The following is a 72,089-nucleotide window of genomic DNA, read 5'->3' on the forward strand; positions in this document are numbered from 1 at the left end:
GGTCGATTTTTCACATTCCTGATTCTTAACACAGCGAGCGTGTTCATTTAATCTTGCTTTTATGGGTCTCCTTGTCTGTCCTATATAACCAAGAGAGCAATCACCACATGGAATGTAATAAATGCCCCATTGTTTATTCTGCGGTATAGCATCTTTAGGGGGCATGAAACCAAAGTTTTTAGTGGGCACATCTATGGTTGTTAGATTAAACTTTTTAAGAATCGGTTCAAAGTGGATCAACTCTTCTAAATTTTATTTGTCTTGAAAACGTGGCAATTTTTGTATAAAAATAAATTATGTTGCTTCTCTCTGGGGCTACGCCCATTTCCGCCATGGGACCGAAAATTTTCTCCGCTAACGAGGAGTGTCCGTTAATGGATAGTAAAATAATCAGTCGCATATCCGGAGTCCCGTTGGCGTAATTCAAAATGTGTCAGGTAACGTGAGGAATCGTCCGTTATCGGAGGTTCCACAGGAGATCCCATAAAATTCAGGTATAGTATTTGCTTTTGCAATCAGAACAATTTGTAGTCATCTTTTAAATCCTTTAAAATTTGAACTCCAGCCCCTTTTTTGATGATATTTCTGACAATTTTTCTTTTAAATGTGATTATTGTTAAAGATTGAAAAAAATATATTGAAAATTGTTATTTTTTCATTCTTTTAATCACCCTCCCTTCTTATTGACAACTGCACCTCGTATATTCCTGAAACAATTTAAACGACATTTAACATGTGTTATTCACTTCTTATGAAATCGCATACCCGTACAATATTGGTACATACACCTCTTTTGTTAAATCGATGTTCTATGCTGGTCTAGTGATCAGCCCCCGGGGAGTATCTGAGACAGATTCCTCGTTATTTCAGATATAATTCTTTAAATCCAAAAAAGGGCGACAAACAACGTTTTTCCGCTGTGGTGGTCGAGTGGTTATAGTGATGGACTCGCGATGCGAGGATCCGGGTTCGAACCCCACAGTGGTGGTCGGCTGAAGTTGGTTTTCTGTGGTTCCCAACTTCAAGGCGCAAATACGAGCCGATCTCCCCGTTAAAAAGTCTCGCCACAGAGAGCAACAGTCCTACAACGATAAATTATTCAATCATAACACTTCACTCATAGTTAGAAAAACTGGTGGCAGATGGCAGCACTACACATAACAAGCATTACAGAGAAACAAAAAAAAACTTCACGTCAGGTTTCACTACACGTACACGCACATTCCCGCATGTACCGATTCATTGGGGGTTCTGCGGGCGGGCGGGCGGGCGGGGGGGGGGTGCATGTGTGGTGTAGCAGTAGTAGGTAGGGCGTCCAAAAAATGGCTCGGGTATCCATGATGTTCTGAAGTCAGCCACCTCGTTGGGCAATTTGCCGGTTGTGGCGTTGTATTTGTATTTTAATTTGTTATCTCTTCAATTTGAAACAGATACACAAATTAATTTATCTGATTTACACGGCTTCCCAATACCGTCAATATTATTGTGACACACACACCTCTCGAATTCCAAAGACCTTTCGCAACACCTTTTAACCTAATCAATATTTTAATTACCTCATTGGTTCATAATTAATCTGTCTCGTTTTTATTTGATTTACATGCATCGACATGTAAATGTTGTCATTTCGCTTGGTTATCGTTTTATTCAATCAGATATATAACAATAACCTTCGTATTCTGATTTCACCAACAATACTTTTTGATGATTTCTACCCTTCACACTATATGGTGTCATTCCGTTATAATAATAATAAAAAAATTGGATGGTGAAACTGAACGTTTTTCAATTTTGGCAGCACTACCGATATTTAATTTCCGTGGAAATTATTCACTACGTCGAGAGGATTTATCAAATTTTTAGATGTCGTCCCGATTTCCTCTTTGGACATGAAGTTGTGTTAGACATGAATTTAAAAGAGAAAAAAATTAAGTCGCCAAATTACGGCGAAAATGCCAATTATGGCACAAAACTAACCAAGATTTTCTAATTAGCTGTTTTCTGCATAAGCTATTTTCTCGATATTGTTATCAACAAGTAATTTATTTGGTCAAGATTATCTAAAACACATTGGGTTGAATTAAAAAACTTCAGAGGTGCATGATTTTGCAAGGGCAATTTTTTTTTTGTGTAGGCTCACACCTGTAGACGACGAGTGTGTTTCGGTCATTCGCTACCAAATTCAATGAGAACACCTGTTCGGTTTTTGCTGTAATGCAGCGGAAGTTTTCTGCGATTTCGTAAGACTGCAAGGTTATAGATTTTTATCATAGCTCAGGGTGTAAAAAAGTTATTGAAAAAGAAATGGCTGTTTTGAAGTTTCTTCAGCTACTAAACCAGAATAACAGTCCAATTTTTCATGTCATTCACTATTAGCTGACTTAATTAGGAACGTGTTTTACATGGCAGCAGTTGTTCGTCAAAATTGCTATTTTCAAAATAGATGCACGTTAAATACGAAACTACGATTTTCGAAAAAAAAAGATGATCTAACTCTAAGACGAGTATAGACATATGGTTGCTCAGCTAAGTATTTATAGTAATCTAGATTAGCTAATCAGGTATTGCTACATTTCAAAGTAGCTTTGCATTCAAAATGACCGCTTCCGTCGTTCTGGTTTAAAAGATCATTGTTTCTTGTTGGGAACACACCAATGATATTTATTTCTTGACAATTTTTCTGTAATAAATTTATTAATTTTATATTTCAACATACCGATTTGTATGTTCAGCTATTTTTTACCATATGGAATATTTCAGGAGCCCGGTTTCTAGAATTTTCCCAGTTAGTAGAATAACATAAAAATCCGATCATCAAAAACGAAATTATCTAACTGTTGATGTCAAATTTCAAATTTCAAAAATTTTATTTAAGATTTTTAAACACAGTTACAAAACATTTAGGGGCTAGGCAAGCTTGTGAGCCCACAAAACAATATGCGATACATGTCTGTCGGCATAAATAGTAACGAGAGAAAAAAAGAAAGAAAAAAACACACATATATATAACACCAAGAAATAAGTGGCAACAGGAATGGAATTGATAAACAAAAAAATTTGGCATTTAGCAGCGTATGCAAGATAAAAGAAGATTACATTACAATATCAAACAGATAATTTAAATCTTCTTGAGTTCACAACCAACATTTTAAATTGACAAAAAAAGATGTACATGAAGGTTGTTCTTTTATTAACTGAGGAAGTAAATTAAATATTTTGGGAGCTAAATAAAGGGAAAATTTTTGGAAACGAGTTTTATTTGGCCTTGGTACCTGTATAGCATGACGTCTAAATTGCATTCCAGTAATTTCAGATTGAGATGGCCAATTCTTTTATAAAACATTTTTAAACTTTTATAAACGTACAAATGTTGCAGAGGGAGTAGCTTTAATTGATTGCGTGAGTATGCGGGAGTCTATTTTTACTCAGAATGATACGGATGAAGGACTTCTGTGTGACAAAAAGTGAAGAAAGATTGCTGAAGTATGTCCCACCCCAACATGTAATGCCGTAACTCAATCTAGATTCTACTAACGCAAAATAAAGAAGTTTTAAAATAGATTGGGAACATTTATTCCTGATAAAATAAAATTTCCTAATGTTCCGATTTAATTCTACACTCAAATAATTAATATGTGTTTTCCTGGATAGTTTTGAATCTAAAAAAATCCCTAAATACTTAAAGGTGTCTACTCTATTTACAACTCTGCACATACAGCATCCGAGATACAGCCATCTGTCATACTATGATATTTTAGGACACCAAAATCATCGAAAGTACCAGAACCAAATAACATATATTTAGTTTTATCTATATTTAATTTTAAATTATTATTTCTAAACCACATATTTATTGAGTTAAGATCATTTTGCATGTTATTCCTCAAGTTGAGTGAAAAGCTTTCAGAGTAACAAAGAGCTAAATCATCAGCAAAAGCAGTGATTTTTCCTTTCAAATTAAAGTTACACAGGTCATTTATATATATTAGGAATAAAATTGGTCCGAGTACTGATCCTTGAGGTACACCAGATGCAATTTGTCTTTTAGAACTCAAAACGGAATTTACCTTCACACTTTGAACTCTGTTAGTAAGATATGTTTTGAAAAATTTAAGTGGCCAACCCCGAATTCCTGCATATTGTAGTTTGGTTAGAAGAATACAATGATTCACGGTATCAAAAGCTTTGCTAATATCTAAAAATAATGACGCAACTTTACAATTATTGTTATCTGCTATAAACACATTTGAAAGAAAATTAACAAGAGCGTCCTTTGTACTTTTTGCCTTTCTGAATCCAAATTGGTTCTCACTAAAAAAATTAATGCTGTCAAGAAATTTAATTATTCTGGATTTAATTATTTTTTTTATGACCTTTGAGAAGACAGATAGTAAAGAAATCGGTCTGTAAATATTAACATTTTTTTTGTCCCCTTTCTTGTGTATTGCCTTTTTCTTGTGAGTGCCCCTTTGTGCCCCTTTCTTGTGAGAAACGATTGCAAGTTTCCGGCACTCTGGAAATTCGCCAGTCATAAAACTCAAAAATAAACGATAAGACATCACTTACATATGGTGCAATGCACTTCAATGTTATGGAATTAATTTTGTCAAATCCTGACGATTTTTTGGAGTGTAAAGTATTTATTATACTCAATACTTCATAGACTATCCGTAGGGTATATGAAAAAGGATTTCTCAAAAAAATTTAAATTTGAAAAATTTAATGAATTACAATTATTAGGAACATCATTGTTACAAAAATTAGAAAAAAAGTCATTAAAACATTCAGCAATATCAACTGGATTCATTATTTCACCAGTTGTTTCAGTAAACCGCGTCAATGCTGCTATATTTATCCTCACAAATTAATTTGTTAATTAAATTCCATTGAGATTTTGAATCACCGTTTGCTTGAATAAATGCAGCAGTATAATAGTCATTCTTATTTTGTTTTATCTCATTGTTTAACATATTTCTAAATGTCTTGAAATTATATCGCAGCTCAATATCAAACGGTTTCTTTTTAATTTCTTTCAATAATTTATCAATCAATTCATTTTTGGATAGAGGGGCAAGATAGGTAAAGCACCTTGTTTCACTATTTGAGTCATTGCTGTTATGATCCGTTTCTAAACAAAATAAAGCCATTATATGATCAGTTATGCACAAATCGAGAAGTACAGCTTTTTTTGAATTTAAATTTCTGGATCTACAAAAAATATGATCTATGCAAGTTGACGTTTCATCGGTTTCTCTAGTTGGAGAGATTAATTAACGATTCAAATCCAGATCTTGACATCAAATTCACATAAGAAAAAATATTTAAGTCTTCAGGTCTTAAAATATCAATGTTTAAGTCACCGATCAAATACATCTCTTTATCTCGTTTATAATCAAGCAAATAATTTCGTTTATGAATGTGTCAACAGAATACATCTGATACCTGTAAACACTTAATAAAATAAATTTGTATTTCCCGTAAGTGCAATCAACCAACAGCGAATCAACACATGTCATCTCATTTAAATGAAACTTATTAAAAATTATACTTTCAGACAAAAATAGTGCTATACCACCAGAGCGATTTATGTTTCCACATTTAAATAAACTTCTGTACCCATGTATCTTGTAAAACGAAGTTTCGCATTCAGAGATCCAGATTTCACTGAGTATTATTACTGAGGGTTTTATATCAAGCTGGTCTAAATATGCTACAAAGATGTCAAAATTTGCACGTAAACTACGTATATTCAAATGGGCCATGGTAAGATTATTTATATTGTCATAACAAAATACGGGGTGATTATAAAAAAACTATCCCGACATATGGGCCCCTAACTATCATACCATTCACAGAAACTGAATGAAATTTTGGCATAAGGTATTTTGAGGTATGCGCTCAAGAATAATATGGAAAACAACAGTGTCACTCTAACAGTTACGGTTACAGTGAGAAAATTTTGAAAATATCAAATGGCAACACCAAGTTTTTTGTATTGGAATGCGATCTCCATACTGAAAAACACTAAATAGCGTTGGAATGGCACCTATAGCACGAAAATCCCCGGAGCTAGGCAAGGAAAAAGTAAAAAGGACTTTGCCGTGCACCAGAGCATTAATGTTCGTTTCATTCGTCACACCGTTTCTTCGGCTGAGTTCCCAGCCTGATTAGTCCTCCACAAGGTGATGTGGAAAATTTGTGAAACACAATAAAATGCTTTATTTTATGCTGCTCCTCTGCCCTTATGGGTTGTCCTCACTTTTAGCCTATCTACCGCCGCTGATTTCCATGCTACAGTTGACGTTCGAACGCTATTTAGGGTTTTTCACAATGGAGATCACATTCCAATACAAAAAACTTGGTGTTGCCATTTGATATTTTCGAAATTTTCTCACTGTAACCGTACCTGTTAGAGTGACACTGTTGTTTTCCATATCATTCTTGAGCGCATGCATCAAAATACCTTATGCCAAAATTTCATTCAGTTTCTGTGAATGGTATGATAGTTAGGGGCCCATATGTCGGGATAGTTTTTTTATAATCACCCTGTATGTTGAAATCATCAACTGTACAAAATGTCAAATTCTGATCCATTTAAAGAAAACAAGCAAAATCAATCACATACCTGAGTTACAAATTTTTCAATATATCTGGATTCACTACGCGAAATGATCGATCACCTGATTGCTTTCTCATTAGAATCTTACCATCTCTGACCCACACGAAAGTATAACCCATCTGTTTCGCAACTTCCTTGGCCTCCTTGAGAAGTAGTTTATTCTGCCGCGTGAGGTGTTCGTTGATGAACACCCGCTGTTGCTCCGAGAAGGCGCCATGAATGTCTTTCGCCGTCAAACGCATTTTTCGTGATGCGGTAATGTAGGCATCCAGAATGTCCCGTGAACGGAATTGTGCAACGATTTTGTCAGGTTGTTGGTCACTGTGGTTTCTGATCCGGTGCGCGACATCAATGTCCATCTCCGATACCTCAAGTCCAGCTTTCTCTCCGATCGTGGATACGATAGTCTTCACATTTTCATCTTTCGTGCGTGGAATTCCAGAAATCTCTACATTCCGATTCCAGCAATACTGTGACAGGTCATTTAGTTGGCACATCAAGTCACTTACTTGAACTTCCAGCGATGCCTGATTCCGAGAAAGGGATTCTTGTTTTGAACGTATTTCTTCGGTTGACACTTGGAATTCGTGTATTTGAGCCCGGTAGATCTCAATTGACTCCTTCATTTCTTCCAGCTTTTGCGAGTTGTTTAGTTCTGTTCATCGCATTGCTGATGCAACACTTTTTGAAGGATCGGATGATAATTTCGGCGGAAACATAATTCCACGCCTCATGTACCCATTGGCACACTAGGTCAATGTCAGGTTTCTTTAAGGCACCACTTTTTTGTAGTTTCTTTATCATCTGAAGTCATCCATTCGATCTACAAAGTGCTCAAATAGTCTTTGAGAGGCTTGTTGATGTTCACATCTAAAGGCTGTACAATCGACGTTATCCCATCTGGTATCAAAGCCAATGATGTTTTCGATTTCTTTGACATTATCGGTTCTGTGGGGTTTGAACATATCCCAGACCAATAATGCCGGTTTCTCGAACACTGATACAAAAATGACTACTGATTGCGGGGGGTCGATATTTTCTCATCAAAAACTGACCCGAGTATAAGCCGACCCCCCTCCCCCCCCCTTGAGGAACGAATTTTTCCATAAAAATAACTCGGCTTATACACGAGTATATACGGTATATATCTTATATATGTGTGTCTATAGTTATTTGTGGGCCCCCTTCGTGGCCTGCTGGCGACGTGCGTATGCACCAGCCCATGTAACCTCAACTTTTTGTCTTCTTATCCGCTGGTGGTCTTTTGGTGCTTAGTGCTCCGGATATTGCATCGCTCTTCCACCATGGCCCAAACCCTCTGGGTGACCAACTTATATCCCCTATAGGGACAGAGCGGGGGGGCCGTGATCGGTTTCGGCTTTCGGGGGAGGGGTGCTTAGCTCGTCCTGTATTGAAGTATGCCATCAGGTCTTGGAGACCATACTTACAGAGAGACATTGACTTGGTCGAGGGGGTGCAGAGAAAAGCCACGCTTGTTCTTGATGGCAAACGAGGCTTAAGCTATGAAGCGAGACTTGAGTTTTTAAAAATGATCAGCATTTTCAACAGGATGGAGAGGATGGACCATAAATCAATACGCGTATGTATTCCAGGTTGTGGTGTCGCAGGGAGTTTTTTTCTAATAGGGTTGTCACCAAATGGAATAGCTTAATTATGGGGGTTCAGGAATTATAACACAATTTATACGTTTGAAAAGAAGTAGGAAAGACATAGTGGGTTATTTCGAGAAGCTATCAGTACTTGACACTTGCAATTCGTGTATTTGAGCCCGGTAGATCTCAATTGACTTCTTCATTTCTTCCAGCTTTTGCGAGTTGTCTTTGATCTCCTTCAAAATCTCCATCTTGAAAGCCGCAAACATTGATTCCAATCTCGAAAATATCGCACTTTCAAAAGACCTGCAGAAATCACACATCCATGTATTTTTCCGCGAAGTCGCTTGCTTTAGAGTGCCGGTAATGCCAGTGCATACGAAATGGAAACCTCGGCCACAGTTTCCCGGGCATTTTACCAAATCCTTCGTCTTTGCGATGTTAGACTTGCACACGCCACAGTTTTCCATTCCTTACAATTTACTCGTTAAATTACAAAATAAAACAACCTAAATTATTAAAATAAAACAACCTAAATTATTAAAATAAATCAATTTAAATCAATAAAATAAATCAATTTAAATCAATAAAATAAATCAATTTAAATCAATAAAATAAATCAATTTAAATCAATAAAATATATCAATTTATAAATCAATGAAATAAGAAGAAAACGAGAGACGAAAAAAAACGTTGTCCTACTTCCTGCGCCACCTAGCGGATATCTTTCGATTTTCTTCGGTCTTCAAGAATCAGATTCAAAAAACGTTGAGAAGAAATTTGGACGAGCAATGCTTTTTAGTCCAGAAAATGAAAAGCTTTTTGCTCAAAAATGGCTTCTTTAATATTAATAGCTATTGTATTATCTATAACAAGGTAGTTTTCTCATTTATTCGTTTTATAGAGGATTGATCACGCGAAATATTTTTTCTCGATATATATTCTTAGAAAATTTATTTTTCTCTGGAACGGCACCACACGAATATTGTCTTCAGTCGGCAATGCCTTTAAGTTCAGCTGTTAAGTTTTTTTTTGTTCTCTCCCACTTAATTTTGAAAACGCGAGACTAAAAAAATATAGAATTTTTCCCGTTTTGCTCAAAGTTCCAATAGTTCCCAAAGTCAGTGTTAATCTTTTTTTTTGGGAGTCCGAGATATCTTAATTGAATAATAAAGACTGTCAAATTTTTACCCAGTTTTTAGATAACTAACATTTTTACATCATATTAAACTCATAATGGTTGGTTACTCTAAATGATATGAATTTAATAATTGATCGGTAATAATTTTTAAGCAGAGAGATGAAGCTGTGTAAGCATTCACTGATTACTCTGACGTGTATACTCTCCAATATATACAGGGTGCATAGCTACCAGCAGGCACCGTATTTTACTGGCGAATCGTTCTCCCTATGTCCTAGAGCAATGATTCTCAATGCGTGTGTCGTGGCTCCTAGTTGTTTCGCCAACCATTGTCAGGGGCGTTGCGGTGAGCTGTCGATATTGATTTGTGTGCCTATTTATGCTTTGATGTGATTCTTTTATATGGAAAAATATCTACCAAACTATTCTGGAGAGCAGCAGATGAACCATGAATTGGGCGAGTAAGCCGTGGGTGACAGAAATTTGAAAACCACTGTCCTAGAGACATACTTCCTATTAGAAAAAAATTATCCAAATAAAAGTCCAAATAAAACTAGAGTAGAACTCATACGCCATTTATGTTGCAAGGAGTCACATTTCCAAGTGCAATATTCGCAGAGGTATTTGAATTCTAAAATCGGAGTAAAGTTGGGAAAAAAAAGGAACACTAAAAAGGAACGGACAACGCTTCTTACCCTGATTTTTATGTTGTTCTTTCCCAGCTTGCTTCTGATTTTCAAAATCAAAAATACCGTTGCAAATACTGCACTTAGAAACGCGGATATTTCCCCTCAGAAGCGACAGGGCAGCAGCGTTTTAAATGGGGTTTTGAGTATAGGGTGTCCTTATAAAAACTTAATTTTTTTCATTTGCCCTTGCAACATGAATGATGCATCTCAGTTCAACACGTTATTTGAATACGCTTTCTAATCGGAAGTATGCCCTGGGCTAAACGGTTTGCCAGTAAAATTCGGTGCGTACTGGTAGCTATGCACCCTGTGAATGACTATATGATCGCTATTTTTTCTTAATTTTTAGTTTGAGTATTTTAAGATGGGAATTTCAGTCACGACAGTTTATTTGTTTGCACACACACACATACCGGTTATGCATGCATTTCATTACTGTTCGAGGAATGACGTCAACCAAGATTTAATACTCATTTTAACAACGAATAAAATCCAGGGCCCCACCCAATCAAGGAACTGAGACCCAATTTGCAGATTTTTATGGGGCCCCCCAGACTGAACATATCTTGGGCTTCCGTTATTGCAAATTTTTCAATGTTAAAGCAGCAAGAAAACAATAAGATGCGTCAAAGACCCCAGGAAATAAAACCTTTTAACTCCTCCATGAAGGTATATGTGCAGTGCCATGCCTTGGGTACCCTGACTCGTGTGTTGCAAGCACTGGTGATATATGTATACTGATATATCATGATATATCATACATACCTCTCGACATGGCTCCTACAAGGGCACGGCCGACAGGGGCCGGAAAGATTCTTACCACACTTTTTGATTTTTCACACTATAAATTAACCACAGAGGGGCCCCGTGAAAAAGCTTGTTTTGGGACCCACCAGCTACCTCATCCAAGGGGCCCTTGTTAAAGAGAGAGGTGCGAACGAGGCGATGTCAGGAAGAAGACTATTTATTATACATGAGAGGACACAATATACAAGCACATACACACCTACGCAGATAACTAGAAACGACCGGTTGATGGACATGCAGCGTCATCTATACACATACATATATAACATAAACTAGTGCGATTACATTTCTAACACCCGCCCTTAATCGCACATTTTCAGACAACACAAATGCATAAGTTCAGACAATACAAATTTGGGCAATGCTTTCGTGAGCATATCAGCAATTTGCAATTTGGTACAAACATATTCAATATGAATATTATTTTCTTTGATAACATCACGTAAAAACTTGAGCTTAATGTCCAAGTGCTTCAGCATACCATGACTATTCTCATTTGTTACACATTTAATGCAAGATTGATTATCTTCATATACAACAAAATTTTCAACGTTAATTATTTCAGAAGATACGTTCTTAAACCACAAAAGATCTTGAACTGCTTTTACCATAGCAATAACTTCTGCTTCGGTAGAAGACAAAGCAATACAATTTTGTTTCTTGCACGACCATGATATAGGACAGTCATTTATCATAATAATATTACCTGAGACTGATTTTCTATCATTGGGATTTGCTCCCCAATCTGCATCGACATACACTGACAATTTCGAAACAGGGGAATCATTTCTTTTATATTTCATTTTCATGTCAACCGTTCCCTTTAAATATCTGAGGACCCTTTTCAAGGCACTAAAAGCAACATCAGTTGGATGCTCTTGGAGCTGACTCAAACAATTGACAGCAAACAGAATATCGGGTCGAGTAACGTGAGCCAGGTACAACAGAGAACCTATGAGCTCCCTGTACGGTCCTTCGAACAAATTCCCACTCATGAAATTAGCAGATGTTGATTTCGGTTCCATTGGAACAACACTAGGTTTGCATTCGTTCATATTAAATTTCTGCAACAATCTTAAAATATAGGATTTCTGATCAAGATATAAACAATCAGAAGAGAACTCCATGTGAATACCTAAGAATTCTGTTGTTAATTCACATTTTGACATTTCGAACTCTTTAGATAACATAGCAATAATTATTTTAAGCTCCTTATCATCTGAGCCGGCAATTAACAAATCATCTACATACAAAGCAATGATAATTTTCTTAGCATCATTAAAATTTCGGATAAAAATACACGGTTCAGAAATACATTGAATAAAACCTACTTTTATCACGAAGTTGACAAATTTCTGATACCATTGGCGTGGGCTCTGTCTCAATCCGTAGAGACTTTTCTTCAGCTTGCACTTCCGGCCACTCTCGTCGTCATATCCCTGAGGTTGATCCATGTAGATCACTTCATTTAAGTCGCCGTTCAAGAACGCGGTTTTCACATCTAATACAAACACTTGTAGATTCTCTTGAAGTATCATCACGAGTACAAGTCGCAAAGCCGAGATATCGATGACTGGTGAATATGTTTCGTTGTAATCCAGTCCTTCTTTCTGCATGAAGCCGCGAGCTACAAGCCGAGCTTTGTGCTTACCATCGCGTTTCTTTCTGCAAACCCATTTGCATGAGATAGCCTGCTTTCCTCTAGGAATTTCCTCAAGAGTCCACACGTCGTTCTTGATCATACATTTCATCTCTTCATCCATGGCCTGCTTCCAGGGTCGCTGTTCCTCTTTCGAAAGCGATTGAATATCGTTGTAGTCAAGAGTTTCTTGACAGGCAACCATTGCCATATAGGTTTCAGGATCAGGATACCGGATCGGCTGTTTCGTTTCTCTTTCGGATCTTCTTGGTTCTGGTGTGACATGGCCGTTTTCGTCACTTTCCTTCTTCGTTGGATCACCATCACTGTCCTGAGAAGAGAAATTATCTTCCACGGTTGCATCATCGATCGGGTCGTCTATGTTGTCATTGATGACGGCTTTCTTTTCTTCATTGAATTTTGCATTTCTTGAGACTATGATACGTTTCGTCTCTGGATCCATGAGTCGGTATCCCATTGAAGAGTACCCGACGAAGATCATTTTCTTCAATCTTTTATCCAGTTTCTTTCTCAAAGCTGCAGGAGTTAACACGTACGCACTGCATCCAAAAACTCGAATATTGCTTAGATCAGGATCAGATCCAAACTTCAGTTTATACGGTGTACAGTTCTTTACGGTATTGCTTGGAATTCGATTATTCAAGTACGCAGCAGCTCGAACTGCTTCGCCCCACATTTGTTTTGGCAAGTCGGCTTCGAATATGACGGCCCGCCCTTTGTCCAGCAAAGTTCGATTCGCTCGTTCAGCAACTCCGTTCAACATTGGAGTATAAAGAGGAGCAGGATCAATCGTGATGCCATTTTCTGTTGCGTAACGAACAAGTTCGCCTTTAACATATTCGCTAGCATTATCACATCTTATTTTCTTCACAGAAGTATTCAGCTTCAGAAATTTTATCAGTTCTGTAGGAACCTCACTTTTCTTTTTCAGCAATCGAACCTCCATGAATCGTGAGTGATCATCAATAAAAATGATGAAATACTTCTCACCCGCGTGAGTCGCTGGAGTGATCGGGCCACAAACATCAGTGTGCACCATCACCATAGGCTCGGTTTCTCTTTTCCTCGGTCCTTTCCCAATCGGTTCAGTGCTCTGTTTGGAAAATGTACAGACTTCGCAAAATGAATCTTCAACTGGAAACCCAAGTTCCTTTGCAGCTGAATTCGATGGATGACCCAACCTTCGATGCCACAGTTTCGCATTACATTCAGCAACATACGATGAAGCTATGCGAGGAGAGAAACCACTTACATACTGTCCTTTGCTGTTGAGTTGAGCTATGATGAAATTTTGATTTCCCTTCCGGACACGAACACCACTTTCTGAGAAGATAACCGCAAATCCAGCTGCTTGAATTTGTTTCACAGACATCAGCTCACCGTTGAGCTCCGGAACATACAGCACGTTGGTCAGGGTCAGCTTTCTCCCGTCAAGTTCACCAACGATGGTTCCGATTCCCTGAATATTTAACCGTTCAGTTTTTGAAGCTCAGTCAACAGTTCCATTATATGATGTCATCGTTTCAAACCATTCCCGCTTGCTACACATGTGTGACGTAGCACCGGAATCCACGATGAAGAATCCCTTGTTGACACCACCGACAGCGAAAGTCACAGCAGCCGATTCAAACTGCTTCGCAACGGAATCTTTCCGAAATAAGCAATCCCGCTTGAAGTGGCCGACGCGACCGCACCCATAGCACTTCGGTTTATATTTCTGGAACTTCGATGAGTTTCCTTTCTTCTTGGAAACACCAAAAGCAGCATCACAATTCGACGTAGCATTTTTCTCGATCGATTGTCCTTTCGATGTGCTTTTCTCCAGCATCAGTGCTTCAGTATCAACGAGTCTTTTCGTCACAAATTCCAGACTTAGATTGTCACTAGGCTGATTCTCTATCTAATCTTCTTGATTACGTCATATTCCGTTGGTAATGACATGAGAAGATAAACAACAACGTCCGCTTCATCCACTTTCGCCCCCGCGAATTTCATCTCGTTCACGATACCGAGAAGTTCATCGATGTGTTGACGCATCGAACATTCGCGTTTCTTTTTCATGGTAGCGAGCCTTTTGCGACATAAAATCTGACTCACCGTCCCATCCTTTGTATACGTGGATTTCAGCTTGTTCCATATCTGCAGGGCAGATCGTTGTTCACTCATGGACATCAACACCTTGTCGTTGATAAGAGTCATCAGCAATGTGTATGCTTGCTTGACCTCCCTTGGTTTCGCCTCATCCGCTTCACGTAGTAAGTAAGCATCAAGCTCTTTCGCAGCAAAAAGAGCCTCCGCCCGTCTACTCCACAACGGATAATTCCCACCGTTGAAAGGTTCCACTACATATTGAAGTTTCCCTTCTACCATGATGAAACCTACGAGACGATCGCTTACGAAACCAACGTAAACCGCGAAAACATAAACCTAAACCACGCTCTGCTGTTAAAGAGAGAGGTGCGAACGAGGCGATGTCAGGAAGAAGACTATTTATTATACAAGAGAGGACACAGTATACAAGCACATACACACCTACGCAGATAACTAGAAACGACCGGTTGATGGACATGCAGCGTCATCTATACACATACATATATAACATAAACTAGTGCGATTACATTTCTAACAGCCCTGCCTGTGTACATACACATAATTTTGTCCCGATGGGTCAAACGGTTTCCGATACATTCAAGAGTTAAATGAAAACTTCACCCAAAATCATTACCTATTTCCGTAACAGAAAAACGTAACCAATTTCTGTTGCATAGAAACAGGCCCTTTTCGAGTTTGTGATTTTATATTATAGAATAGATATATGTTGAGTTTATAGTTTTTGTAATTGCATTTTTAATTGGGTTGCTGTATTTTAGAAATATATGAAATCCATATTTGTTATGGGAATCTTTTTCTTGGCCACTCCATTGGGCATTTTGCCTGTTGTGGCCTTGCATTTGTTTTGTATTGTTCTTTTGTGTACTCGAAGATCTTTCCAAGCTCAACGTTGGTAATTTTGAATAAAGAACACACAGAAAATGTACGCATATCCATAACCAAACCAAAACTATAATATGATGATATTTTATTTATTTTCCTTATTTACCAATATCTATATTGCTGAATGAGAGAAAATGCATCCAGATTCGGAGCTTTAACACCGAATTTCCTCTGCTTTCGTTCACAAATATACAAGTGACGAATGCTACTATGTTACTACTATATACTATGATATTACTACACTGTTTTTTTTCCACTGCTGAAATTTTTTTTAATCGTCATTTTTCTGGGTGCGACTTTTGGATTAATCTCAGCAACTTATAATAATAACTAAATTAATCCCATTAATACAATCAAATGGACATTATATCGAACTTTGAGGAACCGGAAATTTTGTTCACCATATCCATTAGTTGACTTTAATTGATCTTATAAACAGATCAGCCCATGGTACGGGACCAAACATTTTGTTTGTTATGTGGTATTAGGAGATTTATTATAAGCCTAGTTTACTATAGCAGAGTATGATCATATTATCGCGAAACTGTTGAGAAAATTCCCGAAATTAAATAAAAGGGATATGCATGCAACTCAAACCCCATACTTCTACTAAATTTCAAACGAGCTATGCATATTTTAGAGTGAAACATATATGTTTATATCATTGCGCCACAATATCAAGCATCGACAGAAACTTCACTTAAAATATAATAACTTCCACGGTCGAAAATACTGAATGCACAAAAGCCTAAGTTGGAATCTTTCATATGATAACATTCTTTTTCATGCGTGGCATGTTTTGTTATTTGTCTTTGAATTCTTAATTCACTTTTCAAGCAAAACTTTCTAAACTTCGTCCATATTCTGAAAATAGCTAGTTGAAACAGAAAATGTCGGTAATTTACTTTTACTAGAGAGAATTAGAGGTCAAAACAATCATTTACTTAAAAAGCGAAGTATTCGAGGAAAGTACTCGTTGCGCGTTTCATGAGAATTCTTGTCGGGCAGAGTATTTTAAAACTCTAGACCATCTGACAAATTCTCACGCATGGAGAGCTTCGTTATGTGGTCTCCTTTGATTTGATTTCTGTTTCAAAAATTTCGAGGTTCTTTTAAAACAAGATTAATTCGATGAATTTCATCTTTCTTCTGTCAATGATAGAACTCATGTTTACCTGAAAATATAATAAATGTCATTTATATACATTTTGCACTTCCATCATCACACAAAATACGGGTTTGTATGCATTCTAGCAAATTACTTGGCTGAATCGAGTTCGCTGTTTGTTAACATCAACCATACCTGGCCAATGCTCTTTTCAGGCCAAACAAATTTAAATTGATAGAAATTTGGAATATAAATAGGTCACTCTCGGGAAGTTTTGCGACTCGAAAAAACTGCTATACTAAAGTTAATATTTTTATTTTGAGGCAAGAACGTCAGATTTTCATAATCATTAGCAGCAGGTAGTTTGCAGCCGGGGGAAGTTGTTCTTTATTAGTAAAATTCACTACACGTGAAAATCCCGAGATGGACGAAATTTGAGCATCGTGTTATTTTGCGCTAGAATTTCTCGTAATGATTGGGCACAGATGATTATTTGGCGAAAACATTTACTGTGGTAGAAAATAATTTTCCTCATTATGTCAACATTTTGATGTGGTACAGGTATTTCCGAGAATGTAGTTTTTCAACTGAGAATGATTTGTTTTTCTTCCGTGGGTTTATACCTTTTATTAGTTACTAAAAGTAACATCGTTATTTTATCATATAACAGACATTTGACAAACAGATAGATGAAGTAGACTCTTGGCACACTTGCATCAAACGTGCATAATATTCTACAAAATCTCTACGTGTGAAATATTGTTTACTACGGGTGCCTCATTGTCTCTCAGCGAAGAATAAAGCAAGAAAAAAATAGATAGAGGAGTTTGAAAATAATTTCCGCAAAATATGACTGATATTTTGATAAGAGGAGAAATGTAGCCTTATTATTTTGACATTGTCACAAAAAGTCGGAAGCTACTTGGATACGTGCAACCCGTTTCTAAAAACTGCCAACAAAGGTGTCATAAACTAGTGTTTTGAATTCATGAGCTCTTAACCAATAAAATAAGTTTTAGACTCTTTTCGATGATTGATTTTTTTTTCTTTTGTAGACCATTTAGGTAAAACTGCGCCAACAAAGGACTAACCAAAATAATAATAATAATAATAATAATTCTTGTCGTGTGAGACAATAAAAGTGTTTGTTGCAAAGAAAATGATCCGTTATAATCAAAAACAATGACGCAGAATGTAAAAAAACACTATGACTTGTCATAAAAATGATGATATAAACTATTTCCTTTAAATCTTTGACATATTCAATACAATCTGATGCTGGTTTGAGAAATTTCTATTTTTCTCCTCGCTTAATAACACAGGTATAAAAAAATTAAATCCAAAAATATAATATCCTCGTACATGTGTTCAAAGTTAAAATTGACGTGTTCACGTTTGTAAAGTTTTTAGTACTCGTCTAAAAGGTGTGGGACTTTCGGAAAGTTTTAATGAAAGTGTAGAAAAGAAAACGAGAGCAAAAACACAGTTCTGACACTCACCACTAGAGGGCTTTTCTAACCAAATTATAGCGCACATACATCATTCTGCAAAATGTCAATAGTATAACAGTGGGTGTTGTTGAAAATTGTTTGCTCGGGTTCGAATACCGTCGCCCGTTTGAGTTAGTTCTCAACGTTTCCCCATCATTAGTGGTTGCAATCATCATGGAGAATTGACCAGAACCAGAATCAGAAGTTTACCGGTGATGCCTGGCCCTTAAAGCGGGCCATAAGTCACCATACGGGCTGGGACTCCCTGGGAACCCCCGATTAAGAGAAAGACAAGGGAGTAATGTATATGTAAGTGTGACTGCGTGTGTGAATTGGGAAAGGTTGTCAAAGTCGGTAATTTAGATCATTAAATGGTTCCTGGTGATTAATTTAATTTTAAATTTAACGATGGTAAAATGCCGCCACTGCCTTAGATGATTATTATTATTACCAGAACCAGAATGAAAATTTTCCGTTGGTACCTTGCCCTAATGGGCAAACAGCCAACTTAAGGACTGCCCTTACGGGCTTATGAAGAAAGCAAAGACAAGATTGTGCATGTATGTAATTTGTGTAGTGCCTGTCTGTGTGGAGAAACAGAAATTTTGACAAAATTGGGATTAGGAAGATCTCAACAATATCGGAAGGAGAATTCGTTCACAGGAGAATATTCTTCACATTTATGAGCTACTCTTAGCTCTAGAGCATGCCAGCACATGCCCATCATCACTAGGCAGTCCCGTGTGCACCCATCATCGGCACCGGAGCATATCAATGAGCTATAAAAATTCAAAAATATACTAAAAGGCTAAGATCAATTCAGAATTTAAAATTACACAGTTAAAAATCAAAAAATAACTTCCCCCTGAAAAAGGCCCCCATCAGAACCAACACTATAACTCGATTAAAAATACTAAAATATAATTAATTAAAATTCAAAGAAATACAACTATCCAGCCCAAGAGAATTTAGAAAAAATTTCTGAGCTGTCGTTAAAAATTTATCAATAAAAATCTTAAACTTCTCAGCATGTGTATCAACTCTCTGCATTTCGCTAAGATTGTCTACAATAAGTATAAATATTTCCCTGACTGATATAGATATTTCATCGTCCCTTAATACATCAATCTTTTCTTCCATTTCTTTCTTAATTTGTCTCACCCTATCCTTACGGGGACGGGGGTTTCCCCCTCGGCGTACCACCCTCCGTTCACCTCCTGACCATTTGTGCTTCTTTTAGCCACAATATCAGAAAAAGTTTTAGTTGTGGCATTCACGTTTGAGGCATTTTGACTAATATTAGTTTGACCTCTCTTGACCTACTAACTTTTTTTTTTTGAATTTACTATTTTCAAACATCTCATGAATTTTATCATTGACAGCTGGGACCGAAGACCCCTGGGGAAGCATTTTCGTTACTCTCTTATTCCCCATCAGACGCCCTCTGGAATTTATTATCCTCGGGGCCTTCGGACATCCTCAAAAATTGGCCGTCTGGGGACACCCACAATTAGCGCATTTGGGCTGACCTACGCCCTTTCGAGTCTCACAATAATTAGAGTTATGTGGTCCCGCACACTTAACGCACTTGGGGTTCCTAAAACAAAATCGGGAAACATGGAACCAGGACTGGCACGGACTGACATGAAATTCGCCCCTCTTTTTCTGTGCATCTCCACACACCTCAACTTTCAAAAAAATTAACCATTTCACTCCCAAAATCGTCCTACACTTCGGGGTCCTGGGCAACTCAACGAGGCAAAGGGGTATGCACACCTTTGTACTCCCTTCCTCACCTGTCTTTCTGCTATGCATTTGTGACAATCTTATTGTAATTCCCCTTAGTTCTTAAGTAAACCCTAACTCCTCTAGGGCACTTTTAATATCTTCATATCTGGTATTTTTTTCCAATTTTTTGATCACTACTTACATCGTCGGCTGATTGTTTAGCTGTCCCGTCGTGCGCTGACGCTGTTCTTCTGTTGTTACCCTTTTTTTCCCGGACGATTGGTGTCGGATTTTAGCTTCTTGAGTTGAGCTATATAAACACTGCATTTTTTGTAGTTGGCGAAAAAAATTAAATTTTTATAAGGACACCCTATACTCAAAACCCCATTTAAAACGCTGCTGCCCTGTCGCTTCTGAGGGGAAATATCCGCGTTTCTAAGTGCAGTATTTGCAACGGTATTTTTGATTTTGAAAATCAGAAGCAAGCTGGGAAAGAACAACATAAAAATCAGGGTAAGAAGCGTTGTCCGTTCCTTTTTAGTGTTCCTTTTTTTTCCCAACTTTACTCCGATTTTAGAATTCAAATACCTCTGCGAATATTGCACTTGGAAATGTGACTCCTTGCAACATAAATGGCGTATGAGTTCTACTCTAGTTTTATTTGGACTTTTATTTGGATAATTTTTTTCTAATAGGAAGTATGTCTCTAGGACAGTGGTTTTCAAATTTCTGTCACCCACGGCTTACTCGCCCAATTCATGGTTCATCTGCTGCTCTCCAGAATAGTTTGGTAGATATTTTTCCATATAAAAGAATCACATCAAAGCATAAATAGGCACACAAATCAATATCGACAGCTCACCGCAACGCCCCTGACAATGGTTGGCGAAACAACTAGGAGCCACGACACACGCATTGAGAATCATTGCTCTAGGACATAGGGAGAACGATTCGCCAGTAAAATACGGTGCCTGCTGGTAGCTATGCACCCTGTATATATTGGAGAGTATACACGTCAGAGTAATCAGTGAATGCTTACACAGCTTCATCTCTCTGCTTAAAAATTATTACCGATCAATTATTAAATTCATATCATTTAGAGTAACCAACCATTATGAGTTTAATATGATGTAAAAATGTTAGTTATCTAAAAACTGGGTAAAAATTTGACAGTCTTTATTATTCAATTAAGATATCTCGGACTCCCAAAAAAAAAGATTAACACTGACTTTGGGAACTATTGGAACTTTGAGCAAAACGGGAAAAATTCTATATTTTTTTAGTCTCGCGTTTTCAAAATTAAGTGGGAGAGAACAAAAAAAAACTTAACAGCTGAACTTAAAGGCATTGCCGACTGAAGACAATATTCGTGTGGTGCCGTTCCAGAGAAAAATAAATTTTCTAAGAATATATATCGAGAAAAAATATTTCGCGTGATCAATCCTCTATAAAACGAATAAATGAGAAAACTACCTTGTTATAGATAATACAATAGCTATTAATATTAAAGAAGCCATTTTTGAGCAAAAAGCTTTTCATTTTCTGGACTAAAAAGCATTGCTCGTCCAAATTTCTTCTCAACGTTTTTTGAATCTGATTCTTGAAGACCGAAGAAAATCGAAAGATATCCGCTAGGTGGCGCAGGAAGTAGGACAACGTTTTTTTTCGTCTCTCGTTTTCTTCTTATTTCATTGATTTATAAATTGATATATTTTATTGATTTAAATTGATTTATTTTATTGATTTAAATTGATTTATTTTATTGATTTAAATTGATTTATTTTATTGATTTAAATTGATTTATTTTATTGATTTAAATTGATTTATTTTATTGATTTAAATTGATTTATTTTATTGATTTAAATTGATTTATTTTATTGATTTAAATTGATTTATTTTATTGATTTAAATTGATTTATTTTAATAATTTAGGTTGTTTTATTTTGTAATTTAACGAGTAAATTGTAAGGAATGGAAAACTGTGGCGTGTGCAAGTCTAACATCGCAAAGACGAAGGATTTGGTAAAATGCCCGGGAAACTGTGGCCGAGGTTTCCATTTCGTATGCACTGGCATTACCGGCACTCTAAAGCAAGCGACTTCGCGGAAAAATACATGGATGTGTGATTTCTGCAGGTCTTTTGAAAGTGCGATATTTTCGAGATTGGAATCAATGTTTGCGGCTTTCAAGATGGAGATTTTGAAGGAGATCAAAGACAACTCGCAAAAGCTGGAAGAAATGAAGAAGTCAATTGAGATCTACCGGGCTCAAATACACGAATTGCAAGTGTCAAGTACTGATAGCTTCTCGAAATAACCCACTATGTCTTTCCTACTTCTTTTCAAACGTATAAATTGTGTTATAATTCCTGAACCCCCATAATTAAGCTATTCCATTTGGTGACAACCCTATTAGAAAAAAACTCCCTGCGACACCACAACCTGGAATACATACGCGTATTGATTTATGGTCCATCCTCTCCATCCTGTTGAAAATTTTGATCATTTTTAAAAACTCAAGTCTCGCTTCATAGCTTAAGCCTCGTTTGCCATCAAGAACAGGCGTGGCTTTTCTCTGCACCCCCTCGACCAAGTCAATGTCTCTCTGTAAGTATGGTCTCCAAGACCTGATGGCATACTTCAATACAGGACGAGCTAAGCACCCCTCCCCCGAAAGCCGAAACCGATCACGGCCCCCCCGCTCTGTCCCTATAGGGGATATAAGTTGGTCACCCAGAGGGTTTGGGCCATGGTGGAAGAGCGATGCAATATCCGGAGCACTAAGCACCAAAAGACCACCAGCGGATAAGAAGACAAAAAGTTGAGGTTACATGGGCTGGTGCATACGCACGTCGCCAGCAGGCCACGAAGGGGGCCCACAAATAACTATAGACACACATATATAAGATATATACCGTATATACTCGTGTATAAGCCGAGTTTTTTTTATGGAAAAATTCGTTCCTCAAGGGGGGGGGGGGAGGGGGGTCGGCTTATACTCGGGTCAGTTTTTGATGAGAAAATATCGACCCCCCGCAATCAGTAGTCATTTTTGTATCAGTGTTCGAGAAACCGGCATTATTGGTCTGGGATATGTTCAAACCCCACAGAACCGATAATGTCAAAGAAATCGAAAACATCATTGGCTTTGATACCAGATGGGATAACGTCGATTGTACAGCCTTTAGATGTGAACATCAACAAGCCTCTCAAAGACTATTTGAGCACTTTGTAGATCGAATGGATGACTTCAGATGATAAAGAAACTACAAAAAAGTGGTGCCTTAAAGAAACCTGACATTGACCTAGTGTGCCAATGGGTACATGAGGCGTGGAATTATGTTTCCGCCGAAATTATCATCCGATCCTTCAAAAAGTGTTGCATCAGCAATGCGATGAACAGAACTAAACAACTCGCAAAAGCTGGAAGAAATGAAGGAGTCAATTGAGATCTACCGGGCTCATATACACGAATTCCAAGTGTCAACCGAAGAAATACGTTCAAAACAAGAATCCCTTTCTCGGAATCAGGCATCGCTGGAAGTTCAAGTAAGTGACTTGATGTGCCAACTAAATGACCTGTCACAGTATTGCTGGAATCGGAATGTAGAGATTTCTGGAATTCCACGCACGAAAGATGAAAATGTGAAGACTATCGTATCCACGATCGGAGAGAAAGCTGGACTTGAGGTATCGGAGATGGACATTGATGTCGCGCACCGGATCAGAAACCACAGTGACCAACAACCTGACAAAATCGTTGCACAATTCCGTTCACGGGACATTCTGGATGCCTACATTACCGCATCACGAAAAATGCGTTTGACGGCGAAAGACATTCATGGCGCCTTCTCGGAGCAACAGCGGGTGTTCATCAACGAACACCTCACGCGGCAGAATAAACTACTTCTCAAGGAGGCCAAGGAAGTTGCGAAACAGATGGGTTATACTTTCGTGTGGGTCAGAGATGGTAAGATTCTAATGAGAAAGCAATCAGGTGATCGATCATTTCGCGTAGTGAATTCAGATATATTGAAAAATTTGTAACTCAGGTATGTGATTGATTTTGCTTGTTTTCTTTAAATGGATCAGAATTTGACATTTTGTACAGTTGATGATTTCAACATACAGGGTGATTATAAAAAAACTATCCCGACATATGGGCCCCTAACTATCATACCATTCACAGAAACAGAATGAAATTTTGGCATAAGGTATTTTGATGTATGCGCTCAAGAATGATATGGAAAACAACAGTGTCACTCTAACAGTTACGGTTACAGTGAGAAAATTTCGAAAATATCAAATGGCAACACCAAGTTTTTTGTATTGGAATGTGATCTCCATTGTGAAAAAACCTAAATAGCGTTCGAACGTCAACTGTAGCATGGAAATCAGCGGCGGTAGATAGGCTAAAAGTGAGGACAACCCATAAGGGCAGAGGAGCAGCATAAAATAAAGCATTTTATTGTGTTTCACAAATTTTCCACATCACCTTGTGGAGGACTAATCAGGCTGGGAACTCAGCCGAAGAAACGGTGTGACGAATGAAACGAACATTAATGCTCTGGTGCACGGCAAAGTCCTTTTTACTTTTTCCTTGCCTAGCTCCGGGGATTTTCGTGCTACAGGTGCCATTCCAACGCTATTTAGTGTTTATTATAATTAACTCAATCTACTACCCACAAGACATTTCTCTCATAGAATTTCTAACAAATTGGAGCATGCCGGAATGTTCTTTGTTATATTATGCATGGCCATAACGTATCTATGATGCCATAGTTATGCGTGGTTTGGGTTCGAGAAGTTTTACCATCTTTTCCCGTATTAGAAGTAAACTTGGCAGATGCCTGAAGTTTCGTGCTATGCAAATACCACGGTGAAAGCCTGCCTGATCTGCGGCAAAACTTGTCAAACCAAAGATCGGTTAGCATTCGTATCTCGGAATTGGAAAAATGAAAAAAACTCACTCTAATCAACAACCACTGTGCCGCTAGTAGGTTTCAAACTGGGATCATCGCGATATGAGTCCACCATGATGGCCGCACGATTGCAGAGTATCCATGCAGCAGAGGGTGCCATGAATCCAAAACGTTTTGGCAACCGCTGCTTCAAACGAATTTGTGTGTGTGCCAGAAATCGTCGTATGTGTCAATAATGCATTTAAGTATGTCTGAGGTGTGTTTGAAATGACACTGCCCATCTTCCGAATCGAAGTGGATTTGGCGCAGCTTGACCTAGATGGTCCTTGCGCCAAAAAAATCAAAATCCAATCCATGAATCAATTGAAATATTTTCTATGTTTGATGGTCTACCGCAGAGGTCTTCAACCTTTTTCTAGACGCGAGCCCTTCCTGCATTCATCATCGAAGGAAAAACACCCTTACCGCAAGTTTGACATACGACTGCATAAAATTGTGATGATTTTAATCATTGAATGTAAATTTGTTCAAGGTGTTTAATTGGAACGGTGATCAAGTGCTCGCGAGCATGAAATTGGACACAAGCATCGAGCACTCTAAGTACTTCAAGGAGCAACGTGGTGCTTGCAAGCAACGGGTTGAAGATGCCTGGTCTACCGGCTTCCTTTGGAGAAACTGTTTGAAGGGGAGTTCTCTTTCTCTCTCTGCTTGAAGTTGAAAAACTTAAGCAGACATTGCACGCAGTATATGTATATTTATTTCTAGTGAAATAAATTCATGGGGGTGTGTTTTATAACAAATCAGAGAAGAATGAAAATATATCAAGTGAGATTAAGAGATTAATAGTATACAGACTTGCGATTGTAGTTTAAACTGTGTTGGTGAATACGGCCGTTATACACAGGAATTTCTTAACAGGTAGGGGAAACTCAGAAAAGTCCCTTTGATGCTCGTAAGACGGCACTGCGTTGACCACCAATGTGTTGTTGTGAGAAATAAAAAAACAAATAACTGTAATTCTGCTTTAAAAAGCGATGAGTATATATAGCGCATTTATATTATTTTATTTCGGAAATATTCAACGGATTCTCAAAGTGTGCGTCGCGTTCGTGGCTCATCGCCAAACTTTTTTGAGAGGCGTCGCAACTTGTTGGTGTATTGATGCATGCTTATTCAGTTCTTTGAAGTGGTTCTTTTTTACATTAGGCAGGGGGTTCATAAACTGTGAGCCTCGAACCTTTATCAGGGGCGCCACGGAGCGGTGACCCTGACAGAGGTTTTTCGAAAATACTTTTTTTTGAAAAAGCTCTAGGCGGGAACCGGCGGAGCTCACCGATAACCATAGAATAGGGAAAGGGGCGTCTCGGATGGAAAAAGTTTGAGAATCCTGCGTTAGTTTATTCTGAGCGGCCGTGGATAAACAATGACGAAGTCAGGAGGCCACGGACGCCAAAAGTTTAAGAAACACTGAATTAATTGAGCGTGTCATGAGTTAACAAACACACCGGCCATAACTTTTTCCAGGGAATAATTTCCAGATTCAGCACACAACTGTATATGCATAATGAAAAGAGAAACAGGGATTCAAAGAAAAGAAACACTACATCATTAAAAAATAGAATGATTCTTAGTATAAGTCACATTTCAACACAAAATTATGCATTATCAAGAGGTATAGTACAATATATTATCGTACAAATATAGAAGACTAATTTCCTCTCTCATTTTTTGCATTTCAGAGTGCTATTGACTCAAGATTATAGGTTTTCTTATTTCATACAACTTTAAGAAAAACTCTTCCGGAACCCCTTTTGTGTTTTATCTTGGGTTTTTTGGGGCTCAAAAACTCAGAGCAGTTTCCACCTTCTCCTAGTCTTTGACACTGCCCTATACACAAGATAGTAGCTCCTGCGAAAGCACCTGCAGATAACGTGGCATTTCCAGGCACTCTAAATCTAGCCAAGTCTCCTAAGAGCTCAAGCTATACCTTAGGCACCCAAAGAAAAGGCGATACTTCTTGGAGCTTGAATCCTAGTCGTTACTTCATAGGTTCAGTGGTCTCTCCACAATAGGTTCCCGTGCCTAATTTCTTCAGAAGGCGCCTTAGTCAAAGCTGTTGGTGGGCCTTCAGAACAGAATGAGCATTTCATGAACGCTATATCCTCAGAACTGAGGCACCTGTGAAAGGTATTTCTAGGAGCTCTACCGAGAACGACCAATAGCGGGGGGAAAGAAGTTACAGAAAGATTCTGTCCTTTTTAATAAAAATGGGAACCATTTTCAGATAAAGAGCTTGAGGGCAAATCTTCTCTTAAAGGACTAGTACAAACCTAATCACTGTGAGACTGTAAGATAAATGTAAATGGAGATTTTTATTTTTCTCTTCCAGCATTTTAGTCAATGAAGGTAGAAAATGAAAAATTCATTTTTTTCCCATCAACTTTTTTTAAAGATCAAGAGTCATATGGGGGAATAGGCGCCAGTGCAGGCAAAATTTTGATTGGGGGAGCAATCGCTCCTCCGCTCCTCCTCTGGCTACGCCACTGCTGCCAGGCCTTCTGTAAGCCGCCCTGAGGGCGGGACTATGCACAAAATTCTCGCATTCCGCAGAACTTGACTTTTGATCCAGTTTTATCAATTCTCCTGATGATGCCTACACTAGTGTTGAGGAAACGTTGAGAACTAACTCAAACGGACGACTGTCTTCGAACCCGAACAAACAACTTTCATCAAATGATGGCCGCGAAAACCTAATCAACTATTTAGTGGATGTTGTATTTAGAAATAGGTACATGGGGGGAGGGGGGATTTTTTTTGAGAAAGTGTTATAAAAAATCTATTAGATGAGAATTATTGGTAATCTGCCCTATATAAGTAGAAATTTAAACGATTTCTATACAAGTTGCTGACTACATATTTTAACGTGCGAAGTGCTAGACATGCCGAACATTCTTTTGGATTATGCATCAAATACATTAACCCAAACCTCATACGTTTGTTACCAGTATACGTACAACAACGCATATCAAAATCTAATAATATTTATTCCTGGCACAGTATGGTATTTATTGGAAACAATCTCGTATCATTAGTTTTGGATAAAAAATACATTTCAAAACTTACACGGAAACTATTACTCACTAAACGAAAATATTTGCTTTAGTGTCTGGTATGCTCCGAAAAATCGTTTCGCTAAGCTCCTATCGACCGAATGACTTTCTGGGATGTCAATAAAGTTTGTGATGATCCTTATATTACGCTTCCTTCATCATCTGTAACTTTAGGACAAAACTTTTTCATCACATAATAACCACAAGTTTGTCTTCCGCAGTAAAATACTCCTCACTAATCCTCGACTTTTTGCCAGTTTTTTCCTTCGAAGTGAGACTTACAGACTTAAGAGATTACAGAAATGTATTTATCCGCTGAAATATTTTCGTCGCAGCTTCGGACTTCGTTTTGTTTTTCTTTTTTATCATCACGTTTTCTAATTGAAAAAAATGAGCACTTTCCTCCAAAAATAACGAATGTTTCGCTCATGCCTCTTGCAACCAATTTCTGTAAAATTCTGTCACCGTGTTATATTATTAATTTTCAAGAACTCGGTCTGTTACTCCTCAATTTTTGAAAATATGTATATCTCGTCTCCTCTTCATATCTTAGGAACACAAAAAAAGCTAATAAAATTCTGAGGCAAGAATTTCCTTCAATTTTCCAACTTTTCAGAACTATTTTGAGTAGTGTGAAGAACAATATTTTTATTAACATTGCTTATAGTTTGAGGATTTTATCTATGCGTTAAAAACATCTGCATTTTTACGGACATTTTTACGGACTGCACAGTACGGACCACTTGCTTGTTATTTTCGATTTTTTTTTTTCGAAAGAGGTTGGAATAAAAAATATTTTTTAAAAAATCAGTCAATTTTTTTTAAATGATACAAGATGGTTTAGGGGAAGATATATATATTTTTTTTAAATGTGACTAACAATCTCGTGCAGTCCTTAAGATACCATTAATACAGGAATGATATTTTGGCTGTCATCATTATTGCAGATATTCCGGTAGTAGCGCTAGCCAATGCAAACCCGAAGATTTAATGAAGATTTCACACAGCTCCTTCATATTGGAATCACAAATCATTAAAAATAATGTGGAATAGAGAGAGATAAATGACTTTTTGTCAGTCGAAGATATCAAGGAAACAGATAACTTCTGGATATTATGAGGTGAAGACATACATTTACAAAGTGGACAAAGTCGAATTCTATTGCACATACGGGTGGGTGGGTCGTACTTCCCTGGTAGGATGTGGTAAAAAAAAAACGGCTTATTGGAATTCAAAAATTATAGACGAGCAACAATTTTTAGCGATTTCCTAATTCCTCTACTGTGCATAAAAGAAGACTTTTTTTCGTAGTAGTGAAATCCTCATTGGCCAATTATGTGCCTAACGTCGATTACAGTCAATAAATTACGGTTCTAAAAGATACATAATAGTTATCGGTATATTACACGTCGTTTAAGTTTCATTTTACATAATAGGGAATGATATTTGATTCATGTTGAATAAAGTACTGCAAATACAAGATTTATTTTTCCCTGGTCTTAATGTCCAATTAATCTAGAGAGCAACGTACTTATGATCAGTACAATTTTCGAGCTTATACACTTGGTATATATATATGCCAATATGTATTTATTTAATTAAATGTCGTGGGAAAACGACAAAATGTCGTCATTTGATGATGCCACTGCAATTTCTTCGTTAATTAAACTAATACACATAATTAAATGTATACACACGAACACGCACAGACATATGTATAGTTGTATATATATATATGCTAATGAATTGAAGCTCTATTCACACCACATATATTTGATTTACGAAGCGATCTGAAATCAAACTGACTTTTCTAAAATAAATTATTCAAATGAAAAGAAAAAAACCAAATTTCGATGCCATAAATCTACAGAGTATGCAATAGCTCTAATTACTGGGTTTAAGATGGCGGCTTCCCTTTTTCTGTAATTTCTATTCAAATTGAGCAGGAGAGGAGAATATTAATTTTTGTGTCAATGATCCAAAATAAACATGGTCGACAGAGAATATCCATTCAAATTAATTACTCGAAATTAATCGTTTCGAGGGACATTTATTCGAAAAACGTTATTTAAATCTTTATTGGTAAGTTGGGATTGGGGTTTGATTGGAATTTTCTTTATGTTCATTTATCATTCGATAAATTCACTTTATTAAATTTTATTATCTAAGAATCATTAAACTCTCTCCAATTTCTTACAGCTTTAATGAAGAAACCAAATCATTTTAATCATGTTACCATTTCGCATATTCCAACGATCAGCAATAAGTGGCAAACGATGGGGGTGAATCATTCTTATACATCTCAGGATACGATACTTTTTTTCAAAAATAGATCTTATAGGAAAAAGGGTGGAGTCTTGAATCATGTGAAATCATGTTTGAGAGTATAAGTGATATTGATACTGTATGGGTTGAGCTCGAAACAAAATGCGTCATAAGCTTGTTATAGGAGTTTGCTATAACCCACCGAATCGGGATCCAAACTATATCTCCAAGGTCCATTAAGAAATTTCATACATGTGTAAACATAAGAGGGTAGTAATAGTAGGAGATTTTACTTATCCGCATATTGGCAGAACCTATCGGCTATGGATAAATATGAGCGAGATTTGTTTAGGTGTTTAGGTTGGTGCTCGATTATTTATTGTGCCAGCAGGTATCAGAAGCTGCTATAGGCACTTATATTTTGGATTTGATTCTCACTAGTTCAGAGGATCTTGTTGGTTACGTCTTGGTTGGAGACAATTTTTCTTCTAGTGATCATCGGGTTATTAACTTTTTTTGTATCTTCTTGGATAAACCGAACAATAAAAGCATTGGCACTTGTTTTTGAAGAATCAGCTTCGAACTTTTGAGGGAAAAGTTAGGGCTAATTTTCAAAGACTGGTTGGTATCAGTGGGTGTGGTAAGCCAGTGGGAAAAATTCAGAAGTAAACTCTCCTCTGTTTTGCATGATGTCATACCCTATAACTCCGTTCACATGGGAAATATAAAAATTCTTAAAGTGGGTTTTAAACCCAATTCAAGAAGTTCCACCAATGACTGCTTTCCATTTCTTTCACGTCGTCAAGCGGGTGGTAGAACTCCCAATCCTACCGCAATATTTGCATATGTGAACGGGACTTATGTGCGCAAGAAGCAGATTTTTTCATTGCACCCTCTCTGGTTCACGGATAACGTGCGTGATCTTTATCAAAAGACATTCAGAGAATACAAAAGTACAAGAGACGACCTGTCAACAATTAATGAAAAAAGAAGGGTATTGCGAAAAGCAATAAGGGATAGTAAAAAGAAAGTTGAATCAAGAGGTTGATAGATCACATTGGCTCTGACCCAAAATCATTTTTCAGGTACGTCAATTATGGATGTAAGGGGACAATTGGCTTCCCTCTCTATAGAAGGATGTGGGGGAAATAGCAATATAAGCATGTGTAGTGATTTCAATGACTTTTTGTGTCAATTTTTAATAGAGAAGGCTATATCCAAAGTATGAACGTGTCATGGGGTGATTAATCCCTAAACGATATTCAGGTGAAAGACGTGGGAATTCTATAACTTCTGAAAAATGCATGTGCAAACAAAACACCAGGGCCAGATGGTATTTATACTACCGCCCTTAAGGAATGTGCAAATGAAATGTTGGGGGACAGCTGCACAGATTTGCAGAAGTGTTGCTGAGGGTATATCGTTCCAGAGCGTTGGAAGCTTGCTAATGTGGTTTCTATATGAAAAAAAAGGTAGTAGAGAAACTGTGCCCCGAATTCTCGTCCAGTGAGTTTGACGAGCTCTCTCAGTCGAAAAGTTCGGAAATTATTATCAAAATACAATTGGCGAAGTGAATAGACGAGAATAACGTATTCTCTGAAAACCCTCATAGGTTCAGGAAGGGAAAGTCATGTGCAACCATACTCTTTTGCTTCACGTGCATAAGACTTTGAGAAATGGTAAGAAAATATATGTCTACACCAGTCCCGACCATCTGGCCATGCGACAATACGTGAAGATCGAACACCACGACACCAATCCTGCCCAGAACTCAAGGAACGGGAGGCCCGGATATTCTACCCCCAACCAACTGACTGGAAGGGTTGTTCTCCGCCTGCGAGTAATTATTCAACACCCGGGCCTTACAGGTGTTACATGGCTCGGACACGACCAAGCAACATCCAGAAAATTTCAAATTATCCAGAAAAAAGTTAAAATCATATAAGTTAAAAAGAAAAAACCCAATTAAAAGAGACCCCCAGTTAATATTACGTTAAATAAACATATAAAAATAAAACGAAAACGACAAAAACGAAAATACATAGACAAGGCAGAGAAAGAGACAAAGTACTCATGTCCTTGCTCCAGCTCTTGTGGTCTGGTCTCTCTCAGAAAGACAGGACACCTCGCATCCATTACGCCATGGAACACCTCCCTTCTTCTCTCTCCTTGGCAGTTTGGGCGACTCTACAATCCTTCGCAGCTCGTGTTTCTGTGGCCGGTTTTGCCGCATGTAGCACATCTTTCTTTCCTTGTGCATCCGGCTGTTCTGTATCCGAAGCCAAGACACTTGAAGAGCTTCAGGAATTTCACTTGATGTCGACACTACCCGAGGAAGATGTGTCCCCTCTTCACCAACCTGACGTCCTCCTCCACCTTCACAATGACTCCATCTTTTGTGTCCCATATTCCGCACACTTTCACCCCGATTGTGGTCGTGTTCAACTCTTCCGTGAGTTCTTTAGTTCAGAACTGCACCTGGTCTCTTGGCTGTAAGACCACTCTCTTGATTTTATTACTTGCCCTCTTTTTTTTCTGTCACTGGTTGCCCTCAATTCCAGTTTGTTAATGGTTTCCAGCAGCTTCCATATTATGTCCTTTACCGGGATACTCTTTTTTCTTCTCTTTTCCCAATCTTAAAGCAACTTCCTCGAGTGCATCCAACAATGATCTTGCACTCTTGTGGCAACCGAGATGGTCGGCTGGTCCAGCTGTTGCCACTTCCTCATTCGCTGTTTCCTGTAGGGTCTCCTGCAAACCTACAGGGAGATCCTCGATGAAGGAGTCAGTCTGCCGCTTTTCCAACGTTTCAAGTCTACTCGAGAGCTGCCTCGAGAGTTCCCTATTTTCCTCGAGGACTCTTGATACTTCTTCGTATTCTTGATTCCTAGCCGCTGCAACCTTCAGCAATTTGTTTTGCTCCGTGAGTAATTTATACCCTTTGGTTGCCATCTCGTCGAGTATTTCTACTTCGTGGAGGGCACGAGTCTCTCGCATCTCTTCCATTTTCTTAATGTATAGCTTTGCCATTCTTGCCCTCTCCTCTTCTAGGCTACGCCTAAACGCCTTCACCTTCTTCTTGTATCTGTCTCTTTCGCTTTCGACTCAGCTGACCTCCTCCTCCATCCACTCCCACTTCTTCCTTGTGAATCTGACCTGTCTTTCAAGGTGGTCTCATTCCATCTGCAAGCCCGCCTTTTCATTTCTTTCCAAATCAAGCTCATCCGCCAACTCGGTAGCCGCTTCTATAACATTTGTCAAGGTCCTTTTTGAGAAATGGTAAACGTAGTCGTAGTTTATCTTGATTTACAGAAGGCATTCGATCGGATCCAGCATAATAAACTCTTAAGGTGTTTATACGAGTTCGCGATTGAATGAATTGGATAGAATAGTGGTTGAGAGGTAGGTCATAGCGGGTTATAGTGAACAGGGAATTTTCTGATTGGGCAGGTGACAAAAGACAAAAATGAAGTCCCTCAAGCAGGGCCGGTCGTAACTATTTTGCCACATGAGTTATGTTCCGTTCGAACGGAATAATGGCCGTTCGAACGCTATTTAGGTTTTTTCACAATGGAGATCACATTCCAATACAAAAAACTTGGTGTTGCCATTTGATATTTTCGAAATTTTCTCACTGTAACCGTAACTGTTAGAGTGACACTGTTGTTTTCCATATCATTCTTGAGCGCATACATCAAAATACCTTATGCCAAAATTTCATTCTGTTTCTGTGAATGGTATGATAGTTAGGGGCCCATATGTCGGGATAGTTTTTTTATAATCACCCTGTATGTTGAAATCATCAACTGTACAAAATGTCAAATTCTGATCCATTTAAAGAAAACAAGCAAAATCAATCACATACCTGAGTTACAAATTTTTCAATATATCTGAATTCACTACGCGAAATGATCGATCACCTGATTGCTTTCTCATTAGAATCTTACCATCTCTGACCCACACGAAAGTATAACCCATCTGTTTCGCAACTTCCTTGGCCTCCTTGAGAAGTAGTTTATTCTGCCGCGTGAGGTGTTCGTTGATGAACACCCGCTGTTGCTCCGAGAAGGCGCCATGAATGTCTTTCGCCGTCAAACGCATTTTTCGTGATGCGGTAATGTAGGCATCCAGAATGTCCCGTGAACGGAATTGTGCAACGATTTTGTCAGGTTGTTGGTCACTGTGGTTTCTGATCCGGTGCGCGACATCAATGTCCATCTCCGATACCTCAAGTCCAGCTTTCTCTCCGATCGTGGATACGATAGTCTTCACATTTTCATCTTTCGTGCGTGGAATTCCAGAAATCTCTACATTCCGATTCCAGCAATACTGTGACAGGTCATTTAGTTAGCACATCAAGTCACTTACTTGAACTTCCAGCGATGCCTGATTCCGAGAAAGGGATTCTTGTTTTGAACGTATTTCTTCGGTTGACACTTGGAATTCGTGTATTTGAGCCCGGTAGATCTCAATTGACTCCTTCATTTCTTCCAGCTTTTGCGAGTTGTTTAGTTCTGTTCATCGCATTGCTGATGCAACACTTTTTGAAGGATCGGATGATAATTTCGGCGGAAACATAATTCCACGCCTCATGTACCCATTGGCACACTAGGTCAATGTCAGGTTTCTTTAAGGCACCACTTTTTTGTAGTTTCTTTATCATCTGAAGTCATCCATTCGATCTACAAAGTGCTCAAATAGTCTTTGAGAGGCTTGTTGATGTTCACATCTAAAGGCTGTACAATCGACGTTATCCCATCTGGTATCAAAGCCAATGATGTTTTCGATTTCTTTGACATTATCGGTTCTGTGGGGTTTGAACATATCCCAGACCAATAATGCCGGTTTCTCGAACACTGATACAAAAATGACTACTGATTGCGGGGGGTCGATATTTTCTCATCAAAAACTGACCCGAGTATAAGCCGACCCCCCTCCCCCCCCCCTTGAGGAACGAATTTTTCCATAAAAAAAACTCGGCTTATACACGAGTATATACGGTATATATCTTATATATGTGTGTCTATAGTTATTTGTGGGCCCCCTTCGTGGCCTGCTGGCGACGTGCGTATGCACCAGCCCATGTAACCTCAACTTTTTGTCTTCTTATCCGCTGGTGGTCTTTTGGTGCTTAGTGCTCCGGATATTGCATCGCTCTTCCACCATGGCCCAAACCCTCTGGGTGACCAACTTATATCCCCTATAGGGACAGAGCGGGGGGCCGTGATCGGTTTCGGCTTTCGGGGGAGGGGTGCTTAGCTCGTCCTGTATTGAAGTATGCCATCAGGTCTTGGAGACCATACTTACAGAGAGACATTGACTTGGTCGAGGGGGTGCAGAGAAAAGCCACGCCTGTTCTTGATGGCAAACGAGGCTTAAGCTATGAAGCGAGACTTGAGTTTTTAAAAATGATCAGCATTTTCAACAGGATGGAGAGGATGGACCATAAATCAATACGCGTATGTATTCCAGGTTGTGGTGTCGCAGGGAGTTTTTTTCTAATAGGGTTGTCACCAAATGGAATAGCTTAATTATGGGGGTTCAGGAATTATAACACAATTTATACGTTTGAAAAGAAGTAGGAAAGACATAGTGGGTTAATTCGAGGAGCTATCAGTACTTAGATAAAACAACCATCATCTTTTTTATTGGCAGTGTATTATATGTTATTAATTCTTTTATTGATATATGCTTTCATACTGGGTATTTTCGTCATATTCGACATCCATATTTTTATGGACATAATTTTTTCAGCCATAGTTGGGCAATTTGCCTATTATGGCATTTGTATTTGTAAGTATCTTCGAACACATGCACTGTTGCTCGAATGAATGCCTTTCATTACTTTAACTTTGTAAGCACGGATGCCCAGGTCGATATGATTCTCGCCTACTGTACCAAAGGATGTTCAGAGATATCACGATTTTGATACTTGATTTGTCCTTGTGGGTGGGGACATCAGAAACAGCAATAAATTAATCACAGAACAAATTGCTATCCCAGGAAGTCCCCCACCGAGGTGTTAGCGCGCCAACCGCTTGGCGATATAATGTATATGAAAGTAAAAAACAATGTTGATCGCTGCCGTTCGGATACGGAAATAAATTGTAGGTTCCGATCCAATTATCCCTAATCGGAGGGTTTATATCAGCTAATTGTTTGGGAAAGTTATTTAAGTACAGCAACCCGATCGCTCTATATTCTTGAAGTTTAATAAAAAACTATTCAGCGTAATTGAAAACAAACCTCGGTCAATTATCCGTGAAGCCAATTATCCGTGCGACAAAAAATGACCACACACGCACAACTTCGTATTCTTACAAAATATTACAGGATACATACATACTTTGATAGGCTCCTCATCGTGTCCCCAATGTGCTGAATGGAACCAGAAAGTTTCACATTTTCTGAAAATGTCACCTGGCTATCGAGTGGTTAACGTGTTATTCTTTGGCTGTGCCTGTGTGGGTTCGAATCCCAGTTCACACATGGATGTCTACTAACAATAACCAATTCTCTGGACAGATCATATGCCTCAGTTGGAATACGCGAGGTTCACGTTATTATTAAAAGCTAGTTCCTTGTAAACGGTTGAACATACAAGCATGTCGTTCACGGATTTTTTGTGAGAATGCCACTACGCAGGTCATCATTATATTATAGTGCTTAAGTTTAAAGACGGGCTGGAAGAGATGGTGACAAAGAAATAAGTTCTGCGGCAGAGTTCTGGCGTTCACGTCATGAATATGTCGTCATCGATTTCATAATTGTGATAACTTTCAATACTGCTACACCTCAATTTCCCCGAAAGCAGATACTCTGTTTATGGTGACTTCTCCATTACAAACTTCTCGCATAACTGATATATCAGCACCAGTATCTACTACTGCTTTCAACTTGCTCTTTCCGCATCTGATACATGCAATTTTTTTCTAATGCAATTCATAAATTTTCCTCGTATTTTCCACAGGAGAAATAACAGAAACAAACTTTCACTGCATAATGTTCGACAATGTTTTATTTTCCAGTTTTTGATATCACTAGCTGACTCAGTGGCTAGCATTCGCAAAGTGGTTCTCTTTTATATTTTCATTACAAAACCACCAAATTTTATGTACCCAACAGACTCACAATTATAGCAAATTGGATTGGTTATTTTTAACACGCGGTTTGATTTCCGGTGCTGTTCTATCCCTCACCGTCTTAGAAGGAATATTTTTTTCCTTTATGATACTTGCAACCTTCGTTTTGCTTGTTAGAAAAGTTATAAGAACAGTTGCTTGGTTATTATTTGATTATTCAAAGCCGTACACCTCTAACCTCCATACTCATCCAGATTGTCAATCAATGATGACGGGTACCGGATCGTTCATCGACGAAATGGTCACGCACTTCACCAGTAACTCGTCATTAACGTCATGCACCATTCTTCGAAGTAGTTTGACATCTCAAAGACAATGGCGTGTCATGACCTAGCTGAATTTCGTTGATATTTGGTAGACTCCTACCTGTAAAAGTTTTTGCACTGACTTTCAATAGTTTCAGAAGGATTTCTTTTATGTAATTACAATTGTGGAATTTCTTCTTGGTTTTCAGAACACAATTTATCCAAGTAGGATGCCACTCTCCGCTATCCATACGAAGGTTTTGAACAGCTGGCTGATGCGAAGATATATTTAGGAAAGAGAGAAAATTCAACCGCCCTTGCGGGTAATCGAACCCACGTCCTCTCATTTGCCGGGTGAGCGCTCTAGACGCCAAAGGTAACGGTTATCTCAATGTTTCCTTGGAGATCGTGTACACTGAATGAGACCGTACATGGACGGCCGGAGCTAATTCAGGCCAGAGCTCACAATTCATGACACTGCCACCAGATGGTGACTCATCCGAAGATGATGTCACTCTCCGCTATCAATACGAAGGTTTTGGACAGCTGTCTCATGCGAAAATATACACTGAAGAGCCAAAAAAACTGTTACACCTGCCTAATATCGTGTAGGGCCCCCGCGAGCCCGCAGAAGTGCCGTAACACGACGTGGCATGGACTCGACTAATGTCTGAAGTAGTGCTGGAGGTAATTGACACCATGAATCCTGCAGGGCTGTCCATAAATCCGTTGGAGTAAGAGGGGGTGGAGATCGCTTCTGAACAGCACGTTGCAAGGCATCCCAGATATGTTCAATAATGATCATGTCTGGGGATTTAGGTGGCCAGCGGAAGTGTCTAAAGTCAGAAGAGTGTTCCTGGAGCCACTTTGTAGCAATTCTGGACGTGTGGGGTGTCGCATTGTCCTGCTGAAATTGTCCAAGTCCGTCGCAATGCACAATGGACATGAATGGGTGCAGGTAATCAGACAGGATGCTTGCGTACCAGTCAGAGTCGTATCTAGACGTATCAGGGGTCCCATATCACGCCAACTGCACACGCCCCATACCATCACAGAGCCTCCACCAGCTTGAACAGTCCCCTGTTGACATGTAGGGTCCATGGATTCATGAGGTTGTCTCCATACCCGTACACGTCCCTCAGCTCGAAGCAATTGGAACCGAGACTCGTCAGACCAGGCAACGTGTTTCCAGTCCTCAACACTCCAATGTCGGTGTTGTCGAACCCAGGCGAGGCGTAAAGCTTTGTGTCGTGCAGTCATCAAGGGTACACGAGTGGGCCTTCGGCTCCGAAAGCCCATATCGATGATGTTTCGTTGAATGGTTCGCACGCTGACACTTGTTGATGGCCCAGCATTGAAATCTGCAGCAATTTGCGGAAGGGTTGCACGTCAGTCACGTTTAATGATTCTCGTCAGTCCCGTTCTTGCATGATCTTTTTCCGGCCGCAGCGATGTCGTAGATTTAATTTTTTACCGGATTCCCGATATTCACGGTACACACGTGAAATGGTCGTACGTGAAAATCGAAATTTCATCGCTACCTCGGAGATGCTATGTCCCATCTCTCGTGCGCCGACTATAACACCACGTTCAAACTCATTTAAATCTCTATAACCTGCCATTGTAGCAGCAGTAACCTATCTAACAACTATGCCAGACACTTGTTGTGTTATATAGGCGTTGCCGACCGCAGCGCCGTACTCTGATTGGTTCCATATCTCTTTATTTGCATACGCATGCCTGTACCAGTTTTTTTGGCTCTTCAGTTTATTTTGGAAAGAGAGAAAATAGTTGAATTTTTTGTAGCCTTTGTAGTCCAGGGCATTCACCCGGAAAGTCAAAGGACGTGGGTTCGATTCCCCGTAAAGGCAGTTGAATTTTCTCTCTTTTCCCAATATATCTTCGCATCAGCTAGCTGTTAATAAAGTTTGTATGGATAAGCGGAGAGTGACATCATCCTCGGATTTTGTATTATCTGTACCCAGAGCCGTTATTAGGCGCTTTTTCAGCCGGGGAGACATTTTGCACCTCCCCATCATGGAAATATGGTTTCGAGATTCCAAAAAAAAGGGTACGAATTTTCTGGTAAACCGTTAAATTAATAAACCTTTCACTATAGTTTTCTTCATTAAACTGCAATATTCGTTGCTACTACAATAATTGAGCTATCGATACTTTTTCACTACGAGGATTGTTCGTAGAAGAAATAATTCTTTTATTAGAAATTATTCAATATTATGGTGATACATATATGGAGGAATATATAATGATCGACATATAGGGACCGGCCAAAGCTCAAAGAAATCCCGAAATTCGGACAATGGCCGTTTCAACTGTGCCGGCCAGTTCGAGAACTAGACAACTCCGGGCTTTGGCAGTAACACGCACATATATAAGAGACATTTTGCAAATGACATATTATCTGCATCAAACATCGAATTCTCCAAAACGTTGGGGGGGGGGGGGGGGGAAATCGAATTAAACAAGTAATTTCAAATTGAATTGAAATTTTTGCAAGAAACTCAAAGGGAATTCCTGATATTCGAATTAACCAAGTTCACCTGTACCTTTATTATTTCTGTAATAAAATCTCAGAAAAATATGCGATAGTGTATAATCTTAAGCAATAAAGCAAAAATAAAATAATGAAGCGCAATTAAAAATATCCGATGTCTTTTTGAAACTCAAAGCCGCTGATTATATGCAGGTAAATACGATATATATATATATATATATATATATATATATATATATATTAATTTATTAATTTATTAATTTTCGGTGATGTTTTGACGTGCGATGTTTTTGCCACGGCGATAGTTTTGACGTGTTTTGACAGCTGTTCAAAAAAATCTTCACAATGTGAACTCCTAATTGAACGGCATTTTCATTGCTGATTAAGGAAAAGTTTGACCTATCTCTGTACAATGAGCGCCGAAAATCTGATTATTTATACTTCCTGATTTGTTTGAAATTCTGATTCACCCAAATTCAAATTTACCCAAGAAAAACTAATTTGTAAATAATTCAAACTTCATCCTGAACAGTAACTTGATGACATTATGCCGTCTTCAAGCGCAATGTTTACATTGATTGAAAATAACTTATATATATTTTTTTACTGTGTGTTAATTTTCATAAATTAAAAATAAATTCAAACACATATTTATACTGCAAACAATTGTCATTTAATATGAAAATGGGGGGGGGGGGTAGGAAATTGATCATGGTCACAAGGGGGCCACAGGAATGAGAAATGGTTGAAAAGGGGCCATGAGCAAAAAAAGGTTGAGAACCGCTGGTCTAGGGCGTTCACTCGATTAGTGAAAGGAAGTGTGGGTTTGATTCCCCGCAGGGGCAGTCAAATTTTCTCACTTTCCAAAATATATCTTCGCATCAGCCAGCTGTTAAAAAAACCTTTTTGTATAATACAGAATTTATAATAACTCTCTCTCTCTCTCTGTTCATTGTCCATTACTCAAAAAAAAGGCCGAATTCGAAGGATTGAGAGAAAACTAATAGGTGTGGAAACAGTCGAACACAGACATACACATGACAGTTTGGCTTTGTCACAACCAAAGCTGCTTGAAAGTTTAATGCACTTTTAGTGCAGCTTTGGTTATCAGTTGAACAAAAAAAAGGGATGAGGTGATTTCCATTACAATTTTTAATCCATTAAATTTTTCATAAAGCTATCTTTTTTCCAGGGCCATGTTCAGGTGATGTTTTGACGTTCGATGTTTTGACCTGCGATATTTTGACGAGCGATGTTTTGACCTGCGATATTTTGACGTGCGATGTTATGACGTACGATGTTATGACGTACGATGTTTTGACGTATTTGGCCGCTATTTTTTTGTCACAGCGATGTTTTGACAAGCGATGTTTTTGACCGCGATGTTTTTGTCACAGCGATGTTTTGACAAGCGATGTTTTTGTCACGGCGGTGTTTTGACAAGCGATGTTTTGACGGCGATGTTTTGACGGGCGATGTTTTTGTTCGCGATGTTTTGACGTAGACCCTAAATATTTTTCGTATATTTTCATCATTTGTTCTCAATGGTTCTTGGATATCAGTAGCAACTTCTACATAACTTCAATATATTTGTACACTTTTAACAATGTCATGATAACGATGAGACTGATGATTAGATATTAGCTCTTTCAGACTCTGGTGCCATATATGCAGGGTGAATCCCAATTGTTCTATCAAACGAAAGGGGGTGATAGACGAGCTCAAGTGTGTGGATCGTGAAACACCCCACCAACCTTGTCCTATCTCAAACCATTTTCGAGTTATGTTGAATAATCGATTAGGGAAAAATATGTGTCAAGTCTAAAAAAAACTATTTGTGAAGTTTCTAACCTATACGCAAATATATTTGGGAAGAACGGAAAAAATCCTATAAGAGATGACATATCACCTTCATCGAAATACCTGGATTTATTGATGAACTACAAGCGCTAAAATATTGACAAAGTTCAAAATCGAATTGTCGTCAAAATTTTTCATCACCCATTACGCAAATACCCTTCTGGCTACAATCGGTCAAATTTAACACACTTGAAATTGCATTATCTTTCGAAAGAGCCTACAATAAACCATATTGGTGTTCTGGTTCAGGAGAAATTTAGCCTTTTGTCCGCGTAATACATCACTAAAATCACGTTTGTTGAAGTAGATATGCGACGAAAATTTGGAATTGGCGTTTACAGATATTGGCGACAGTTTGATTTTGCAGAAGAAATCCTGTAAGATAACATTACAGGATCATCGACATATACAGGATATCTATTTAATGGTGAGCTTCAATCGCTGAGAGATTGATGAAGTGAAAAATAGAATTGTCGCCACACCTACTAAAATTACTTCGACGAACGCAGAGATTACAGTGTTGTATTGAGAACAAAGGGGCAAATTTCTCCTGAACCAGAACACCGATATGGTTTATTGTAGGTTCTTTCAAAAGCTCGTGCAATTGTAAGTTTTGGTTTAATTTGACCGATTGTAACCAGAAGGGTATTTGCGTAATTGGCGATGAAAAATTTTGGCGGCAATTCGATTTTGAACTTTGCCAATATTTCAGCGCTTGTAGCTCACCAATAAATACAGATATTTTGATGAAAGTGATGTCATCTCTCTCTTATACGATTTTTTCCGTTCTTTCAAAATATATTTGTGTGCGTGTGTGTGCATGTAGGTTTCTTAGAAACTTCACAAATACAGTCTTTTTAGACTTGACATATTTTTCCATAATCGATTATCCACCACATACCGAAAACAGTTTGAGATAGGAGAGGGTTGGTGGGGTGTTTCACGATGCACTTGGGCTCGTCTATCACCCCCTTTCGTTTGGCAGAATAGGTCGGATTCACCCTGTATACAAACGTGGTGGTTGCTTTTCTCACTGTAGATTTTTTTAACCTCAGAGGCTTAAGCCCTAACTTGAAAGATTGTTTGTGTTTTGAGTTAGAAATATATGGCGAATATGAACTCTTTGGGAGCTTTCATGAGAGGGCAGCACTCGATGTTGAACTTTAAGATGGCTTCCAGGAGAAAGTACGATGATGCACATTATATTCGTTGCTAAATTTTGTTGCAACAAAATTTAGCAATAAAATTCTGGAAAACAATTGTGAATATAAATATACTCTGCATCATTTTAGCTGAAAAAATTTGAAGGAGGTGAACTGCTTCTTTACTTATGAAAATTTGAAGAAAAAAAAGATTTGATGATATTTGAGTTTTTAATGTAATTTTTGAGTATCAAAAATGTAAAAACAACTTGAAAATTCCCAATAATACTCGGGTCTGAAAGTTTTAAGTTTACCTTAATGTTTTTATTTGTAAATAAATACTTACGTACTGAACTTTAAAAGCGTGAGTCCCGAATCATCTTGAACTTACAAGAGTATTGGTTTGTAAATTGAAAATGAAATGACATTGGTAAAAAAAAAATTTCATCCATCAATTGAACATTTCCCAGTATCGATTCGTTAGGTCGGTTACCACAACCTGGAGTTGTTGCAGGGAGTTTCTTTCTTTTGTAACAGGGATGCCGATAAATAGAATAGCTTGCCATCTGTTGATGTAAATTCCCTTCAATTGACTTATTTAAGTACAGATAGGATATTCATATTGGGAAAAATCGAGGAGCTATCTTCACTTAGATAATAATAATGCTTTTATATTTGACTATGGAGCCAGACCCATGCAAGGATGGCATACAAAGATAAAATATACGAATAATAAATTACAAGTCATTAGTATACAACTCATAAAAACCAGAAAAAATCAATCTAAAATTCACAACCTTCTGAAAACATCGTTAAAAATATAAAACAGTTTTTTAATTTTATTTTCAGAAAGGTGCGATAATTTATTTTTTTCCTCAGTCACCTCGTTTTGCATTTTATGTGTTGTTTTCAATGTTTTTGTATTTCTATTTGTATTTAAATCTAAAGACAGTTTCTCTCATGACACATGAGAAGTACATCAAAGGGAGCAAAATTAATTTTACCCGCAATTTTACAAAACCTTTCAAACGATGTTTATTTTAATTTGCCTAATTTGTCTGTGAGTGCTCAAGTTCACATAAAATATGAAATTTTTTTGGGGGTAGAGATTTTATTATCAGGTCTATCATGATACACACGACATCTGCTTTTAATATCCATTACTTTAAATCATAGACGATGATTGAAAATTCAATACATAAGCTTTTAAATTTTCACAAGTTTATACTCATCGTTTTTATTATATATGTTCGTTTGATCAATCAATCAATCAATCATTTAATTTCGCTTATGGGGCCAAACCCGTGCAAATGGTTGGCACGAATACAAAACATAGGTCAACTATGTACATACAGTTCACCCTAGTAAAATGAACCTGGCTCCGGATGTATCGAATGAAATTTCCATTCCCATCTTGTGGAATGTTCTCTTTTTGGATTGGATATAGCGAACCGAAATTTCAGCTCCTTGAAATTGGTTATGACATATACTGTATCATACAACAACAGAAACGTATATCTGCATATAAGGCCTTTACAGCTACCGGCTTAGTCAGCCACCTGGTGCAAATATGAAAAAATGAGGTTAGCATGACAACAGAAGCAGGTGATAGGGGATTTTGCTTTGCCAAGTATGTCCAAGCATACTGATAATATGCAAACAGTATGTATCGATAAAGTATTCGCTATCGAGCTAGCAGTTTTCAAATTCGTAGTTGGCAGAGGGGGTAGGGTATAGAAAATGTAAAAGTTATAAGGGGAGAGAAAGAGAGAAGAGAGAGGATAATAGGAGAAAAGGGAAGCTGTAGTTGTGAAAGAATCGATAATGAGTCTAAAAGATTCACTTTGATTTATGTTCATGCCTTGCGGATGTGTGCTTGTTGAGTAATTTAGCTTCTCTCAGAATACGAAAACCTTTAAAAGTTAATATTAACGACCTCGAGAGGGAACTACAAAATTAAAGTCCGTGACTTTTGGCTTTCTTCGCATCTTTAACACTTCAACTAGAGCTTAATCGATATTTCGCAGAGAAATTTTGTTCCGCAACTACGAGAAAATTTATTTGTCTAGTTCATGTTCTCGAAAAACGCTCAAAGAAAATTTCGAATTCCTATATTCCTTTCGCACATTTTTCATGGAAAACATAATATTCATCAACGAAGACTCATTCGAATCAACAAACTTTTTATTTTATGGAAACAAGTAATTTTCTATTATGCGCGTGTTTTATTTCATTAAAAGCAAAATAAGTCTTTGAAATTACAATTTTGACATTTTAAAATTTAGAATTTCGAAATGCAAATGCACACACGCACTGAAGAACAACGGGTCTAGGTGACTGGAAATAAAATTGAAAAAATTGGGAAGACAAGTAAACTAATATTGCATATAAATAGAATAATAGGAAAAAATAATACTGTGTGTAATCTTCAATCCAGAGGCACATATGTGTACCTTATTTCTAACGGTTTTAAATAATTTTAATGGATATTTTTTCAAGAGTTTTCTCTATTTTTTTCTCCCTATTCTCTCTCATGTCTGTGAGGTCTGGGATCCCCACACTCAAACCAACTGCTATGGCATCTATTTACGCATCCCTTCCATGGGAATATGTGCCTTTTCTGACTTTCTTTGCTCCTCTCTTCTTTCTGTTCCTTCTTTTTTTTTGTACAACCCCCCCCCCCACCCCCAGAGAAAAATGTCTTCCTCCCATATGCTTCGAAAGATCGTAGGGGGTGAACCTTGACCAATGACTTTAATATTAATACTAATTTGTACCTACGTAATCCTCATCACCAAATAGAAGGATCTTTCTTTGAAGCCGGACTACCAATTAGAAAAATGGGGTTGGTGCCCCTCAAAACTTAACTTTGGAAGTTTCCAAAAATTGAATTAGATTGATTAGTGCAAGCTAGAAATCAAGTTGAGAAAAGGATGTAGCACTTAGAATTTGTTTTTAGACATGGTAATTTTCATCGGACGCTGCGATCATCCGTGACAAAAGGGATGGAGGAAAGGTAGGAAAGAAATTCTTACCACATTTAAGTAAATTATGAAGGTTTAATTAACACCCAAACTATGAGAGATTAACAGGGGGAGATGGCGAGATTAAATATAATGAGTGTTTAAAGAGAAAGAGAGTTATTCCAACATCAAGTTAAAAAAATATTATAATTGAACATATAGTATTCTGTCTATGTATGATGCAGATTTTGGTATTGTAATGTTTGGTTTTTTAATTGACTTTTTTTGTTTGTGTAAATATAAATTCCTTTGGATTCCTTGTGAAAAACTAATACAGGAAAGTGTCTTCAGTTTTTTCTTCTCACCCTTAATTAATGAGTTATAACGCTTTAGAAATTGATGACGTCTCTTCAAAATCCTGCAAATTTACCAAATATACACAATACGTATAATTTGACGTTTTTGAAACTCCTAAAAATGTATTAACCCTCACATAGAAATCCAGAAAACGAAAAAAATATAAAAACAAGTTTTTTTCTCACACTTTTCAGGAAAGAGAAAAACTTTTTTTACAAGTCAATCAGAATATGTTCTTTGCATCTCGCAACGCCAGATTTACAGTTGTTATAGATAAGCGTTAGTCATTTTGTTTTATTCTCCAGAAAGTACTGCGTCTATTTTAATGGTGTTTTTTGTTATAATTACTAATTTGATGGCATTCATCATACAAGAATATTGTGATATGCACATCATATTATGTGAGTGCCACGGATCAGCCTTGCAAGCAGCAAGGTTATATAGTCAACGGTATCCAGCGCGAAAACACCCACACCATGAAGTTATCCTGCGACTAGGCCACCGATTGCGTGAGTCAGCGGATTATGTGTGCATTATCACAACCAAACGCAGACGATGGACCAGTATCGACCATAAGAACACCGGCTTTCGAAGATAACGTGTTGTCGTAGGTCGAATCGGATCCAACGACCAGCAGTCGAGTGATTGCACGAGAATTAAATTCAAGTCACGTAACTGTCTGAAACGTTTCGCACGCTGAGTTCTTGCATCCGTATCATTACACACGGGTGCAAGCACTTTCCATCAGAAGATTATCCGCGAAGAAAACAATTCTGCCAATGGCTGCTTCAACCACATTCCAATGACAGAACTTTTCTAAATAGGATTCTATGCGCAGACGAAGCAACGTTTACCCGTGAAGGTGTCATCAACAGCCAAAACAGCCATATCTGAAATTCTTCCAATCCCTATGCCATACGTCCATGCCATACGTCCATTATAAACAACAATCTTCTGGGACCATATCTGCTTCCACAACGTCTGATTGTTGAAAACTACCTCGTTTTCCTGAGAGATTGCTTCCCAGACATCCTTGATGACTTGGATTTGGCTATCTTGCGAATACTTTGGATGCAGCAAGATGGGACACCGGCTCATTACGCATCGAATGTCCGCCAGTGGTTAAATCAAGAATACCTAAATCGGTGGATTGGCCGCTGTGGTCCAATACAGTGGACTGCTAGATGCCCTGACCTAAACCCTTTAGTCTTCTCTTTATTAGACCATCTCAAAGCGCATGTCTATAGGCATACACTTGACTCTCAAGAAAGACAAAAAAAAAAATTTAGAAAAAGAAAGATCAAGGCAAGAATAATTTTGGCCGAGTCGATATAGGGAGAAGTACATTTTAAACGTTGTCTTTATTAAACACATATAAGGGGAAGTTGATAGATGAACAAATGTTTGGATGCACATTGATATGACATTCGCCATGCTATGGCACAAAAATAAAATTCAAAGCAACAAGGTATAGGGACAACATTGAATGCAAGAAATATTAACGAATTAACGCGAGGTATATTTAAGCTCTGCTGTATTACTCATTAACGTTAAAAATAATTTGCGCACAAGAAAAAAATAAAACTAAAAAAAAAAAAGGGGGATGGAATTTTATGCGCATCTTGGAGATAAATTGTATCGGTACCTGAGTGTCCATTGTAGTCACCTTTTGAGTGGCGGTTCCAGTAAATGAGGAGTCTTAACGCAATGTTCAGCTATTCAGATTGGCTTCACCATCGCTTTCCTAAACACAGCAACGCTAACGATGTAAGAGTCCACGGACATATGAAGAATGTGTTCGTCGCTGTCTTTCGTCTTGTTCGTAAAACGTGATAGTGCCCTTATTAGGGCTTTCACAGCACATCACCTGAGGTTTTGTCACTGTTGGTGATACCAAATTTATTCCCTTGATGAAAACTTGTAATCAACGGTTCACCCCTTTTCTTTTTGTAGGATTAACAATTTTTTTTGCGTAGATTGATCGAGCACAAGAACGAATTTGAGATATATATTTTTTTAAAAAACGGTCGGTTTTACGCAGTGCCCCCGGAACCCGGAGGTCCCGAAAGCGTGGATCCTCTTTAGGCTCTACATGGTGAAGTCTCTCCGTGCATTGGCAGAAAAAACTTTACGATGATGCTGAGTTGGTAAATTTGGCGATTGTTTTTAAACAGGTTTTCTCACCACGTCCGTCTACGTGACTCACCTTTAGTGTATGCAAGGTCACTTGAAGCCATTCAAAACCATCACCACAATGTAGCGTTGGCGCAGTCAAGCGTCGGTTTTTCGCCAGCTGTTGGCATGTCTGGTCAGCGTCTCCAGTCTGTCCCATTTCATTGTGGAGTTCTTTTAGATTTAGAATATGCATTGTTGCACTTAAATTTTGAATGGAATTCTTGGAGTTGTTACTAAAAATAGATTTCTCTATTCTTAGCGCGGTGCAGAACACACGTTCTTAGGGGAAATGTACGCATCTCTCATTGACAGTTGTCGATCCCTAACATAATGGGTCGATCAAAAATTGCAAAAATTTATCAGATTCATGCCATAGCATGACAGAGACCTTGTACCCGTCTTGCATATGACAGTGACACTTCCATGCTAGAGCAGGTTCAATTTTCCATCCCACGCCATGCTTCTTAATGTATCTCAATAGACGAAGCACATTTTAAGCACTTACTAATTACTTAGGATGCAATCTTCCTTTAGCCACAGTGGTGCTCGGCTGAAGTTGGCTTTCTGTGGTTTCCAACTTCGAGGCGCGAATCTACGGAAGTATCCTATTAGAGGGTATCCAATGTGGATGTATCACTAGTGTAGAAAGTTGAGTGCTGACATTTCAATTCAAATAGTGACTTGTCTATAGATAGCGTAAATCTGACTCACAAAATTGTTTGATTCCAGATAACGGCTAAATATGAAGTTTAATTTGAAGAAACACACGGTACGTTAACATATAAAAAGAAACCAGAATATATACACGGACACATAGTAAAATGACATCTTGACTCTGCAAGAAACGAAAGCCTTCTCTTTCATCGAAAGAGAGGTAAAGAAAAGACGCGCTCAAGAAAACGATGTGTTGGCAGATTTATGAGATTTATGATATTGGAATGCCAACAGCTGCGCATGTTGATCATGCGAGCTGCTGTCATTCATGTAGGTCATCATGTAGGTCATAACGATAGATTGAAGTTTTAGGTTTGAAAGAAAGAAATCTCTTCCTTTTACCAAACTACCGTTAAAACTTTTTGAGAGGGATGAAGCTTTTCTTCAAAATTATGTTTTTTTCGAATACTACTGGGGCTCTAACAACTACCATAAAACTAAACGTTTGTGAGTAGGTTAAAATAGCTAAATTTTAAGTCGGGAAAAACAGTTTATGTTCCGGAAGGGAATTTTAATGGTTTTAGTTTATATTGGGGCTGCTGTTTTAAAAACTGGTGTTGGTTTTGCCGAATTGACTCTAGTTTTCGAGATAATATGCATAACATCAATATTTCAATATAGTCTGCAACCACTAATTTTTGCGTTTTTTTACCTACTTTCCTACTTTATTAAACACATCCTTAGCAGACGTCAGTGATCTTCATGTATTGATATTAAGTTTATTAATGATTTACATTTTGCACAGTTTGAATGTGATTTGTATGGTGCTGAAGGCTTGAGCGGATCTAGAGTTCGCTGTTGGGAGGGGTGATTTTACAAAAAAAATAATAAAATGAGTTGGTCACTGTGAATAGGGTGACCATACGTCATTCATTTTGTCTCGTATTTTGTATTTTCCGGAATAGTGCGATTTTTCTCTTTTTTTTTTTTTCTCCGTCCCGAAAGTTTAGCTATTTTTTCTATATTTCTTTTTTAGTCGAAGTTTTCTTGAATTTTTTATTTAATCAAAAACGTTGATAGAGATAATTTTCAACGAATTGATTGAATGCAATATTATAGCATATTAAAGTTCCGAAAACTTCATGAATTATCGCGTTTCGCTTTAGAAGAGGATCTATTTGGGGGGGGGGGGTTGATCACCCCCCATAGATCCGTTACTGGCTTATGGTATTACCATTGAAATTCATTTTTCACTTCAACCTAAAAACTAGAGCCGATCTGATACAACCAATGTCAAATTCGGAATCAGTGCCCCAAAACAACCCTAAAATCACTGAAATATCCTTAAGAACAAAATTAATATTGAGTAATGTAATCAATAGGAAGAATACTAAAAATTATTGTAAATAGGACAAAACTTATTATGTTCATAACATAATAAGTGTGATTAAAAGTTTCCGATTTAATCCTTGTTATTATTTTACTGTTTCTCCACCAGTCACACATTCGTCAAGCTACCATTTTTACATACTTCATTCAAGCCTTTTACGCGTAACAGTTTCCATGAAAATTCAAAAAAACCCAAATAAATATTGCTGTTTTATTGATCAACATGTAATCTGATTAAAACGAGAACGTGAAATAACTATCGCGCAATAAACACGTACGCCGCAATGTATGCACCTACCCTCAAAAACTTGACTTTACTTGACTTGACAGTGAAGGTAAACAAATTGAAGCATTTTGGCAAAAACAGTGTGGATTTGACTAAAAAAAATTTCAAATAGATCTCATTTGGCTAACACTCTACAAATCTGGTGATAAATTTGCCAACTTAGGGGACGAAGCTAACACGTAAGCTATACGTAATAACAAGTTTATAATATTACACTACATGGATAGAAAAAGCGCTAATCGTAAAAGAAGGCCGAACTTGGCTTCTAATGGGATTGAACATTTCGGTTAATTTTCAAGGAGTGACAACCCGCTGACCGTTATAAAAATGACACGTCACAAAATTTCAAAACGTTATAACTCACTTAATATTCATTTGATCCGAAAACGGAAAACACTTTTCCATATTAGTTTTTCACAAGGAATCACGTGTGTAATTATTTGGCGTTCGATAGTTACCGCCTTGTATAAACTATTATGCTGCTATGATTTCTGTTGATAGTTTTTATTTTAAAAAAAGTCAGAACAACAATAAATTAGCGAATGCTCGCTGAAATACAGGTCATACGGCAACACAACAGGCCAACACAATTATATATTATGGAAATTATTCAATTTGTTATATTAATTAATACAGGGCGCATGTCATTTTACTGACGAACCGTTTATACTAGAGGCATACTTCGAATTGGAAAAATATCCAAATAACGTGTAGTACTCAGATATGTCATTCATTTTCCAAGGGGTTGTATGGGTATTAAAACAAAAATTTTAACTTTTTATACGATAACCCTGGGGTCAGAAACGCAAATTTTAGAAAGTGGTTGCACTGTCTCTTCTGATGCCAGCAGAAAACATTCCACGTTTTCAAGTGCAATATTCACTGAGATATTTGAATTTGAAAAAACGAAGTTGCAAAAAATAGCGTTAAATACGGGTAAATCGTTTTAACCGCATTTTACTTTGTTTTTCCCTACTTTCCTCCGTTTTTCGAATTACAATTTCTCCGCAAATATTGCACTTAGAAAGGGGGAATGTTTTTCGTTGACGTCAGGAGAGAAAAGGCAACAATTTTGTAATTGGGTAGGAGCACAGGGTGCTCGTACAAAACGTTAAAATGTTTATTTTAATAACTATACAAAACCCCTTGAAACATGAATCGCATATCTAAGTACTAAACGTTATTTGGATACTTTTTTCAATTAGGAGTATGGTGGTTCACCAGTAAAATGACATGCGCCCTGTTACCTATGCACCCTGTATAAATAACGATATTGTATTTTTTTTACTACAATTAATATTTGATGATATATGGATGAATATATACTTCATATAAGTATATACCCATTACTGTTTGTATGGCTGAATTCCGGGAGAGCTGAATTTAATTTTCCACTAGACCTGAATTCCGGGGTAATGAAAATCGAGGAAGAAGAATGGGCAAAGTTTTACCTTGTCATCCGCACATGCGAGTGCAAGTCGCTCTCTCTAAACTTTGTCATTCTATAAGAACTTTTTCCAGAGAGATAAAATTTGACGATATGACAGAACTGGTGTTAGAAGAAGAAGTCAAAACACTATAGTATATAGAAAGTAAGGGTTAATAAAATAGAGAAATACTTCAAAAATTGATGATTATCATGACACTTCAACATTTGACTCCAAATTATTAGTTTTACACATTTGATTAAAATAAGAAACATTCGGTAAGAGCCGTCAAGGCAAACTTCTCGTTCGACTCCATGAAATGGTGAAACGGAACGAAATGCTCTAGTAAATTCACCATTAATTAAGAGAGAGCAAACAACTAGTTATGATTAATGGGCAACATACAATCTTTATCGACGCAATTGGCGGTGTACCTCATGTGTTAGTGTTCTTGTAGAAATCATTACTTTAGTCTTTACCGATAATCGTTATCAATTTATGAACGGTGTTGTAGGTAATTTGCAGACATTCAAAAATTGATGATTACAGATATGCACTTGTGATTTTTCAATGCGAACAAATAAATAAAATGGTCATCTCGGGTAGAGAAATTGCCATTGTTTTTAATGTGAGTGATTGATGAGTGATTCAGTTCCCTTGGGAAATCTTAACCGTTTTTATTATTCGTGGTAGGTAATAATTTCTCTGGCACATCCTGCTAAGCCAACGATTCGAGCAACTTGAAGCGTTAAAACTCGCTGTTAAAACGGTTGATATTTTGAAAATACCGTATTGCAAACATCGAGTAGTCTTGGGGTCGCTTGACCGCCGGAAGTGCCAATTTACGCCGATAGATGGCGCCACTGGAAATGCTTTCGATTTTTCGCGCGTTTTGACCGACTTCCATTTTTTCCGGATTTCGCACCTCTCGAACCACACTTCCTGTCGCCTGGAAAATGTCCGATATATTTTCAAAATGGCGGTATTTTTTCACACCTCTCGAACCAGACTACTTTTCGCCTGGGAAATGTCGGATATATTTTCAAAATCGCGGTTGGTGCTATTTATTTGGGAAAAAACTACTTAAGCGACCTTTCGGGATTCGAACCCATGACAACTGATAAAGTCTTTCATTCTCCAGGCTTGTGTGCTTACCGCTGAACCAAATAAACTCGCTAGACAAGCGCCTTATGAAATAAGTATATAAAAATAATAGTACGTATATTAAAATAAGTATATTAAAAAAACGTCGCTCCAATTTGATGATGTGCCTATGATCGACGATCGTCCACGGAGTTATTGGTGAAAAGGGCGAATATTGTGAACCACATCTACTGTTTTTCAATTATTTTCCACACACCTTTCTTTAAATAAATTTTAAAAAATTTTCTCAAAATGGTCGATCACGTGAACCATGTTGATGACGATACTAGAGAGCAGCCCTACCGTTATTTAACTTCCGTGAAAATTATTCACTATGTCGTTATATAAAAGATTTTATCAAATGTCCCGATTTTCTCTTTGGACATGAAGTTGTATTAGAAATGAATTTAAAAGAGAAAAAATTAAGTCGCCAAATTACGGCGAAAATGTCAATTTTGGCACCAAACTAACCAAGATTTTTCTCTAGCTGTTTTCAATCCTCAAGTTTGAAAAGATAGAGTTCGTTTGTGGTTGATGATGATGATGCTAATTAACCACTAGTGTTCAAATTATGCTGCTTCGAGAAGAGCCTTTTTATAAAAAAAATATCCAAGTTAATCAAACATGATCCAAAAAAAACGCTCACTTTCCAAGCGTTATTATTTTTACCCATCGTCTTTGGATCTTTAAGAGATTAGATACCAAAAATATGCACAAAAAAAACACACACACAAGTTTTCATTATCAACATTTTTATATTTCCTTCCATAACGAAACGAGATTTGTAACAGCACCCTTAAAAAGCTTATTCTTTAGACATCACTCCTTATACCACATAAATAAGAAATATATTGTGTCTTCCCGGACTTTATTATTTTATTATATTCCATTTGTTTTTTATATTCCATTCAGCCTCTTAAAAATTATTTTCGCGGCAGCGAAATCCACAGGATTATTATCCACAGGATTTAAAAAAATAAGAATAAAAACTTGTGTTTCAATAATCAGTCCATTGATACGCTAATTAATGGTCGCACTGTAATAAAATCACTGTAAATAAGGCTATTGTTTATTTACGAAACAACAGCCTTATTTACAGTTCAATCAAAAATCTTCCGAAATATGTACCAAAAATGAGAAAATACCCTTTAAAAAGCTGCTCCAATAACAAAATAATTTCGATGCTATTTCTAAAAAAAATTAAACATTTATGACATATCTCTAAAAATAGCGTTACAATAAAATGATTAATATTTGGAAAATACTGTATTACAAGCATCTCTATTAATGCACTAAAACCCACCTCCGGAAAAAAATGTTATGAAAATATTACGAGCAATATTTACTTGAGACATTATTAAAAAAAGTGATTGAGCTTAAATAAACTTTTAAAAATATGCACTCATTCTGAAAATTCTTTGATTTTATGCATTTATATGCATTAATGCTGAAAAGGCCAAAATATGCAAATGTATATGCACATGTGCATTTGCATATAATCCCTGCCACGGTATGAAAAAATCATTTTTTTTAAATAAAAAAAAAATCGGTTTTTTTTAAATTAAAATTAACTGATTGCTTATTAATTTCAATAAATTAAATAAATCAATTAAAACAAAAGAATTATAAATGGTCATAATTATCAGAAAAAATACGCCAACGCGTCGATGACCCCGAATCATAGGAATCGATATAGGGGCCAGTGAAAGCTCGAATTTCGGACATTGGCCGGGTCAACTGGGCTGGCCCCTTCGCGAAGGGGCAGCGTCTACCTGTCATAATAATGTCGTAATGGTCATAAGGCGCTTATGGCAGACAACCGATAAGGAGCTGGCACTGTGACGTCACAAAACTTGCGTTCGCGTCTGAAATACGCTCTCGTGTGACCAGGGGGTAAAAGCTGCTCGGAAACAGGTTTGCGTCGAGCGGGAAAACTTTCCCGTGTGTCCCTAGCGTAAATCAGGTCTCTTTCTTATCATTGAGAATGTTTTTTGACGTGTGTGTTACAAAAGAATCTTGAGGCTTCCCTGTTCTAGTGTGCTTTCTTTTGATACAACTAACACAATTTCACGAATAAGCAACTGGAATAAGACTCTTTTCTTCGATACAGGTCTTTGTCATGCCTTCAACCAAAGTAATTAGATCTCCTCCAAAGAGAAATTGAATTAGCTCTCCGAGCATGAAATTATACGCGGGAGAGCCTCAGTATGGTTTTGTTTGCGGCCTTTGTAATTCCACTTCGCTCAAGCGGAAATTCGTGAGATGCCTCCATTCAATAGATGTTTGCACTCGAGCAAGCTTACTTTAAGCGAATTTCTCGGGAATGGATAGGCAGGATCTTAAAATATAAAGCTAAAATGAAGACATCCATATAGACAGAGAGAAAAGAACATCGTTCTTCCAACTTCAATACTGTGAAATGCAACGATCTCTGACCACGCAAATGCTTTTTAGGGCGGTGCATTCAAAATGAAAGGATTGCCTTTAAGATTTACAATCAACTGAATGGAAATCAAAACCTATCTATTTACACCACGATTCCGAGAATCGGTTTTCTTTATGTTCAGCCGTTAAAAGAAATGCAGAATGCTTGAAGGTTAATCATACCAGTGTGGTCCTGTGGGCGGCATCGCCAAGACGGGTTCTATAACTGCCAGAAGCACATTTGCGGTCGTTAAATTTGGGTGTTATGTGGTTTTAAAATATTGACAAGGGAATGTGTGCTGGTCTTCCATTCAAATAAAGTCTTACCAAAGAGAATAGGCAAACATTCAATACGATGTTTACGAAAGCATGAAAATTCAGGCCAACCTCTCGATGAGTATAAAAAAACAAGCCTGCCGTTCGGAATCGGCAATAAATTGTAGGTCCCGGTCTAATTAACACTCGTGTGCAGAAAAAAACCGTGGTGCGACAAAAATTTATTTATTTATTTATTTAAATAACAAGCTACAGAAAACCATCCAATTACAGCAAGGTGTGACCTAAATATTGTAAATACAATAAGATCAAACAGAAAGGAATAACAATACACAGATATAAAATGCATAAAAAAGAAACAAACAAAAAGTGATCAATGATGAATGAAAATTCAGGCATCTTCCACTTTTACTTCCAATATAGAAGCCAAGCGCCAGAACTCCTCTAACATGGGTAACTCGGATATAAAATATTTCAAGGCCACACAAGCAACGCTTTCCAGCATACAACATTAGTTAGAAATTTCTCAGAGAAATGTTTACGAACTGCATTTACTGTTTCGTGATGCAATTGCTTCTTAATTTCATCAAGACAAATGAGTGACAATTGTTATTATTTTCAAACATATTTCACGAATAGTAACTCGAACTAAATTGAGTAACTCTCATTCATGGTCAATAATGCATTTCATTGTTATATTATTTCTAGAGCCCGGAAGATCAGACAAAATGCCATAAATGCCTATTTTTTTAATAGTTAAAGAAAAAATGCCTTTTTTGAACTTTTCCTGCCATAAATGCGCTTATTTCAATATTATTTTGCTTTTATCCACGAATTTTAGTCTGCGTTCACCAAAAATCGACATGAATCTGGCATGAGATTGAATCTGCAACGTGATGGCAATAATTGTATAAAATAATTGTAGCTTGACTTTCCCTCAGTGAAAATGACTCATGCCAACACCTCGGGGGGAGGGTGAATTGAGCTGAATCTCGGGAGGGTGCTGGAACATGGGAGTCCAGTCAAAGTTTAGAAAGAAAGAATGATTTTTGTTTGTAGCTGTTCTGCACATTGTACAGTAGCACTAAATAGCCAGTAGAAAGAGGAAAAAGACCTGGTGGCACTACAAAAAGCTTTCCTTCCCCCTCGTCCGTCCCTTCTTTTTAATCGCTGTTAAATGGGATAAGAAGGCAATAGGAATCACATTTTGTGATCTGCGAGGGGGGAGGGGGCTTTGAATTCATAAAAATAACAATTTTTACGCGGTTCTCATAACATAGTTGAATAGCCGACCCTCGTAAGGCCGAGAACTGACTACGACGTGATTGACCATCCACATTTTTTTTTTTTTTTGGCGGTTGGGGTAACCGCAAATCTGCCATCATCTATTGAAAAGGTTTGAGCACCCTAATCACAGCTCAGCTGGACTCGCGGTTGCTGTATTCCATTGTCCATTAAGTGGTTTGACAAGGAGGGTGATCGGATTTCGGATGCACTGGACAAAGCAATTGCTCTTCTTCTTAGCTTGCCAGAAAAATCAGAAAAATGAGGGGGGAAAACAAATTCAAGGAACTGAATAGTGAAATTCCATTCGACAGAAACTAATTCTTTGTTTGGCGCTCTTTCACTGATAACATAAAAAAAAAACGATGAAGAAAAAAATTATTTTTTCTAACCAAATATAGAAATTTTTTACTTTCCCACATGAGAATACATTAAAACTCGGTTTTAATGACATTCATACAGTAACGTGATTGTGCCAAACCGAGATATATATTTTAAAATACTTGAATGAAATGCATTGGATCCTGCTTGTAACGTTTTAGCAAAAAACCAATTAGTACCTCATCCAAAAAAAGTACAAATTACCAGGGGGCCCAATCATTTGTAATAAATTCGTAAAAAACTATCAGAAGTAAAAATAAATAGACATCTGAAGGAAGAAGTTTTTATATTTGCAAATTCCTTATCAGATTTTTGAACCATTAAAAATATAACTACGTGCCGAGGAGGATATATGTCCCTAAGAGCTGCATTGTGTGTGTTTTGCTTTCATTATTCTGTCTTTTTGGTATTTATTTTTGTATCGCATATGAATGTGGCTGTGTATGCGTTGCTTTTGTGATGAAAAAAAACCTCCTCGAAAACTCATTGTATGCGGGTAATATCGAAAAGTACCCTAAGACAATTTTGACACCTATCGTTGTTTTTAAGCAGTTCTTGTTTTATATACACACACAGGGACGCAACTGGGGAATGCGGGTCCATTGTCCAGGGCGCTGAACTAGAGGGAGCACCGAATTACCCCTTCAACCATTCCTTCCAACCTCTTCCTACACGGGGATGCCAAAAGCGTGCTTGCTCCAGCTAACAAAGTATCCAACTGCAGCCTATATGTACCTCAAACCTCACAACATACATATCGATGTACGCTTTGTACAGGGCCACAACTACATGTTTGGTCAGCAGGGGAAAGCACGCATTTTGGTGCCCTCTTATATTATTGAAGGAGAGATGAAAGGATGACATTTGCGCACCCCTCTAGCTCGGAGTCTTGACGGCAAAAGTTAGGTGTGAACAAAAACACCGTTATAAAATCATCGAATTTTGGTGGTAGGGGCGGTAAACTCATGTTGTGCTCTCTCTCTCTGTTCCTCACAAAATTATTAATTATGGCCCTGATGCTGAGGATTACATAAACATAAACGATAATATACAAACTGAATCAGATTCGACAGATATTGATACCTTAATTAAAAATTTTTCAGGAAGCTGAACAGATGTAAATTTCGTTATTTTAGAATAAAAACAGTGTAGGTCGGAATTTTATATGAATGCTGTCAAAACCTAAATACAGTATTTAGCAATTATAGTCGAATCATTATTATTATTATTATTTTAATTATTTAATTTATCTTTTCAATTAATTTATTTTTATTTTATTTCAATCACACACGAGATCGTTACATAATTTTACACATTTTTTCAATTGAACCTTTATTAAGCGGAAACCTGTGGTCAACGAAAAAAAATCTCGGTCCCTTGTGATTCCGTTGACGACAGGTTTTACTGTATCATGATTAAACTAAGATGATTAATTACTATCAATTAGAAATTTAATTTAATTACAAAGAAAAACGTGCTAAATGCATGTTAATTTTTTTGAAACTTCAAAAGTATGTTATTTCAATAGCCAGTTATCATATATAAAAAAATTGTGCCATTAGGTCACGAATATTGTAAGGGCGGTCAAAAATAGGTAATAGGTTAACTTTTAGGCTGTGTATCTTCAACTCCGACTTAATATCAAACGGCAAATATTGATACAAGAAATTAAATAATTTCATTACCTGAATTTTTTTATTAGTATTGTAATGCAATCTATGAGCACGAATTTGCTCGCTAACCGTAGCCAACTTCTGCTTGGCGAAAATAATTTCGCCAGTATCGAGAGAGATGTCACGTGACATTAAAAAATAAAAAACCCAGTTGGTAACAATAGTGTGTTCCACACAAAATTCCGCGGTTGCTGATAAGATCAACCGCAGCAGCCAAACCGTAGTGTGTAGTTAGCTAAAATCAGGCATGTTTGTCTTTTGCCAATTTGCCGACAATTGGAGAATTATCCTATTCCAATTTCCAGGAACCTACCTTCCGTCTTCCTCAGAAGACATTGAGCTGGCGATAATAGGCCTACTGGCAACAACAATTCTCTTGTATAGCCCTCGGTCTACAAATACAAATAGTATTATACAGCATTGTATAAATAAATAAATAGAAACAGGAGAAGGGGGGGGGGGTACACGACAGAAAATCAAAAACCTCATCTCGATCTCCATCCCCCCGCACTTTTGAAATCTCGGGGAAGCAATACTTTATGGCTTTCAATACAAAGGCCATAAAATAATGACGGAACGGGAGGCTTTTCTGCCCCACCAACCGTCTTCCTTTGAATTTTCCAGAAAAGTACGGCTTTTCTTGACGCCAGCTACGGTTGACGATAGCATTTTGTGGTGTACGCTTTATGTCCAACAAAGACATTTTATTATCTTTTACCTTAATTATCTGACGATGCGTCAGGACCCAGTCATAGTGGGATGCCAGCTTTACCAGACCAGAATTTAAGGTTTCCACTGGTTCCTTTCCCCTTCTGGGCAAACCTCCAGCTTAAGGGCTGCCCTTGTGGGCCTATGAAGAGTGATGGAAGGCAAGGCTGTGCATGTATGTGTAAAGGTGCAGTGCATGTGTGTGAAGCAGAAAGAAAGATTTTGGCAAATTAGGGAAAAGGCGAAAACTCAACACGCTGGCAGTAGCGTCAGCACTTGTTGTGGGAGGATTACATTATTTTTTGGACTATGGCAACACTCAAGTAATCTGGGTAGGCCTTCCACAATGACTATTTCTATTACGCTAAAAACGCACTTCCTTCGTAAAAAATATAGTCCCATCACCACCCGCCATTGGCAATCGATCAAATGCAACAATTAAAACTAATTATTATAATAAAATTAACATTAAAAAACTACCTACATCTAAAAAGAGGCCCGTTACCAGGCCCCATCAGGGCCAATAAAAGCAGCAATTGCATTATCAATTTAAAAACGTTATAAAAGTATAAATTAAAGAATAAAATAAAACACGCTAAAAAGGGCTCAGGGAAATTCCCTACCCCCCCCCCCCCCAAAAAAAAAATTAGCTAGCTCGAATAGACTTCATAAGAATTTCCTGTGCTTTCACTAGGAATCTCCTTCCACAAGAATTTTAATTTTTTCAGTCCTTGTACTAGCAGTCCCCATCTCCGAAAAGCTAGTTAGGGTTAATTGGAGCATTTCACTAATTGTGACCTCTAATTCATTATCATTCAATTCGCAAATTTTTTCATAAATGTTTCATAAACTTATCCTATTACTGGGGGCCGTTCTTGGCCCGACCACTTCCGGAGCACCTCCCTCTAACTCGTTAAATTTTTCCCTTCTCACTAACTATTCACTCCTTAAGCCCTGAGAGCTCCGGAATTTATTTCCAAATTTACTATTTTCAAAAACTAAATCCTTTATAGTCCCGCTTGGGTCCATATCGGCAGTTTCACAACAACCATGGGAAATCCTCGGTAATGCCTCCTCACTTTTCCATCATCCACTGTCCTCCGGTTTTCTCTCTGGCTAGTCCCACGGGTTCTAGTCACCGGTGCTCTAGGACACCCTCCAAAATTTTCCGTGTGGGGACCTCTAGCCGGGTCTCTTCCTCTCTGCGTCCCACGTTCGTTTGATTGATGGGGGCCCGCACATTTCAGACTTTGGGTCCCGAAAACAGTACCTTGCAATGTGGTACCCTCCCTGACACCAGTACAACTGGGGTATTCTCACCCTCCCCCTATAGGGCTCCACTACGACTTTCAAGAAATTCAATTGCTGGAGCTCAAAAATTTCTCTATTTTTAGGCACTCTTAACAATTCTACCAACCACACAGGTATATTGAGGTTTTAACTTTCCCCTCACTACTCATCCTCAGAATGTTCATTTGGGACACCTTCGCCACCTTGAACCCCAATTTTTTAAGGTCCCCACTTATCTCTTCAGTTTTGGTACTTTTTTTCCAATTTTTTAATGACTACTTTAAAATTCCTATCCTGTTTCGTTGGAAATTTACTATACTCCACACTCTCAAGCTGGAGATAGTGTCAGTCTTACAAGTCAGTCTTACAAGACTTACAATGTCAGTCTTACAAGTTACCTTTATTCCTTGCATTGCAACTCTAGCCTCAAATCCGTCTACAAAGAATCTCCAGACCCTTCGTGAGCTCATTCCAATCATTATATTCTGTCTACAGAAGGGAGTAGGTTTTCTTTCCATCACCCACATCCCCCTCTCCTGATTTCACTGACTCAATTTCTTCCTCCAAACCAGCTGGGGTTGAGTCCTTTGAGTGTCCCGTATATCTGTTTCATGCCCCTCATTACATGCACGGTCGTTACTCTCAGTTCCAGTGTCAACAACACCATTGACATCCGAATCTTTAATCTCATTTATTTTCAGACATACTTTCGCATTATCTTTACCACCACCGGCCAACAAGGGGCCCTTTTTTACTATTTTACCTTGGTCCCTTAGAATCCCATGGCATCTTCTGCATGAGTCCTCAACTGACCAAAACAGTCTCTTCAGGTTAACGCAACTCGGTTCTTAATTTCACCCTTTCCTCATTCTCCGCTTCCCGTACTCCTCTAATATTCTATACACATCAAATATTTTCTGGTCCCAAAAACAAACTTTGGTGAATTTAGAGTGGCATTTCCAATATTCCTTGATATCGTACCCCTTAACCGGTTCATCAAACAGCTTTATACCCAACCTTACCATAAATTACCAAAATATTCCGGGGACCCATTTGGTTGGGCATGGCCCCCCTAAGAATTTCTCAGTACATTCCCATATTTCATCATTTCTTTCCACATTTAGTACCTTATGATAAAAACATATATCATGAGCCTTTCTACTCCTGGGAGTAAGGGCCACGACATTACTAATACTAGCACCTACTCCATTTCATCGCTACTTTCATCAGAAACAATATCCATAATTATAAAAATATCACTCGTCGCTCAAGATCAAACGCCAAAAACCGGACACAGTAATGAAGTAATGAGACTTACCCCTATCCTGAGGGGCACGGTAGCCCAGGTCGATAAGATACTCGGCTAAAGTACCAAAGGGTGTTTAGAGGTGTCGCGAGTACGATACCCGGTTCATCCTTGTCAGAAAACTTTCCTGACACAGGGGTACAACAGAAACGGCGACATGATCGCAGAAAAAATTGCTACCGCAGGGAGTCCCCCGTCGAGGGGTAAACGCACGAACCTCTCGATGAGTATAAAATGCAATCCTGCCGTTCGGAATCGGCAATAAATTGTACGTCCCGGTCTAATTATCCTTCGTGAGCAGAAAATGACCATGGTGTGACAAAAATGATCAAATGACCTATCCTGAAAAACACTATCCTGAGTGTTCCCTCGTGTCGTCGTCCTTCACCTGTCCTCATATAGCCGTCTTCTTCCCAAAAAAGGCAACCACGTGCACGAGGTCTAGTTTCAATGCGACAACAAGGAACAACCATGCAGCAGTCCCTCCTTCGGCCCTGGCATTGTATGAGCGCTTTTCTCTCAATCTTTCCTGAAATAAATTCCTGGAAGAGAAAGATGTTCGTGCAACATCGATTCATCGCCACGGCAGAGTCAGGATATTTCCTAGTGATCCATAGCCCAGTTATGGAGCGGCCCAACAGACAAGTTGACTCCACGGAAGTCGGAGGAAATTCCAATTCCGGAAATTCCTAAAATTAAAATTCCCAGATGGGATGCCAACTTTAAGTTTTCTTTAGGTCGCTATCAATGCAATCGCGAGTTGTAGATGCTGGTAGAAATTATTGCCATCCCCCTCCTCAATGTCCATCAAGTGACCAATCGTAGGAAAATATTTTAATACTGCTGTACTATATCTCCACCAATAGATTTGTGTGGGAAAAATCTGCTCGAAAGAAAGAGAAAGTCAGGAAGATTCTGAAGAGCTTACCTCCAGTGAGTCTTTTTTTTTCATAGTGTGACAGAGTCGTCTAGTGAAGGGGCATAAGAAAAGAAACAATTAAATATTTACGATTAAGGAATCTTTTGCGTTGTGTTTTAGCGTCCGTCAGTAAAGAAAGTGACCATCAGAAATTAATAGAATTCACACAGAAGGGTTAACAAAAACAAATTAATTTCTTAAATTATCAAATAAAATAAGGGTTACTCAAAGAGGAGATCTACATCCAACATGTTACAATACCATTGCGAATATATGAACTTGACATGCCGAATATTTAATGATTAATTAATAGATATTAGATATTTATTACATATTATTTTTATTTACTATATATAATAATATTATATATTATATATTTATTATATTATTAGATATTTATCTCGCTCGATAAAAATAAAAATTAAATTCTTTAACTGAGAGAGAGATAATTCGACTATATTGATACGGCACTCACCACCAAATCTTTAGGATCCATCTCAATCCTGATCGTCCATTTCACCACCAGAGGATGTACCACCTTCTGATTCTTAATAAGAATTCGCTTCTTAACTATGGATTTGATCTTTAGTTAAGAATCGAGAGAGAGCTTTGCTATCGAACTAAACAATCTTAACTAAGAATCGTTTTTGTTCCATAGTTAAGAACCAAGGCTACCCACTTTTCTTAGCTTGATTCTTAGTAAACAATTTTTTTCTTCTATGCGAGATAACTTAAATTCTTTCTTTAATAGAAGTTTTTTTATGATTCATATTTTAAAAAATGGAAAAAAAATTAACAATGCATTTTTATTTCCAAATAAGGAATTTGTCAGACTTTTTAAGTTATCGAAAAGTTATCTGAAGGTTGTGTGGGAGAGTTGAAAACAGTGCTAGAGTCTATATACAGCACATATATGTTGATAATAGTGATAAAATATCGGATTATTTCAATAAAGTTTGATAAATTTTGCTACATTTATCACATTTACCAGTGACTATGCATGATTCTCAAATTTTCAATCCATAAATATCATGATCGATGAGTCGTAAATACAGTTTTTTTCATATTATGGGAACTCGTAGATTTGAAATTTTTTATTAGTTTAAAACTTGAGAGAAAATTGAATTTCGCCCACAAAATATGTGAGATAAAGCTCTAATCGGCCGAAATATAATTGTACATAAATTAAAAATCATTATTAACCTGCTGCTGCGTTTGTTTTTTTCACATGCTTCGGTGTACGTGAAAAAGCCAACATTACAGAAGCGATGACTATTTTTAATATTGTTGTATTATCTGATCACTGTTATTGTTATTTGACCACAAAGCAGCTATGCAATACATGTACGTCACCACGTTCAATTCACCATTACAATTAATTTAAAGAAACATGAAGCATATACTATAAAAAATTTTGTTAGTCTTGTAATGTTAGCTTCACTTACATACATAATGTAAACACAACGATGACTCATTTATCGCATTAACCACGGTTTGACAATTATGCATAATGATTATGCACCTACAAATGTGATAGATTCACGGTATATGAGCAAAATTTATCAAACTTACCGAAATGGCCGGTGATTATTCATATAATAACAGCTCGTTATCACTTTCACCATAACATATATAGCATAGCCTCTCTTTATGGAGGGTGGCAGGGATCCATCCCAGTGAACGTGGGATGAATCTTTGATTCGAATCATATCGGATGATTAAGTATGGATATGTTTGTTTTTTACTGCAACATGTTAAAAAAATATTATGTATTTATCATTTCTTCAAAACCGTATTCACATTTGCTGAAATAATCCCTGCCATTTTTTCAGGCTAGCGTCACTCTAAAATTTCTTTTCCTCTTCATCTTGTCAACAACAAGTTGTTGTTAATTTTTAGCTGGGCGCTGATTGGCCAATGGCAATCCCCAAAAAGGAAATTTATCGGCCTGTCCATCGTCACGTGACCTTAAGAATAACTTTTAACAATCACACCGTGGTTGCATTCCGGAGCTCGATTCTTAACGTGATTCTTACGTATGGATGATTGGTTATTAAGAATCAGAAGGTGGTACACCCCCTGGTTCCCTATCTAACTTCGACCTCCAACCTCCTACTCACACTCGACTACGGGGAAGAAAAGACCCCGTTTTTAGCAGCACCCAATCTTATATAGGCCCGATGGTACTAGCGGTTCCTCAGAAAAATTGCTTCTCCGAACTCGTCGGTTCCCTTTATGTCGGCGGCTCTATTATTTTGAAAGACCGTCGAGGCGCCAGAAACTGTAACACCGTCTGCGTCTCGCGGTGTTACAATTGCTCTGAAATGCCCATGTCTCTCAATTAATTGTTGTAAAATTATACATGTGAGATAGCTCCTCTTATACAGCGTAGTAAAATTAATCATGCTCAAAATAAAAGTTTGTGCAAATGAAAAATTAGAAAATTTCGTGAAGGAGTTTGGCTGTGATATTTTCTGTACTGATGGAAGTGTTTTGTTCTGCAAGCTATGTGATAAATCGATCAACTGAGAAATGAACAACGAAAAAATATTTCGTTGTTCAATTTGGAAAAACATAATTATCAAAAGTTAGAAAAGATGGAAAGTATCATCCATGGTATCATGTTTCTAGTCCTTCCGAAAAATCAGTTTTCTTTAGATTTATACAAAGCATTCGTAAATGCCGGCATTCCACTTTGGAAACTAGAACATGAAAGTGTGCGGAAATTTTTAGACAAAGTGTACCAACCAAAGTGTTCCCGGGAATCCACGTTAAGAAAGACATATTTAGACGAGTGTTACATAGAAGCTCTTCATCGCATTCGAAATGGCATTGGAACAAAACATATCTACTCTATAATATTAATCACAAACTCGAAAAGGACCTGTTTCTAAGCAACCGAAATTACTAACGATTTTATGTTACGGAAATGGGTGACGGAAATCTGTTACGTTTTTGTGTTACGGAAGTCGGTTACGATGACATCGGGAACCGCTTGATATGTAGGGATCAAGTTTTGTGCATGTACCCAGAGGTATGTATACATCATCAGTGCTCACAACACACAGGGTCAGGGTCCGGGTACCCAGGGCGGGGCATTGGACAGATGGAAAAATTAGAAAGATGGGGAAATTGACAGGTTTCATTTTGAGTCGAGGATGAATACTTGCTTCTCATTGCGCATTGTGCTGCATTGCAAAAATAATGGTGCATTACTGATTGCGGTGCATTGCATATTGTAGTGCATCGCGTGCTGTATTGCTCATTGTAATGCAGCGTTTAATGCGTATTGTGGTGCATTGCGTACTATAGTGCTTTTTATAGTGCTTTGCTTATTGCGATGCATCGCATACTATGCTGGATTGCTTATTTGTGGTGTACAATATTACTGATTACACACATTACTACATTACTGATTGTGATGCTTTACATGTTGTAGTGCACTGAGCGCTGTATTGCTTATTGTAATGCAGTGCTTATGGATTATTGTGGCTCATTGCGTATTATGGTGCTTTGTTTAGTGCGGTGCATCGCGGATTGTGCGGTATTGTGCTTCATTGCTTATTGTGGTGCACTGTAAATATTGGCCTATTGCGCATTGTTATGCATCACGTATTTTAGTGAATCACGTGCCATATTGCTTATACTAATGCAGTGCTTATGGTGTATTGTGGTTCATTGCATATTGTGGTGCATTGCTTATTGTGCTGTATTGCCGATGGGTTTTTTTTTGCTTATTATGGTGTATTGCGTATTGTGCTTAATGTGGTGCACTGAATATAGTGGTGCATTGCGTATTGTGCTTAATGTGGTGCACTGAATATAGTGGTGCATTGCGTATTGTGCTTAATGTGGTGCACTGAATATAGTGGTGCATTGCTTATTGCGGTGCTTTGAGTATGGTGGTGCACTAATTATTGTGCTGTATTGCCTATGATGGCGCATTGCTTATTGTGCTGTATTGCCTATGGTGGTACATTTATTATTGTGCTGTATTGCCTATGGTGGCGCATTTCTTATTGTGCTATATTGCCGATGGTGTTGCGATAAGCACTGTGCTGTACTGCCGATGGAGGTGCATTAAGTATTGTTCTGTATTGCTTAATGTGGTGCCCTGAATATAGTGGTGCATTGTTTTTGTGGTGCACTTAATATAAGGCTGCACTACTTATTGTGCTGCATTGCCTAAAATAGTTCATTGCTTACTGCACCGAATCGCCGATGGCGCATTGCGTATTGGGCTGTATTGTGCTTATTGTGGTGTACTGCAAATAGTTGTGCAGCGCTGATTATAGTGCATTGCTTGCTTATTGTTTTTCAACTTTTATGGCGTATTGTGGTGGTTATTGCGATGTATAGTGCTTTATTGCGTATTGAGCTGTATTGCTTATTATGGTGTGTGTTGCGTATTGTTATGAATTACATGTAGTAGTGCATCATGTACTGTATTGCTTATTATAATGCAGTACGTATTGCGTGTTGTACGTACATCGTGTGCTGTATTGCTTATTATAATGTCGTGCCTACTGCTTATTGTAGTACACTACAATATGGTGAGTGGGGTGCATTGCGTATTGTTATGTATCAATTTAGTATGCGCATTGTATGGTACATTACGTATTGTGGTGCACCGCTGATTGTGGTGCATTGCGTAGTACATCGTGTTCCGTATTGCATATTATAATACCGTGCCTACTCCTTATTGTGCTGTAGGCCTTATTGTGGTGCACTGCAATATGGTGTATTGCTTATTGTGGTGCATTGCGTGTTGTTAGGCATCACGTATTGTAGTGCATTGCATGCTGTATTGCTTTTTGTAATGCATTGCGTATTGTAGTGCATATTGTGGTGTACTGCAAATAGTTGTGCAGCGCTGATTATAGTGCATTGCTTGCTTATTGTGTTTCAATGGTTATGGCGTATTGTGGTGCTTATTGCGATGTATAGTGCTTTATTGCGTATTGAGCTGTATTGCTTATTATGGTGTGTTGCGTATTGTTATGAATTACATGTAGTAGTGCATCGTGTACTGTATTGCTTATTATAATGCAGTGCGTATTGTGGTGTATTGCGTTTTGTGCTGCATTGCGTGTTGTACGTACATCGTGTGCTGTATTGCTTATTATAATGTCGTGCCTACTGCTTATTGTGGTGCACTGCAATGTGGTGAATGTGGTGCACTGCAATGTGGTGAATGTGGTGCACTGCAATATGGTGAATGTGGTGCACTACAATACGGTGAGTGTGTTTTGATCCTTTTCTTCTTTAATTATATTTTACTTTGATTCAAAATTGGAATCCATTCACCCAGGTTCGGATAAATATTACAGGATCAAGACAAGGGGTTAAGCAATCCATAAGATGAAAGAAAACAACACAACGCTTTCATGAACAAGTAAATCAGAGTCAAATTTTAAGGAAAAAGAAAATATTTAATTTTAACAATAGAGAATAATGGGTGTAGGTAGCTACCTTTTAACAATTAAAAAGGTTATACAGATAAATGTAAACATCTACCAAATGAAGGTTAGATTTTCCGAGACAAAAAACATCGCCTTACAATGATTTAAATAAAAACTTACATATTATCGTTCTGTAAGAGTCCGTCGTTAACGGGTTAGCAATCAATCCCTCTCGAAGAGATGACGACCCGCAGAAGAAGATTCCATGTCTATTTATGCAGACTTCATTTGAAGCTCGAAGGGGGTAACATGGAGGTTTGTCCATAATGAAGACGGTGACCAGTCGGTAGACGAATTTGGAGTGAATGTAGGGTGAGATGGCCGCTGAGCGGGAAATGAATTGCACATTTGTAAGAAGCCCTCTGTCTTTACGCCGGTGGTCGTTCGCAGTGAATTCGTGGTGGGTCTCTATTAGAAGCCAATGTGCTGGCCCGTGGACGAACCCTCGGGAAGCTGTCAGCTGTCATGTGGTCGCTCCGCAATGTACACATTTCACTATTTAACGATATTTCACATCATACTGTTTTCGCGAAAACGTGTACAACGTACATTTCCGGTAGGTAAAAATAATCAACTAGCACATTTATAATTCGAATTATCAGCGAGCGAACATACAACTCGCTCATAGTATGAAAAGTGTCGAGAGTTTACATCATTGATTACAAGCGAGAGAGAAAGGAACTCTCACCCGCCAGTAGCGTAGAAATTATCTCAAGAGACTCCGAGCGAATTTTCCCAGAGGGTATGTTAAAAAAGGCCCCTTGGCGATACCAAACTATATGAAAATGTACTGAGTACAGGTCCTGAAGGGAATTATTCGGCGTTTTAATTTAGCGTTGGCGGAGAAGGGAGAGAGAGAGGGGGAATTGAGGTAAAAAAAAAGAAAAAAAAACAGAGAAAGGGGAAAATCTTAAGGGGACCGTTAAGACCTTCGGAGAAATTCTTCTCGCCAAGGACCCTTAATCACACCCCCATTACAACATTAGTTTATATGGCTCGATGACCATCTCCTTCACTCTCTTGCAACCGTTTGTAATTCGACCCGTGTATCTCATCTGGGGCCCCAAGGCAGCAGTACCGTGTACAACTGTATCTTAAGGCCTAAATTTTTTATAGAATAGATTTTGCTTTCCCCTATTATTATTATTATATGTACCATAATATATACAATTAAATATAGGTATAATCAAATGATTAATTATGCAAGATTCCACTGTACAAATAAAACATAAGGCAAAAATCTATTCAATATAATAATCTTTTCTTTTCTCTACAATTAAAACTATTTTAAGATTAAGTTAATGTAATGTTATGATGAATTTTGACAATTCAACATAACATACTCCCTTCGGTTTCCCCAGAATTTTCAGAATGAAAATTCCACGTGAAGAACGGCAAAAGCTAGCCCTAAATTATGAGATCCCTAACATGTTAAATGTTACAATCGAGGGCGAAAAGATTACGTTAAAGCCAATGTGAGAAACACGAATCAAATTAATATGCATATTACACAATGATCTGTATGGCTCATCAGGCAAATCTGAAGACTGGCATTGAGTGAAATAAATACTACAAAAAAAAAAAAAAAAAAATACAACACAAGAAAATATGTGAACACATACCAAAACTACGTATATATACATATTCATAGTATAAATGTGAGAACGTACGTGAAGTTCTTCAGTAGGGACACAATCGCTACACAGTATTAAACATAAAAACGATGTGCGAGAATTTCAAAACACATGTGTACAGTTCAATGCTTACAATTTTCCAATCTTATTTTGATTCAATAAGTTAGTATCATTCTCGTCGATAAGGATGCAGCTATGGAAAAGGAAGGAGTGAAGCCTGGATATTGTGCTGGTTGGATATGGAGGACAACACAATGCAACACAGAATTTATTGAATTTGGTCTATTGTAGATCCAATCAACGCAACATCACTGATTGACTGCCCCCGATCGCAAGAAGCATTCTCATCAAGGAAGTGTTCAGTGGCCAATTGAAACACTACTTAGGAATAATGGCAACAAATATATCAGATATGAACGGTATATATATGTAAGCACAACTCATATTATCTAATCTAAGGTACATCGATCTATCTGTTACTAGCTCAACAATCTAGTTAACACTCAACTTGAAATATCAGCATAACGGAAAACATTACGTTGACTGTCCGTATATAAACATATTATCTTAATCGTATTGTAGTGCATTGCATGCTGTATTGCTTATTGTAATGCATTGCGTATTGTAGTGTATTGCTTAATCTAATGCAGTGGTTATTGCTATTGTGCTGTATTGCTTATTGTGGTGTACTGTATTGCGTATTGTGCTGTATTGCTTATTGTGGTGCACTGTATTGCGTATTGTGCTGTATTGCTTATTGTGGTGCACTGTATTGCGTATTGTGCTGTATTGCTTATTGTGGTGCACTGTATTGCGTATTGTGCTGTATTGCTTATTGTGGTGCACTGTATTGCGTATTGTGCTGTATTGCTTATTGTCATGCATTGCGTATTGTGCTGTATTGCTTATTGTCATGCATTGCGTATTGTGCTGTATTGCTTATTGTCATGCATTGCGTATTGTGCTGTATTGCTTATTGTCATGCATTGCGTATTGTGCTGTATTGCTTATTGTCATGCATTGCGTATTGTGCTGTATTGCTTATTGTCATGCATTGCGTATTGTAGTGCATCATGTGCTGTATTGCTTAATCTAATGCAGTGGGTATTGCTTAATCTAATGCAGTGGGTATTGCCTATTGTGCTGCACTGCAAATACAATGCTGATTTTAGTGCATCGCATGCTGTATTACTTATTATAATGCAGTCCGATGCAGTCTGTATTGCGTATTGTGGTAAATTGTTTATTGCGATGCTTCGCTGATTGCAGTGCATTGCCGATTTAGTTGG

At 37.8% G+C, this 72,089-nt stretch overlaps 1 protein-coding gene across 1 annotated transcript; it reads left to right on the forward strand.

Moving 5' to 3' along the window:
- Positions 1–23,280: 23,280 nt before the first annotated feature.
- LOC149072103 (uncharacterized) lies at positions 23,281–23,895 on the forward strand. Its single transcript, XM_089246725.1, has one exon. It carries the CDS (start codon positions 23,281–23,283, stop codon positions 23,893–23,895), a length of 615 nt encoding a protein of 204 aa, XP_089102851.1.
- The last annotated feature ends 48,194 nt before the right edge of the window (positions 23,896–72,089 follow it).

Source organism: Pholcus phalangioides, unplaced genomic scaffold (assembly GCF_987345545.1).
Source record: "Pholcus phalangioides strain wild (caught in Gottingen) unplaced genomic scaffold, Ppha-v1.0 ptg000017l_1, whole genome shotgun sequence".
Taxonomy (NCBI): domain Eukaryota; kingdom Metazoa; phylum Arthropoda; class Arachnida; order Araneae; family Pholcidae; genus Pholcus; species Pholcus phalangioides.

Bases quoted from the DNA above. Each gene is read 5' to 3' on its own strand.
- LOC149072103 (XM_089246725.1), top strand. From the start codon at position 23,281: ATGAAGGAGTCAATTGAGATCTACCGGGCTCATATACACGAATTCCAA.